The following is a 68,538-nucleotide window of genomic DNA, read 5'->3' on the forward strand; positions in this document are numbered from 1 at the left end:
GTGTCCTCCCCTGAGCCGCTGCCAGGAGGTGGTTTCAGCCAAAACTATGCTTGTGTTCTGCCAAGGCCAGGATTTCCCGGAGCGTCTGGGCTGGAGCTGGGACGGTGCTCCCAGAGGGGCCCTCCCTGTGCTCCCTGCTCCGAGGGGACCCTCACCGTGCAGCATCCTGTTCCCCGAGTCCCCGCCAGACCAGCGTGTGGCCAGGCAACATGGAGGATGCTCTGAGCATGGCTTTATCACTCAGCCCTGCATCCCTCCCTCAGCACTTCTGCCTCTGGGCGCTGCTCTGCTGCCGGCTGCCCCCCACTCTTTGCTCTTTAGTCATATTCCACCCTGCTGCTATTTTCTGACTCTGCACTGAAAGGTCCCAGTGCCAGCCCTAGGGCTCTGTCACCACTGACACCAGTGACCGTGGGCACCCGGTGGCCGATTCCTGCCTCCCGGTGCTGAGCAAAGCCCTTAGCAGAGCTGAGGGGCTGGGGGCCAGCTGCTGCCCCAGCCCTCCATCCTCAGCATGACACCCTCCCCCAAACTACTTTTGGTTCCTGCTGAGAAATAACCTCACGATTGGGGAAGGTGCGGGGATGCAGCCAGAGAACGGCTGCATGAAATCCTGCCGGAGACACAAGCCGCCCCCCCCGCACTGCGCTGGGGCAGAGCATCCCTGGGACTGGGCAGGGATGCTCTGCTTCATCGCCCTGCGATGTGGCTGGAAAGGAGGTCCCCGAGCTCGGGTGGGTGGGCACGGGGGTCCTTTGGCTACGTGACAGCCGGGGGACAAGCACGCAGCATCCTCCGCAGGGGAGAGGCGGGTAATGGCTGTGGCTGCTGCGCCCAGACAAAGCTTAATCCACAGCACAAAGCGCGAGGCCAGAGATTGGCTCCTGCTTTACGTCACCGAGGAGGAATGGCAGTATCAAGATTGTTGGGTTTTGGTGGGTGGTGTTTTTTTTTTTTTTTTTCCCTTCATTTTAATTCTCTTGCAATCTCTGTCCAAAAATAACCCAAGCTTCCTCCCCCGGGAATTCTCCACATCAGAGCCTTGGCTCCTTCGCCCCCCTGTGCATTAGCCTGACAGCTGCTACACGAAGCTATTATCTCGTGTCACATCATAACCCTTTTTAAAAGCACATTTTTTTTCAGAGTGCAGGGTTATTTTATTGTTTTGTGCGGGGAGGTGCAGGGATGCACAGGAGGAGGCCCCGGGTTTCCTGGCAGGGCAGCGGGTGCTCCAGGAGAGGGCATTTACCTGGATGCTGGGTGGGCTGTGCATCCCCATCCCTCCCCAGAGGGACTCCCAGAGTCTCTGCAGGTGTCAGAAAATGGTGTTTAACCTGTGATTTCCCTGTGGCCCTGCTCCTTGGCGAGGTGGTGACATCCGCCATCCTGCCACCACGCTTCCAGAGCAGGCACTTGGGCCGCCCCCAGGCAGGACACTCCTGATGCTTTTCATACTCCTCAGGGATGTGCCAGGGCCCCATCGGCTCCCAGAGGGATGCTTGGGGGGAAAACCTCCTGTGGGCAGGGGGCAGAGACGAGCCCCCACTGGAGCAGCTCAGTCCAGAGAGTATCCCAGGGAGAGGTGATGGGATTTTTCCCACCCAGCCACGAGATCTTCCCCGAGATGGTGTGGAGCCGTGTGGGGGGCAGGCAAGGCAGCCTCCCTTCCTCTGTGGTTTTGGGGAGCTGCCATGTCCCAGATGGCTCAAGTCCCGTAGGAGCTGCTGGGCGATAGTCACGCTGCAGGGTGAGTGGGGCACAGGCAGGATGGGTCCCCAAAGGTTCCCTGCATTGCGGTGAAATGCTAGCAGGGCTCCCCCAAACTTTCTACGCATCCTCTGTGACATGGCCATGGGTGTTCAGTGGGGTCCCAGAGGACCCAAACCCTCACCCACCCCACGAGGTATCGATGCTGGGCTGGCACAAGTGATGCTCAGGGAAAGGATGAGGCTGGGTTCAGGAAGGAGCCAGCGCTGGGTCCCACAGGGTATCCAGAGGAGGAGAGATGTCCCCAAGGCCATGTCACCTCACCCTGTGTCCCACCAGTGCTCGGTCAACTCCATCGCACGGGAGCAGGGGGACACCATGAGGTTGCCCCAGGGCAGGGTCTGGCCCCTGGAAACCACATTCAGAGCCAAGGCAGAGCCACCGGGCCACCGTCCTGCAGCGAGGCGTGCCACATGCCCAGCACTCACCCCTACACCGGTGCCACAGGCCATGCCATAGGCCTGCCTGCCCTTCAAATCTCTGCAAACTTATTTCAGGCATTTAAAAATACAGAGCAATTCATATTGAGGTTATAGTGAACGCTAGAGCTTCCCACGGAAGTACTTTATCATGTTCAAAAATATTTAATCCCAGCAATTTTCACATTGTTCTTATAAAAACAGACATGTATGAAGGGAAATGAAATGCTTAGTACATTTTTGGCACATTTTTTTTTTCTATTTTTTTTTCTTTTTTCTTTTTTTAACTGTTACAAATTACAAACACACATTCATTGTTTTTAAAGGAAAAAAAAAACCAAAAACCTAAGTCTCAGCTGTACACTGCAGAGATGCACTAACCATCCCGAAACTAAACCAGCCTCCTGTGGTTACAATTGCCGTTCTACAAGGACAAAAGAAAGACACTGGCAGCCAAGGACACGTCGGTGGCTTTGCTGTCCTCCCCAGGGCTCGGCTGGGGGGCTGGCAGCGTGGAGGACCCACTGAGAAGATGGCCCTTTTGGGGGGGGGGGGTGTGTGTCTGTGTCCCCGCAGAGGGGGAGCAGCCCCCCCAGTGTCCGGCTCTGGCAGAGGTGAAGGCAGCGAAGGAGCGTAGGGGATGCTGAGGCTTGAACTGGGGTTCACCTGGGATGGGACCAGCTTTGATGGGCTGATTTCTGCCTGTTTTGCTCCCCTCTCCAGGCTGGTCTTCCACGCTGGAGCCCGGCCACGCTGCCTGCCTTTCCTCCCCCCATACACCTCCACCTCCATCCCCTTGTCCATCTCCTGCCCAGCTGCGAGCTCCAGCAAGGTGCCAACCCCTGGTGGGGGCTTCAGGTGGGAGCTGCGATACCCAAATCTCTGCCCGGTGCTGTGCCAAAGGGGATTTTGGCAAACTGGTGGGAGCGGTGGCAGGGAGCCCAGTCCATCCTGCTTACCCTGAGATGCTACTGGGGGGGGGGGGGGGGGGGGGGGGGGGGGCAAAAGGGGTGACCTCCAGCCATTAACGGGACCAGGGTTTTCCTGGGAAGGGTCACGGTAAGCGTTATGAGAGAGGAAGGACTGGTGTGAGCAAAGGGATGCTGGCCACTCCCGGTGCCCAGGGAGGTTTCCCATGGCTCCCAGGCTGGGGAGGCGGGGGGGGGTGGGTGGGGGGTGTCACTGGTTAATGCTTCTCCGTAGAGCTGCGAGTCCTGGTTCGCTGCCTCTCCAGCATCCAAAGCAAAGCGGGAAAATAAAGCGGGATGTACCGTGTGCGATGCGGGCTGTCCCTTGCTCCCCGGGCACGGTGAGGGGGGCTCCGCACTGGCTGGCAGCTTCCCTGAGCCACACTCCACTTCCCTGCAGCGAGGATGGTCCCTGGACCAGTGGCACAGGAGCCCCCGAGGCTCCCCGGCTGGGGGCAAGGGGAACTGGGAGCTGTGGGTCAGGGAGGGCTGGACCCTGCAGCAAACCCTGCGCCTACCTCAGCTCCCAGCAATCAACTGCAGGCTCTTGTAACGGAGACACTTTTAAATTTTTAACAACATCAGAACCGCAAAAATCCCCCTGCGTGTGTGTGTGGGGGCAGTGCTGGGGGACGTGCCACCATGCGGGGTCGGGGGGACATGGATGTCCCCATGTCACCCCAGCTTTGCTGGGACCCGGCTCTGCCCCAGCTCCCGCTGCTGCCCGCACCCGGGGCTCTGCAGCACACCTATCGCAGTTTAAATAGAATAAATACAGTGAAGAAAACAGTAAAATCTTCAATAAAGAGGCAAAAGGAAAGACAACAGCAGGTCCAGGGGTCCAACCAAACTCCACGTGGTCTCTGGATTAGTTACTGAGGAAGTTCTATGAGAGCACATTAAGTTCGCAGCCGGAGACTCTCTTACCACTGTCCTTATATCGAAACTTCGTATTCTCTTGTTTCCTGAAAAGAAGGAAAAGCCAGTTGAGGGCAGCAGCTGCATTTCAGGATAATATTCCCATTCCCAGGTGACAAGAGAGGCTCCAAGTGTCATTTTTGCTCCAGGGGAAGTGGTGCCCTCCCTGCCTGGACCCCGCAGGCTCCTCTGCCTCCCCTTGCCTGCCGGAGTCCACCCGGCCCCTCGGGATGGATGGACAGGTATGGAGCCTCCCACCGTGTTACTCAAGGATGGGCTTGACTCATCCTGTTGCCACACTCCTGGAGAAACCTGCGCTTCCCCATCAGGATAGTCCCCGGGAAGGAAAGCGTGGAGCAGGACTCACCCCTGTCTCATAAATCGGGTTGTCAAACTCCGTTTCTACCGTGATCTGGCTGTAGGGGTGGGAGTACATGAGGGGCAGGCGGAGGCTGGAGTAGTACCGACACCTGGGGGACACACACAAGAGTCACTGGGCTGCACGGCACCCGCCCCAGAGCAAAGCACGGCCAGCCTCATCCTCCCACATCCTCCCCATCCCACCTCCCTGCCAGCACCCTAGGGATCCCTGATCTTGGTGCCTGGATATCCAGGACCATGCCCAGGGCATGTGGCTGGTGAGGGCACGACAATACTGAGCCAGCCCTGGACACGTCGCTATGGGGCTCTGCCACCAGCCCCCCCAGCCTCACTGGACGCCTCCTACCTCGTGAGATAGATGTACGCTCCTCCCAGCAGCAAGGAGATGATCAGCACTGGGATGAATATGGCCAAAGCCATATTTCCCCCCTCGAGCGATGTCTCTGCAGCAGCTTCTGCTACTAAAAGGACAAGATCTATTATGTCGGCATTTGCGAGCCCCTTGTGATCCCCCCCTGTGCCTCTGCCCCCCACCTCCCTCCTCCCACGCGGGCCCTGGCACAGGGCTCATATAGCAAACTCATGTCACTCACCTTCCAGAGCATGTTCAAAGCTGTCTTGATTCACTGGAAGAGAAATGGAGAGTTACTGGTACGTAACTAGGTTTGACTGGGTGCCAGCAGCTTTTGGTTGCGTGGGGAGCCCAGGCCTGGGGTCTCCTTGCACCTTTTCGTCCCAAGCCACACAGCAAACTTGTGATTTTTAATAAACTCTCAGTCTCTGTAAGCGAAGGCAGGGGACCGAGCGGGCTGGGCAAGTGGGACACTGGCAGGATGGCTCTGCCTGGGGTGGTGGTACCCTCCAGAGAGCCCTGTTCCCCAAGAGACAAGGTCTCCACGTAGTCCCATTAAATAGTAATTAAGAACAATTCCTCTCTGAGGCTTAGTGGCGATGGGAGGACTGTCCTGTGACCAGAAAGCGCACTAAACCCAAACTAGACCGGTGCCCAGGGGGTTCCTTGGGGCTGAGCTCTCCCATCTCAGTGGGTGCCTGAGGAGAGCATCCCTGCCGAGCCCGGGCAAACTGCTACGGGAAGCGGCAAAGCAAGAAAAGCAAGTGACATCCTGCACGTCCCACACTGCCACCGTGGTGGCCAGAGGGTTTTCTCCCCCTCCCCACGGCTCTGCTCAGCACAAATCCAGAAAAGCACCCAGGTTTCAGATGAGTTTAGGTCCCAGCTAGAGAACCGCTGGGATTCTGCAGCCAGACGAAGGTCCCCAGCTGTCCCAGGTTGGGGACTGAGGCTGTGGCTGCCCCCGCACCCCCAAATCCACCCCACACCGTTACCTTTGCAGATGGGCAGGGGTCCGCTCCAGTGGGATGGCTGGCCCAGGATGCATTTGATGGTAACTTCCCCCATGAGCTCAAAGCCCTCATAGCACATGAACGTCAGGGACTCTCCGGGCAAGTAGAGGCGCTTATAAAGTATTTGGTAGCCATTTTCCGGCAGTCCTGGGTTATCGCAGGCCAGCGACTCCTCGGCTGAAAGGGAACACATCCCGGGGTGAGCTCCAGGGCTCAGGCTGAGGGAGAGGAGGAGACTGGGAGGCAGCAGGGAAACACCTGAGATCTCACCCCATCCTGCTCTCAGGTAGCTCAAAGCTCTGCACCACCCCACGAAGATGGGGAAGGTCTTGGCTGCAGGAAAGGGCTTCCCATGACCCCCGTGAGCAGAGGAGCCATGGTGCGGGGGGGGTGGGTGGGGGAGACAGGAGAAACCATCCCAACTTACAGACGCAGTGCGGGAGCCGTGAGGTCCAGATGGGGGTCCCCGTCTCGCGGCTGTAGCAGGTCAGCAGCGAGCTGCCCTCCAGCACGAAGCCGGGGTTGCAGGTGTACTGGATGGTGGTCCCCACCAGCAACACCGGGTCGGAGATGAGGCGGGTGGAGTGCTCCACCTCCCCCGGGTCCGTGCAGTACATAACTGGGGAAAAGAGGGCGTCTGAGTGGGGTAGCGGGGACCAGGAGCTGTTAAAAATTGGTGCGGGTCTCAGAAATATGATGGGGACAGCAGGACGTTGCTCGGGGCACTTACTCTTTTCGCAGAAGGGGGGGTCGCTGCTCCAGCTGAGGTCCCACTGGCAGGTGAGGGTGTCGCTCCCCACGATGTCGTAGCCCGGGTCGCACTGGTAGGTGATCTTGGCCCCTCTCACCAACTCCGTGTGTGATGTGGTCTTCCAGCCATTCTGGATCTCGGGCAGGTCAGAGCAGGAGTCGTTGCGGGACACCTCTGCAGCCAAGAGAGATGCTGGCTGTCCCCCACCGAGCAAGACCCCACTGCAGAGCCTTCCTCGGAGCTGCTGCATGGGGACACACAGGTCCTTACTGAATGCCTGTCCCTCCCTGCACCGTGCATGGCCACAGCTGGCAGCCCTGTCCAAGGGTGGCATCCCCTGGGCAGAGGGAAGGGACAGTGGGGCAACAGTGGGTAATGGGGGCTCTTTGAAGCCTCACAGAACTGTAGGGGTTGGAAGGGACCTTCGGAGACCATCCAGTCTAACCCCCTGCAAAGCAGGGTCACCCAGAGCAGGTTGCACAGGAACGCAGCCAGGTGGGTTTGGACTATCTCTGGAGAAGGAGACTCCACACCCTCTCTGGGCAGCCTCTTCCAGGGCTCTGCCACCCTCACAGGAAAGAGGTTTTTCCTCATGTTGAGATGGAATTTCCCAGTTTGTGCCTGTTGCCCCTTGTCCTGTCACCGGGCACCACTGAGAAGAGCCTGACCCCATCCTCTTGCCACCTGACCTTTGAATATTGTTCAGCATTGATGAGGTCCCCTCTCAGTCTTCTCCAGGCTGAAGAGCCCCAGATCTCAGCCTTTCCTCATCAGAGAGGTGCTCCAGTCCCTTGATCATCTTTGTAGCCCTCTGCTGGACTCTTTCCAGTACTTCCCTCTCCTTCTTGAACTGGGGGGCCCAGAACTCACCAGCCTTGACCCTAAAACCAGGCAGAGGACTGTGCCGATGGAAACAGGGCAGTGTCCTTGCTGGGGTCAGGACAAAAGGAGCAACCTGGGAACACCAGGCTGAGCCCTGGCTGCAGGAGAGGAGCAGTCACGGTCCTCAGATGCCGCAGTCATGGCATGGCTGGTTTGCTCTGGTGAGGGGCTTCTCCCTGTTCTCCCCAACCCCGTGCCCACCAAGGGCTGTGCCCACGGCTGAGTCTGGCCGCCTGTGCTGCAGCGCATGGAGGATGGGACCTGCAGCCTTCGCAGGTGACCTGCATTGCAGCTTGCTCTCCGTTTGTGGTAACTGGAGCTGTCAGCAGCGGAAGGAAAACACGCTTGGAAGAAGTCTGGCAGGGGGAGAGAAGCTGGAGGAGAGGCAGGCAGCAAGACCGCAGGCAGCCAGGGCGAAGAAGTGCCCTTCCCAGTCCTTGTGTCTTCCTTGGGCATCAGCTGCCCTGGTCTGGCAGACATGGCTGCACCAAAGGATGATGTAAATGGACATCTCCAGATGTAATCTGAGCATCTCTGGAGCAAGGAGCTGGGAACATCCATCTCAGGAGCCCACCCAAGGACTGGCTTCAGTGACCTCTCCCAGGAGGAGACCTCACTGCAGTGCCCTAGTACCATCAGCTTCATGCCCTACGAGTGTGCATGTGGGAGGATCCTGCAACCCTACTTCCAGCAATTTCTTTCCCTGTTCTGCTCCACAGTTGCACTGGGCCGGACCAGGGCTAACAGGGACCAAAAATGCCACTACCTGGAGGAGGGGAGACATACGGGGACACCCCAGAACTGATTGACCCAGGGAACTGCAGTGAGGCTGGGGGTTTCTGCAGGATGTGGAGAGGAGGACTGGTGTCACAGCAATTCTCCCCACTTCCAAACCCGGCACCTGGACAACACGGTCTGGCTGTGTCATGGTCCCCACCTGCACTGCAGTGGCAGGGGAGGCACCCAGCACCCCACTCTCCCTACCTATGTAGTTCATGATGAATCCTTGTCCCTTCCCAAAGATGAGCCCGGCAGGGTCTGAGTGGAACTGGATGGTGAGGTCGGGGCTGGAGGAGTAGAGCTTCTGGGGACCGCTGCTGCCGACGTACTGCCCCAGGATGTGGGCGGTGAGCTCGTCCCCGTCATAAATGGTGAGGATGTCGCTGTTGGTGAGGTTCAGGCTGGAAAGGAGAGCTTGGTTAGAGAGCAGCTCGGGCAGGGACCCAAGGCAGGACACCACGGTGCCGGGCTCAAGGAGCATCCAGGTGACCACTTGACCCAGTGCAGCGAACGTGCCTCCTGTCTGTCCCCATCCCTGTCCCTAGGCAGGCTGGGCGAGCACGGTGGTGCTGGCCTGTCCTCGGTGGGTCAGCGGTGCTGCCGGTCAAACGGTAGCCCCATAACTCACCCCAGCTCCGTCCTCCCCGCCGAGAGCCGGGGGTGGCTCGGGAGGGAGAGAGCCCTCGCCCGCCGCCCCCGATGCCGGGGAGGTGCCGGCGGCTCCGTGGGGCAGGGGGGCCCCAAGCCCCGCGATGGGGTGACACCAGCTTCACCCCACTCTGCCCCACGGAGTGGAAAAGCCCAGCCCCACCGCGGCGGTCGCCTTTGCTGCAGCGCTGGTCGCCGCGGCCAGCAGAGAGCAGTGGCGGCCCACGGATTGGAGCCGGGAGCCGGAGCGGGAAAGTCTGGGATCCTGCCGGGAAGGCAGAGCAGGCAGCAAACCCTGCTCCAGAGCCAGGGCCAGCACCGGCAGCAGCCTCCATCCACCCCCTTTGCGGCAGGGATGCGGTTGCCCCATGGGAGGGAGGGGACGAAGGACTCTCTGCTGGGTCCCAAGCAAAGGGCAGGCAATGGCTGCACATCCCGGGGGGGGAACATTGCTCCAGGGATGCCAGCTCTGCTGCCAGGCTGTCTCTCTTGCCTCTGCAGCCCCTGCAAGCCCCACTGCTGGTAGCGGGAGTGTGGGTGAACCGATGGGATCACGCCCAAGGGTGGGCACAGACATCGCCTTCCCCTCCTTGCCACCCTGCCTCATCTTGCAAGCCAGCATGGCTCACCAGCGCTGGGGAGCACGGCCAGCACCCAGCGCTCTGCTACTGGGCACCTCAGGAAGGGTTGGGGCAGCAAGAGGTTGGGGCAGGGACACCATGTCCTCCCCTTCCCCATGGGCAGAGGACCAGGATGCTCCCGGTCCCACCTGAGGAGTCTCCATCATGTTGGAGGCTGAAATAACTTTCCCAGCGAAGGCTGGACTCCTCAACATGGGCAGGATCCATACCCCTGCCCTCCACCTCTAATTCAGCCTCGTTTGGAGACGCCTGAGCTGATCCCCCAACGTTTTATTAAGAATGTTCCTGGAAGGCGCCCAGCTAATCCCCGTGGCAAGCTGACATTTGTAGTAAATCTCTGCTCTCTGTCAAACACGATTTTCCCAGTGACATTTATGCCTGATGACTTCAAATGGCTTGGCCTCCAGTTCTGCTCAGCCCAAGCACCCACAAAGCTGGGAGGGGTTCACTGGGAGCTCTGACGTGATTTTACAGAAAGCTTTAAAATCTTTATGACTCTAAGCCCCTTCTTAAAACACGCTCTCCTCTTGAAAACCCAAAATAGCATCGAAGGAGATTCCCTTTGCATCGGCAGCATTATCATGCCAAGGGCCTCCAGCCTGGCATGGAATCCCCTACCTCTCTGACCCCTGGCATGGGGGGTAAGGGATTCCCACCCCTGTGGTGCTCTGCTCCCTGCAGCTTTCTGTGCCATGTCACTGAACGGAGTGGGCTGGCAGTCAGGAGGGGAACTGATGCATTTTGTGAAGACATGTTGGTCTCCCCCAAAAAAGAAGGTAGGGCACAAGAGGGAGAGCTGGGCAGAGCCTCCCCGTGCCCCTTGCCCTCCCTTAGGCATCCCAGTACTCCCTGTATCCCATTCAGCCCAAAGACTAAGCTGCGGTTTCCAGCTCATGCATGTCCTTAGGCTTGTCTAGCCCCAGAACGAACCAGCTCGTGATGGAGCTGCGTGCCACTCAGAGACGCACGTGGCCGCATGCTGCTGTGGCATCATTCCCTATGATTTTGCCCCAGAGGAGCTGTCTTGGGAGCAATTAACTACTGCAAAGGATGGTGTAACAGCGCTTGGAACTCAAGGAGCAGCACTCGGTGCTGCCTTGGACCTCCCCCTGGGTGCCGAGTACATCACAGGGGATTAGGAAAGCTCCAAGGGGGAGAACAGGGAAAGGTTCGGGGAGCAGGGATACTGCAGCAAAGTGGGCTGAGCACTGTTGGGGCAGAGACATACACCGAGGTCCCGGGCTACTTACAGCTGGATGTCCAGGAAAAGCCGCTTCTCCTCACCGACATGGACCCTCCAGATGCAGTCTTCCCCCTCCGTGTAGGGCTCCGGCCAGTTGGGGGACAGGATCACCCCAGCCACGGCGGTCAGCTCCCCCCCACACATGGCTGCGGGGAGCGAGAGGCAGGCAGGGCTCAGCCGGGGTCCCCTGGGGTGTTCGTACCCACCACCCAGCATCGCCCCAGTGATGGGGACAGGGGACTGACCTCGGCACAGCGGCTCCGTGTCATTCCAGTATGGGTCCCTCATGTTGACACACTCAATGACGGCAGGACCCTGCTCCAGGGAGTGCCCGGGGTCGCACGTGAACTCCACGGTGGTCCCCAGGTTGTAGGTGGGGTCGGAGGTGGTGAAGTTCCCATTCTGGATGTAGGGCTCGTAGCAGTGGCCCCTCTCAAAGGCTGGAAGATAAACCCCCCCCCATTAGCCACAGGGGCATGGGGCTGGCTGGGGGGAGTTCTATCTTCCCCTGCTCCTCACACCCTCCGCTCCAGGGGTGATAATCCCCAGGCTCTGCCTCCATCCCCAGCTAGAAACCCTTCCCTCCATCCCCACCACGCATGGATGGCCTCTTCCACGGTGTATTTTACAGGCAATTAGGATTAACAAGAGTTTATCTGCCCTGAGCCACGCAGGCTTAACCCAACCCCACTTCCATTGTGTACCAGCATCAGTAACACATTTGCTGCCTTGCCAGTTGCGGTATTTGCTGAGCAATCTCCCCCGGGATTACTGTGCGTTATTGAGCTTGCTCAGAGGCGAGGGGCTCCCGCGGGACTGATCCCGGCAGCAGGATGCACTTAAATGACAATCGGAGCAAATCTGTGTGAGCTTCCAGGGCTTGCCCAGTGTTGGTCCCCGGAGGAGCTGCTCTGATACCCCCAAGGCTGGCATGGGCTCGGTACCCAGCGCTACAGGGGTCGAGGGAAGGGGATAGACTGGTCATTTGGTGGGGAAGGTCGCCACAGGCTGTGCGATTCCCACAGCAGCCTTTTCAGCTCGGGTTTGGAGGGGGTCCATCCTGGCCAAGACACCCACTGCCCCATGGCTGCCCCACGGCAGGTTCAGGAGATGAGTCCCGTGGATGCTCAGCTTACCAATGAACATTTCTGTTGGAATAAATGACATTTAGCTATTTCTTTGCCTATTTCTTGCAAGGCAAATGTACTGCCCAAAGCTACTCCAGCCCCAGGTGAGGTTTGGGTTCCCCTGGGTGCCTACAGTGACATGGGGATGGCGGCACCAGGTAGCACTGGTGGCAGGGAGGAGCCAAGACCCTTTTTACAGCCCTATCTCTGTTAATTGCCCACATGCCCTGAGGCTGGGGAGCGTTGGCTGCTCTTAGGGGGACCAAAATGAGAGCACAGCACCTTCAAAGCGAATGTTGAAAGCCGTGGGAGCCGCGGGCTCCTCCGCGAGGAACTCGATCCTGATGGAGGAGCCGTCGCTGATCACCCCTTCGAAGGGCACGCTGTCGGCACGCAGCGAGTCGTAGAGGACGGCGGACTGGTTCGTGTCCCCGCTGTACACCACCATCCTGCACGGGAGGACACGGCACGTGACATGGAAGGAGTGTCCCCACGCTCCCCCCCAGGAACATCACCCAACCCCTCCTCCTCGCCAGCGCCTGCTCTCTGGTGACCCCAGAATAAGGCATTTTAAAGAAATTGTGCAAACAAAAATTCACCAACCAGATAAGTCTCTTTTACTGTGTCGTAAACAGGGGCTTTATTCCTTGATTTTACTACAAGCCATAAACCCGCTTTACTGCCTGTTACCAGCCTGAATGTTGATGCTGTTTAAACACAAGCACCAGCACCATAAGCGTGTGCTTTGCGTTACAGATGCGGAGAGCGTGGGATCTGCAGCTTCTTGCACCATGGTGATGAGCAGGGCTGGGCATCAGGTGTTCAGGGGGAGGAAAGGACAAATATGACACCGCACGGTGTCACCCCACAGCCAGGGGACCGGCAAGATCCCCTGGCATGGAGGCTGGTGACAAGGGCTGGGGTTCTTTTGGCTCAAAGACCTGTCTTGCCCCCTGAACACTTGAATCAGGAACCTCCTCTCCTCCTCCAGGACCTCTCTCTGCCCCCATCCCCACCATCCTCTGGCTGGCAGCCTCCTCCGTGCTGCACCCCGAGCTGAGGTTGGTGCTGCCTGCGGGGACACCCATAGCTTGGACACCAGGAGGGCAGGAGATGTGAGGTGGGAGAGCTGAGACCACCTGGGAGCTTCCAAGCTCCAAGCTTCCAAGTATGTGTAGCACCCAACAAAGCACCCTGCACCTTCTCAGTCCCGGGGGTGCAGGTAGAGGGGCTCAGTGCAGATCTCACCACCAGTCAGCATCACCCGGGCACACCAGAACGGCTCCTGGATCCTTACCTGTCCTTCTCAGTTAGCAGGAGTTTCTCGAAGTGCAGATGCAGCTTCTGGCCCGAGGGGGCCCCGATGGCCCACACGCAGTACATGCTGCTGGACTGGTTGCCCGTGTAGCTGGGGGAGAGGACGCGGCCGATGGTGGCATTGTGGACCGTCCCACCGCAGGGCGCTGCCAACACAGAGCACAGCTGAGATGGGCAAGGAGACAGGGCATGGAAAGAGACCTCTAATGGAAGGGTACAGGCAAGGTGTCTGCACTGAGGGCTTCTGCACAGCAAAAGGGATGAACCCCCACACTGATGCCTGCCTGGCTCTTCTCAGCACTCTTTAATTCACGAACCTCTTGCCTGGGCTTGGCTTTGCTTTGTTTTATGTATACGTATAGATGCTCACACATAAAATCTATAATTTCCTTTCTCCTACCTGCCTAATTAAGAAGCAGATTGTGCTGCCACTGACGTGTAAGCCTGCAGTACATCAGGTTTTGCAGACCTGGGCGTTGCTTTCACCCTCGCCCAGGGACCGTATTCAACTCGCGGTGCAAAGAAGCAACTCTTATTTATTTATTATTTTTTTTCTTTGGGGATCCCAGTTTTACTTAGCACTCAGGCTAATTAGCGAGGAGTGTACCTGAGCAGATTGGCTCCGGGCTGCTCCAGTGTGGCCTTGATGCGTTGATGCACGTAAGCACCCTGGGACCCTGCAGCTCGTAGCCCAGGTGACAGTGAAAATGAGCAATTCCGCCCGAGTGCAAATCCATCACAGTGACGTCTCCGAAATCAGGTCTCCGTGGAAAGTTGCAGCTCAGCATAAACACTGGAACAAGCAGGAACGTTTCAGAGCTTGGGGCTTGTCTGCTCCAAGCCACCTCGCGCTGGGGACATGCTGGATGTCCCCACGGTGCCACGGACAGACCTCGCTGCCGGGTGCTGGCCACAGAGCATCGACAAACCACCACGCTGCTACTTCTCCCACCCTCCCACCTGTTACTGCTTTTGCTCAGGCCCAGTTTCTATTTTAAAAAGAATTTGCTTCAACTCATCTATTTTTTATAGCTCTTCAAGGGAAAAAAATAGACTTGGAGCCTGAGCCTGTGCAAGAAGAGCCGCTGCATGGGGACAGAAACAGGGCAGATGTGAGGAGCAGAGAGAGTTCTGGGGTCCAGGACATCGGGGGACATCGAACCCTCTGCTCTAGGCACAACACAAGCTACTGCTTGACATCCCCCCCCCAGCCGAAGCTCTGAGCACAGGCATGCAGCAAAACAGGAGCCCAGCATCCTTCCACCCCTGAGCCCCATGGTTCTGCCACCCCAATCCCACCCCTCCTCCTTGTCACCCCTGTCAGGGAGGCACCCACCCTGGTAGTGGAGCTGGAAGGTCCCCACCACCTCATCCTGGAAGGTGCGGAAGTAGACGGAGATGGTGTTGGTGGGGCTGCGGATCACCTGGCCCTCCACCAGCAGGGTCTGGTTGGCCAGGACCACCAGGGCATCGCCGTCCACCCCGCGGATGGAGAGCACCTCCCCGTCCGACAGATTCACGCTCTTCACCTGTGTGGGAGCAGAGACCCGTGAGCTGTGGGGGTGGAGGTGCGGGTCCCGGTGGGGTGCCAGGTGAAGAGACACATCCCAACCCCAAACACATGCATCACCACAGCCACTCTGAGCACTGAGGGCTCGTTGCAGACAGGAGTTGCTTGCCCAGTTGTGATGGAGCAACCTGTGACCTGCACGAGCCTGGGGGGACCCCCGTGAGTGCTGACCCCTTCTCCTTCCCCTGGGACAGCAGGCGCAGGCATCTGGAACCTCTCCTTTGAGACACGTTTCAAAGCAGGATGCTCTTGTGCAGCACAAGTTGACCCATCTCCACTTCCCTGCTGAACCCGGGGATTGTGGGTCAAGGAGAAGAGAGCAAGACAGGAGGAAGACGGAGGGGTCCCATAAGTCACTGGTTATGGTAGTGGTGGGGCCCCAACTCCACTTGCATCCACCCTGGGAGCAGACCTGCATCTCAGGACACCATGGCACAGAACAGAGAGGTGATGGAGGCCTCATCCCTGGAGACATTCAAGTTCAGGCTTGATAAGGCTCTGAGGAATCTTATCTAGCTGAGGATGTCCCTGCTTACTGCAGAGGGGTTGGACTAGATGACCTTTAAAGATCCCTTCCAACCCCACACATTTGATGATTCTATGATTCTGTGGCCAAGCTTCACTGGTTCCAGCCAGGGCTGGACTATCTGGCACCAACCTGCTACCAAACCTGGGTGTTTTGTAGGGCTTGGTGCTCACCACCCACGCCATGGACCAGGCATCCTCCCCGGGATCCCTTACCCACACACGGCAAATGTGTCTAATGAGCAGTCCCAAAAGGCTTTAATTATTATTTGGAAATTGCTGAAAAGTAACCCCACATTTGCATTTCACGTCCATTTAGCTTAATAAATGGGCTCATGTTTCAGCAGAAAGATGCTCATCAGATCGTTTGTTTCCTTAAGTGTGCGAGGACCAGGGCTCTATATTTAGCACACACCACAGCCTTAGCCCGTAATTGCGAGTGCTCCCGACGATGTTGTGACTAGAAGGATTTGTTGCTGTTGTCACCACTGTGCCCGTCTTTCCCCCCGCCCCAGCCCAGAGCACCAGGCAGGGATGTGCCCGGCTCTTGGCATCCTCTGACCTTCTGCTAGAAGAACCGAGGAGAAAAGACCCTGACCCCATCATGTAACTCCCTGCCTTCCCCAATGGTCCATAAACCCTGAGCAGACCCTGGAAAAACCTGGTCCTCACTGTGGGGCTGGGCTGAGCAGCCCCCAGGCTGGGTCAGAGAGCACCTGGGTTCACCCCAGCCCACACTTTTAACCCAAGAGGAGCTGATTTTGCCTTATTTCGCCGGGAGGTCACTGCAGAGAGTCTCTGGTTCTCACTGTGGAGGAAAGCGGTCCTCGGTCCTCATCGTTGCCACAGGGTGCATCAGAAAAATGGGGCAAACGCCTGTCCTGGACCCCGACTCATCCCAGATCATTTCTTCTTTCCCGGGTTTTGTCCTGAAAACGTGCCTCCCCAGCACAGCACGTACACAGCACGTCTGATGGGATGGCTCAGATCTAATGATTAATAAATGGAATGAATCAAAATGTTATTGGGGATGAATTATGTGGAGCACAGGACCTGGGGATGCTAAGTGGGCTACGTACAATGCTAATGTCTGGCCCCCAGCTCCCACCGGGGCAGAGTTTTTCTTCCTGAGCTGGGTCTGAATCACCGCAAAAAGACATTTGCAGGGTGTTTGTAACAGCTTTTGTTCTGAAATCACTCAAAGACAAGCCTGCTCCCAGTTAGCTTCCTCTGGTGATGACTAGCATCAAACATGCTATCGAGCACCACATCACTCCGGCAAACGAGAAAGCGAATCGTTCAAGAGTGTCACCCCAGCAGCTCATGGCGGCCAAGCTTTCTGTTCTCCTTGCCCAGTTCGGCTGCTGGGAAGGAATAGTCTGCACCTGGGGAGGAATAATCCCATGCACCAGTACAGGATTGGGGCTGACCTTGGAGTCCTGGTGGACAAGGTGACCACAAGACAGCAATGTGCCCTGTTGGCCAAGGCCAACGGTCTCCTAGGGTGCATTAAGGAGAGCATGGCCAGCAGGTGGGAGGAGGTCATCCTCCCCCTCTGCTCTGGTGAGGCCGCATCTGCAGTACTGGGTCCAGTTCTGTCCCTGAGTTCAAGAAGGACTGGGAACTGCTGGAGAGAGTCCAGAGGCAGCTATGAAGATGATCAAAGGAATGGAGCACCTCTCTGATGAGGAAAGGCTGAGACCTGGGGCTCTTCAGCCTGGAGAAGAGAAGACTGAGAGGGGACCTCATCAATGCTGAGCAATATCTAAAGGGCAGGTGTCAAGAGTACGGTGCCAGACTCTTCTCAGTGGAGCCTGGTGACAGGACAAGGGGCAATGGGCACAAACTGGAACACGGGAAATTCCATCTCAACATGAAGAAAAATTTCTTCCCTGTGAGGGTGGCAGAGCCCTGGAAGAGGCTGCCCAGAGAGGATGTGGAGTCTTCTCCAGAGATATTCAAACCCGCCTGGACATATTCCTGTGCAACTTGCTCTGGGTGACCCTGCTATGGCAGGTGGTTGGACTGGATGATCTTCAGAGGTCCCTTCCAATCCCTACAATTCCATGATTCAGTTTCCAAGGAGCAGCCAGAGCAGGCAGAGGGAGAAGAGAGGGAGCTGATGATTACTGTGGTATCTCCCCGATTCTTCACAGGGTGCCCTGGGGTGAGGACACCGGTGGGAGCCTCTCCCTCCTGTAAAACCAGGCTCAGAGGAGCCCAGAGCAGGGATGGATATCATTGCAAAGGACCCGCAGTTCCCTGTGCCAGTGCCAGGTAGGCTGGCATCCTCAGAGGACCCCGTCCGCTCCCGAGTAATCGGTGGGTACAGACGGATGCGGTGGCCTTGCGCCAGGGACCATCAGCCGCTGCGAGAGGGACCATATGGGCGAGTTCCTGCCAGGGGCTGGGGAAGGACAAGTTCTTACTTTAATCAAAGACTGCACCAATGTCAGCTTCTAAAGAGTCTGGTTGGGAAGACAGGAGGGATCCTCGATTCCGACTGCCAGCCTTGCTCATCCACTAGAAAAATCTCTTTAGGGAAATTCTATTTTCCTGCCAAGAAGATTCAAGAATTTTAAAAATAAATATAATCTAACTAAAGCATTTGGAGAGCTGGCTGCTGCGCCGCTCCCAGGGCTGCAATGCTGTGACCTGGCTGGTGTGGGGGCAGCCAGGGTAAGGCACAGCTCTCTCCAGGATGCTGTGAGGGGTACAGGGGCGCTGCCAGCAAGGAACCAAGCAGGGACCCCGAGCTCTCACATGGCCCTGGGCAGCCCCCAGCACCAGGCAGGTTTGCTGGCAGCCCTTCCCGAGATGATGCCCGACATCCAGGCTTTGTGCCTGCTCCTCACCAGAGGCGGATTTCCCTGCAGTGAGCAAGGGTCTGACTCCAGAGGGCAAAAGAGAAGGAAGCAGAAGGTCCTCATGGCCTCCTGAACAGCTTCAAGTGCCCACAGGAGCAGCCTCAGGACTCCACGCTCCCCAACTCTGTTTTGGGGCAGGGCTGCAATGCCACCATCATTCCTGCCACCACCATGCTCTCCCATGGTCTCTGCCCCCCCCCCATGCAGGGTCCGCACCTTCCCATCCCAGGGGCTTTTCTTTTCTCCTACAGATGACTTCAACAAGATTCACAGAGGTCAGAGGCAGCCCTTCACCATCACTTGCTGTGCCCTCCCTATGCCACAGGCTGAATCCTGGGGGACACCTTCTCCCATGCTCTCTAGGACACCTTTCCTCATATCCAACCCCCAGCAGGACCTGCTGAGACCGTGCACCACTCGTGACAGGGGAGCACACCAGCCCAGGCTCCACACAGAGCCCATCCAACCCAGCTCCCCACCACAGAGCAATGCCCCTACCCAGCTCCACTCCCCAGCCCATCCTGGCTTCTCCCAAACCAGCATCCCTGAGGAAATCCAGCCTCCAGAGCTCCCAGCTCAGCCCCAGCAAACCTATGTGAAAACAGAGAATCCCCTGTGGGTCACTTCTGCATCCCACCATCCTGGCAGGAGAGCTCAGCCCCGCTCCTCCCCAGCCAGCAAGGTCTTCCCTGCCCATCTCCGTTACAGGAGCTGTGAATTAAATCCAAATCACTTAAATGTTAACCAATTACCCACGTGACGGGGAGGCAGCTGAGGAAGTTGCACTGCGTTACTCCAGCACCTGCCCGATGTAATTAGCCCCGGAGCCACTGAAGCTCGCAGCGCTTGTACATGTGAAATAATTAAAAAGCGATGGAAGAGAGTCCGTCAGCACCAGGCAAAACAAGGAGGAGCGTTGGGGAGGTAATAACCATCCTACCCAGTCTGGGCATGGCCATTGTCCCCAGCCATAATGACATTTTGGGAACAAGCAGTGGTACCCGCTCTCTGTCAACCTACGAGCCGTCCCTGCAGTCCCCAATCCTCCCTGTCACCTCCAGTCCCAGCCCTTCTGGTAGGAAATAACACAGAATTAGCACTGCCACCTTCCAGCAAGTCTGTGCTAATTACTCCCCAAGTAATTAGTAAAATCCTCTGCACAAGCCAGGGAGCAGCAGAGAATGAGGCCATTGCTCTTGGTTTACAGCTGGGGAAACTGAGGCACAGGTCTGGGATGGTCCCTGGGGCTCTGTGCTCTCCTTGTGCACCCCCCTGGGTCCTGGCACCTGGGAGGGGAGAGAAAGGATAGAGATAGCCCAAACCCCATGATTACTAGCCCTTCTGCTGTGCTCTGCCCTGTTTCCCCAGCCCTGGGGTGAGGGGCCGGGATGCTGCTGGGGCTGGGATGCTGCTGGGGGCTGGCTGTGTCCCAGGCTGACTGCCACCCAGCTGTTCCCCCCACTGCCAGTGGCAGCGTGTGCAGAGATGCCTCCAGTTCAGCTCCCTCGGCTGCCCATCCTTCGTGCTGTTTTTGCAGGTTTTTCGGGGTCTTTACGGCAAAGCCTGTTCTTAACGGTGGGGAAAAGTCCCAGCCATGGGACCAGAGCTTTCTGCACCAGCCCCACTGGTCAGGGGTGACATCCAGGGTGGACTTGTCATTTTAAATTCAGGTTTCCACACAAACATGGACAATGTTTCTGCACTGCACCGTCTTTCTCCTCCACGGGCTCATCAGCATGTATTGTGTGTGACATCCCCTGCGCGAACTAAAGAGAGGGGATAAATCTGTTGTCATCACTTGCCATGAATGCTATTTCTGGCTTCCTCGGGACATAAATCATGTCTCTGCTGCTGCCTAAATGGTTAAAAAGCCTTCTGCAGAGCTCCTTGTCTGCCGTGGTGGGTCAGATCCTCACTGATGCTGACCTGCTGGAGCCCATGGGTACCTGCAGAGGGGTCCTGCAGCCCTGGGGTGGCAGGACAGGAACTGGCAACCCTCCTCCCTCATCTCTTTGGAGCTGCTGCCCACCCTGGGGCAGGGCACGGGCAGGAGTTTTCCTGCACTCAGCAGCTCCAGGGCACTCAGCATCGCTGCCTGCAGCCCCAGGCCCCATCCTCCTCCAGCTCTCGCTGGTTCCCATCCATCTGGGGTGGCTCAGCCCTGCCCCACTGCCCGTGGGCACCTCGGGCACCCCAGGGGCTGTTGAAGGGTGGGCTGCACGGCGTATGCCCAGCCAGCTCCAAACGCAGCCGTGCCCAGCCAGTGCAGACCCCGCTGTTGTGATTTAATTTGTCTGAAAAGCTCAGAAGCATCAGCAAAGTGAAAGGCAGAGCTCGGGGGGGGAGTGGAGAGGCTAATTTTATGCTCCATTAAAATCTCAGCCTACAATGGAGCGGGGTCAGGAGTGGTGTCATCTGATGGATTATGGACGGAGGCGAATTTGCAGCGGAGCGGCCTGTCTTTAGCACCCTACGGATTTGGGGAGACGGAGCTACTGCCGTGGAAAAGCATCTGAGATGCTCACACATCCCAGTGCCCACCCCTGTGCCACCGCTGCCCGGCTCTGCTGGTCCCAGGGCAACCTCCCCACCGGGGCTCACAGCCACGGTGCCAGTCGTGCCACGGAGGTCAGCCCCTCGTGCCCACCGGAGGGACGGCAGGAACAAGCTCACTGGAACTACTACTCTTTTTAATGCACATTCTTAATTACACGGATTAAAAGTTAATGGATTTTAATTGGATGCAAATGGTGACATGGGGAAAAGGCAAGAACGAGGAAGGATTGGACAGCAGAGCGTGGAGAGCGTGGACGGAGGGTGTTTGAGCTACGTCAAGGCAGGAGACAGCGCTGCTGCTTCGCCCCTTCCCACGAAGGCTGAGCGCCTCTTTTTTTTGCAAATCGCCCGCCAGTGTCTCGTTGTTAAATTAATTGCATGGCATTTTAATGCTTTGATCATCACTGACGCTCAGGATGTACCAGTTCCCTCGTACTGTTTATTTACTACACGGCCTAAGAAAAATCGAGTTTTTTTTCCCTGGGAAGGGTGTTTTTTTAGCAAGCGTAAGTTCCCGGGGCAGCCGTGCCCAAGGCTGTGGGTGCTTTGCACCCTTTGCTGCCGTGGCACAGTGGGTCCGGGCCATGGTGATGCCCCCCCCCCACCGACACGCTTCTCACCTGGAGCTCGACGCCGTAGCCCGTGTAGACGGTGACATTGTAGGTACACTCGAGGAAGCTGTGCAGGGGCAGCGGGGGGTAATCCGTGGAGTCGATGTAGCCCTCAGGCTCGTGGAAGCTCATGCTGCAGAGGACTGTTGGGGGGACACGCATCAGTGATTGCCCTGGGTACCAGCTTACCCCATCCCTGGGTGCTCCCGCTGCCCTAAAACCCAGCACCCAGGTCCCTGCTCCAGCGGCCAGTACCATCAAAGCGATGAAGATTTTAGGCAGCCCCAAAACCCCAAGATTTTAGACAGATCACACCCAGCTGCTCCTCATCAGCTGCCGTAACCCCATCCCCATGCTCCCTGGCCCCGCGCCTTACCCGGGGTGGGCTCCGAGGTAATGACGGTGGTGGTGATGATGGTGGACGTGGTGGTTTCTTGGCTCTCTTCCCACGCAGAGCCGTGCACTTCGCGTTCCACCCCCTGTGTCCGGTTAACGGCGGTGGCACCGGTGGGAGCAGCGGTCGGAGCCTCGCCGGTGTCACCTGTGCCGTCTGGGAAGGGACGAGGGACCGCCGGTGGCAGGGTGGAGGGGGAGATCTGCAGTGCTGGGTGGCTGGTGGTGGCCTGGCCCCCCCAGGGAAGCTCAGGGGGGTTCTGCTCCACGTCCCCCACCCCAGCCACTGCCTCTGCCGGCACCCGTGGCTCTTGGGAGGCGATGGGGAGACCAGACCCCGATGGGCTGGCCGGGGAGGCAGCCCGGGGTGGCCCTGGAGGGGTGGGCTTGGGCTTCAGGTGCTTCCTTGCCGTGTTTACTTGCTTTAGGGTAGGTGTCTTTTTCTTAACAGGGAAAGTTTGTTTGGCTTCAGCGTCGGGGGCGGCGGTGGGGGTTGGCAGGACGTGGCTCTGCACCAGCAGCGTGGTCTCCTCTGCCGCGGGGTCGGTGCCATCCTCGGCGGGTGGCAGCAGGTTGAGGGCAGTGACGTGCCCGAGCTCCCCGGCTCCACCAGCCGCCTTCTTCATCAGCTCATCCCCAGCGAGCGGGTCCGGGCTGGCGGGGACCAGCGCTGCCCCCGATCCGCTATCTGCAATAAAAAAAAAATGGGGAAAAAGTGGGACTTGGGCAATTCTGGGTATGAAGTTACAGCTACGGTGGCGGCACGGAATCAGCCCCCCGGGGAGCTGCAGCTGGTTGAACGCCTGCCGCTCTCCCAAACAGGCTCATTATGGGAAAGTAATAACGAGCCTGCACCGACTCCCTGAAAGTTGGGTTTCTGCTGAAACTCGGCGGCCTTATCTCGCCGTTTCAGAGCTGCTATTTGGTCTCTTTATCTAGAGGTCACTTGTTCAGGGAGGTTCACTCGCTCCTGCTGAGTTTGTTGCTCTGGCTCGGTCTCTGTGAAAAGCCTTTCTTTTTGCAATTGTCATCAGCCAATATGGCTATTTCAAAGCGCCTGATTAGGCTGTGGCTTTTTCCCATTGTCTTCCCCAGGCTGCTGCCTGGCGGGGAACAGACGCCGATTAACCTGCTTCCTCCGGCCTCCCGCGGCAAAAAACACCACCCGCTTCTCCAAAGTCTCTCCTTAGGCGGGCACTAACCTTTTGTCTTGGGCAAAGAAATGCGCGGGAAGGGAAGAGTAATCAGAGCCCCACTGCCACCGCTTCGGCCGGGGAGTTTAATTGCATGAAATACAGATTTATTCACCACCAACGCCTCCGGTTGGGCTGAGGTCCGTGGTGTGAAATAAGCTGTAAGCAGCGCCGTGGCTCTGCGAAACGCTGCAGAAAGCTCCAAGAGGCAGCGAGTCAACATTTTCCATGGAAACAGCAGTTGCCAGGGAAGGTGCCTAATGCACAGAACTTAAAGACTGTAATTCCAGCCCCCTCAGCTCCCCCGGGAGGGTTTGGAGCCCAACCGGGCGTGGGGGGGGGGTGGGACTGCAAGCCCCCAGCCCCACTGCTGGCCTGGGGCTGCTGGGGCAAGTTCTCCCCTTCGCGACTGCAAAGGAAGGCATCAACCTGCTCCGAAAAACCATTCGAGCTGCTGTGACGTGGCCACAGGGGCAGCTGGGACACTCGCCCGCCACGGTGCCAGGTCTCCGTGGGATGGTCAATCAGAGTGGCAGCCAGGGTTTCTCTCCCAAGCAGGCTCCAGCAATCCACCATAAACCTCTGGCTCACCCCGGACAACTTCATTGCTATTAGTGTTATGGATGCTTTAAACAAAAGACACAACACTTACGTTACATTTAACTTGATTTTTTTTTTAATTTTTTTTTTTTTCCATTTCAGATTCTACTAATTAAGGTAGGACTGGAATGAAAAAGGAAGAAAAGGAGTTTTTGGATGTGAAACTTGAAACAAAGGGACACCGCTGAGTGATTGCTGCGGGGGAGTACAGTTCCCCCGGAGTCCAACCGCTGTTTACATCACTCTGTGATTTCCATGCCTTTAAACTTCTGCTTCTGATGCCTCAGCATCAGTTTTGGTGCTGTTTGGGCACATGCTGGGCACGCAGCGGGTTTACAAGGGTTCTGCTGGTCTGGGATGGTTCAGCTCCTCAGCCTGAAGCAAAGAATCGTAATCTCATCACAGCTAATTGCGTGGGTGCTGGGGCAGAGCTGGGCAGAGGATGGGGGAATGGGCGAGCAGCGATGAGCTTGCCTGGCTTTGCTCCAGGCTGGGGGAGCCCCTGCTCCTCCTGCTCCATGTTGGGGACACGAACGCTGGCGTCAGCCACCCCTCATAGAGTCATAGAATTGTTCAGGTGGGAAGGGACCTTTCAGATCATTGGGTCGAACCATCAACCCAACACTGACAAAACCCATCACTAACCCATGTCCCTCAGCACCACGTCTGCCTGGCTTTTAAATACCTCCAGGGATGGCAATTCCACCACTTCCCTGGGCAGCCTGTTCCAATGCTTAATAACCCTTTCAGTGTAAAAATTTTTCCTAATATCCATCCTAAACCTCCCCTGGTGCAACTTGAAGCCATTTCCTCTTGTCCCATCACCTGTTCCTCAGGAGAAGAGACCAACCCCCCCTGGCTACACCCTCCTTTCAGGGAGTTGTAGAGAGTGAGAAGGTCTCCCCTCAGCCTCCTTTTCTCCAGGCTGAACACCCCCAGCTCCCTCAGCCGCTCCTCACAAGGCTTGTGCTCCAGACCCCTCACCAGCTCCGTTGCTCTTCTCTGGACCTGCTCCAGGCCCCCACTGTCTGTCCTGTAGTGACATGTCTTCCCCCTCCCCTGCCCAAGTATTTCACATGGAGGATTCCTGATGGAGAATAAAGTTGTAGGGGACCTCACACACACCTCAGCAGTGACGCCGCAGAGCGTGGCTGCTTGTTATGCTGCTCACGCTCCCTGGCGGGTTTGTTCCATCCAGATGTTGCCTCTCATTACACATTTAAGTGCTGATCCTCAAAGCACTTTGGTACCCGCTGCTCTCTGCAGAGGTTGGGTGCATCCACAGGGCAGGTGGGAGGTGACTCGCATCCACAACACTCAGCCCCTGCGTTATTTAGATGTGTGGGATCTGGGGCTTCACAGGACTCAGGATCAGAAGGGACATTTAGATTAGATACTAGAAAGGAATACTTTCCTGTGAGGGTGGTGAGACCCTGGCCCAGGTTGCCCAGAGAAGCTGTGGCTGCCCCATCCCTGGAGGGGTTCAAGGCCAGGTTGGACGGGGCTTTGAGCAACCTGGTCTGGTGGGAGGTGTCCCTGCCCAGGGCAGGGGGGTTGGAACTCCATGATCTTTAAGGTCGCTTCCAACTCTAACCATTCTATGATTCTATGATCATACACTGTAAGGTGCAAGCACACACCCAGATGGACCAGGGACTACCCACAGTGGCAATGGGGTGGCATTGAATGCCCCAGTGGTCCCTGCCAGCTCCCTTTATAACCAAGTCATTATTCCTTTTGTGCAACTCATGCAGGGATGAGCAGTGGTCACTACTCCAAATGGTGGCTTTGCAGCAAAAGCAGCCCAGTGTCACCCTCTGGGATGCGCCGTGGGATGGGGGAAATCCCTGGCCATTAACAGGGTGGCCGGTGCCTGCAGGGCAGGAGGGATGGGCTCAAGCAGCCTGCGCAGAGGGAAACAAGCAGCCTGCTGAAAGTTGAATTTACTCCGTCTTCTGCAGAATCGAAGGGGTTTCTGGCAAGAACTGAAGACAAAGGAACACAACAGCAAAAGGCAAAGGCTGGAAGAGTCAGCCTGAAGGATGGAGTTTCCAAAAGCTGTCTACCAAGGGCTTCCTGGCCTCTTCCATTATACTTCCCATGACTTAAAAATTAATTCTTTAATTAGCAGTAGTTCAGCAAATTCATTAACCAATTCCCTTAGCACATTAGGAGACATTTCACACATGTTTTCTGCAACCACCGACTTGTGTCAGCTCTGAATAATCTACCCGAGTCCCCCCTGGGGAGGCTGGGTGTCTCTGTGTCCCCATGCATGCTGCTGCTGGGACAGCCCAGGAGCCCCCACATCCTCTGAGTGTCTCTGCTTCCCTCCCCATCCCACCCCCGGGCTCAGCCTGGTCTCCATGGGCATCCTGCCATGGGGTGAGTGGCATCTGGCCATGGGGCCATGGGCATCCTGCCATGGGGACATGAGCATCCTTCCATGAGGTGATGGGGAGAAATTGGTCGCCAAGGCAGTGCCAACGTCACCTCTCCTTCCCTGACAAGTTTTGCAGGGCTCTCGCATGCTTTAGGCTTCCTCTCCCAGCTCAAGCCCAGGATGGGTGGCCAGTGGCTACTCTCCCACTGCCGCTGGTTTTAGTGCTCTGCAGCAAAACCGTTTCTCCGTTACCGGAGAAGATGGGGCTGTCAGGAGGAGTTCAGAAGGAGGAGGCAGCACAGCCCCAGGAGGTGAGGAGAGAGGAGGGGGCTCGCTGGCTGGTGGGACACGGTGGGACGCTGGCTCGCAGTGGGACAATCAGAGCATTCCTACAGGAATCTGAGTCCTTGAAGCCAGTGTGTTACTGGCTTCAGCAAAACAGCATCCCCGGGTTATTTGTCATGTGAACTCTAATTCTTAACGGATGTTGCCGTTAAACCATATTTTATGCTTTCGGGAAGTTGACTAATCTCTTATTAGATCCTTTGCCAGGATGCATTTAAAGGATTCTGTCCTTAACAAAGCATGAAATAAAACACACTGTATAGCGACTCTGTAATGAGATACTTAACATGCTTTAGTTTGTAAAGGGCAAATGTGTATTTCAGGGAAGGTAAGGCTGGAGCAGGGAGATGGAAGCACAGGGGGGCCCTGGCATTGGTGATTAATAAGGGCATATTCCATGTTACCAGAAAGAGAAGTGATTAATGCTCTTAACTCCAGATTGCATCGCCACCCCCAAACCGGTGCTGGGCTCCAGCATGTCCCTGAGATGCCAGCCCTGCCTGCTGCCTCCCCTGAGCTACCAGACCCCTGTGCCACCCCATGGGTGTTGGTGTGACACTGGGACCCCCCCATAGCCCCAGCACAGCCCTGTGCCCGCTCCCCTCCCTGCTCGTCTGGATTTCCTCCCCTCACTCCTTCCTGTGTTGGGAAGGGAACAACCAGCTCTTCCCTCCTGGCGGGCAGAGACCCCCACATATGGAGGGGGTGTTGCTGCCCCCACCCACAGCCTCTCTGGGGCGAGCAAGGCTTTAGGAAAAGCAAAGAGCAGGTGAAGCAGATGGGAATATCCTCATCCTTAAGGAAGGATTGCAGTAGGTTTCCATAGTTGATATTAGGATTAGGGTGGACTTTGGTAAGATACTTTCCATACCCATCTGAATGCAAACAGCCGGTCTCCCACCTCCAAGGACCATGGGAAGAGATGAGATTTGAAAGTGCCCAAGCATCTTTCATCACTGGAAGCCCCGCAGCCCCTCTCCCCTCCCAGAAGCGCAGCGACACAGCCCGGCCAGCTAACACCACCGAAGTGCTAAATAAACCACCAGGGATTTATAGCCACTTCTGTGGATTTACTCTGAGTTGCAGTAGCAAAATTATTGTCGTAATGGCAGGCAGGAAATGTCAGCACGGTGTGAGCTGGACCTAACACACAGGACAATTTTTGGGGGTGCTCTCGTAGCCAGGCTCTCATTCTCTGCTGCCCACTCCCAGCACAGGACGTGGCTGTTTAACATCACCCATGTGGATGCTCATGGTCCCCACCACCTCTCCTGCCCCACGGGATGCTCAGTTGGGGACCAGGGCAGGTGGAGCAGGACCCTTCCCATCTGCCAAAATCCATCCTGTTCTGCACAAGCCATGGATCTGGAGACACTGAGCTGGTGGAAGAGAAATGATCGCTTTTGACCTTGATCTAATCTGCTAAACCTGCTCCGGAGGAAGTAAACGCTATCAAGATGTACAAAGGTTTTATCTTGTATCTTGATCAGGAGCGCTCCACAGGCGGTTGGAGACTGGAAAGGCTTCTCTAAATCCACGAAAGCCTCCGTGAGCAGCCCCCTCAGCCCCTGTTCCCCCCCTCGGACACAGTGCTTAGGGCATTGAGCTCTGGCACGGGTGGCTGTTCCCACGAGATGGAACAGAAACGTCCGGGACAGTTTGGAGCACAAGCGACCTTAATGCAAAATGACAGCTCATCTTCAGGTCTATTCTGGGATCTGCCTGGATACCGCCGTGTAAACACCGAGGAAGGAAGCTCAGCTCTGGGGAGGATGTCTCCAACCAGCTTTCAACTCCCCCACGATTTATACTTAGCCGCTGTCGGAAGCGCTCGCTCCTCTGCAGGGCACGGGAGTGGGAGTGGGAACACAGCGCCGGTCCCCGGGGATGGGGTGATGGCAGGGTGCTCTCGAGAGGCAGTGGGGCAGGCAGGGAGCAGGCAGGGGCTGAAAAAGCATCTCCCCTCACCCAGACCCAGCACTGACCCGGGCGCTTGCAGGGCACCAGCCACCCACCCAAGCAGCCTCTCCTGGAGGGCCCTTGGCACTGAATGCATACTTAAATATATGTAAACGACCACAAATGCCTCTTTGAAACTTGCTATCGTGAGAAAAATTAACAACCTCAAAGGCCAACACAACTGGGGTCCATGCTCTGTTACCCATGCAATCCCTCTGCCCGCACAAAGAACAACTAATTGCTCCGACAAGATCTTTTCAGGTGCAAACAGTCTATTTTTTTGCCATTCAGGATAGTTTTTATATAGTTTTTTTTTTTTATCTTGCTCTTTTGAAGGATTTTGTTTTCCAGCTACTCAGAAATAAATCTGCTTATTGCCCATGATCTGTACACAGGCAGCGACAGATTTCCGGGGGTTGTGGCCAGGAATTCGCTGTGACGGCCCGGGCACGTTAACGGAGCGAACTGCCATGTATTAAAGCAAGACAGGGAATGAGATTGCGAGGCCAGGCGAACGAAAGAGAACTAATTAAATGGCAGCTCAAGCTCTCTCCCCCCTTTGCCACAATTTCCTACGCTATCAGCTCTCGTTCTCCATAAAAGAGAAATAGGCTTTTCAGTGCTCCCTCTCAGAACACGGAATTTCGCACAGGATGGACACGGCGCACTCGGGCAGTTTCCCGCGGCTTGGTGGCTGCAGTGCCAGCGTCCCCACGTCCCCACATCCCCCCCTGCGCTCCTGAGCACGGGGTACCCCCAGACTCTGCCTTTGATCCAGCGCAGCGTGGTGGGAAGATGAAGATTTCAGCTGCTGGATCTGGAATTAGCAGACAAAACCCACGCTGAAACCCGCGGTGCTGCCAGACGGCCCTTCCCCGTGGCCGCGCCGGTGCCTGTGCTGGCCCCCTGCAGCAGGGACCCCCCGGCAATCAAGGGACTTGCAATTAATGGCACAGTGAATTGCTTGTTCTAGCCCCGAAAGCCTTTGCGCAGCAGCAGGGAATGGGAAGCAGAGCGCTCAAAGCGCCGGGAGAAGCTGGCAGCAAAGCACTTTGCCCACACCACCGTGGTGCCTCCCCACGCTCGAGACCCTGGGGACCCCCAGTGTCCCCCAGAATGGGCCATCTGGGGATCCCCCCATGGGGCTGCGCTGGTTTGGAAGGGCTGGCATCGGGATGGTGGGTCACCAGGGTCTGGGTGGGACCTCAGCTGTGGGATACCTGCATCCCAAAGGGATGTGCTCAGCGCAGGGCAGGAGCCGCTGCCTGTTAGCTCAGCTCCTGGGGACCAGGGCAGCAGCCACCTCCTCAGACACAACCCCAGCGACTGTCAGCTCCAGCACGCAGGAAAATCAGCAGCTCCCACCACAGCCACCCTGCCAGCAGAGCAGAAGGTTTACGGGCAGCTCCTGGAGCGCGCCGAGTCCCCACGTCCCTTCCCGGGCCACGTCATTCCCACGGGAGGCTCAGCCCTGGGCCCCCACGATGCAGGGACCCACTCGCTGTGGCCTTCCCAGCCCCAAAGCTTCATCCCCATGAGAGAGGGTCCCCGGGACTCCCTGCAGCCCCAGCCAGGGAGTCGGGACCGTGTGCTGCGGCTGCAGCCAGCGATTGCAGAGGCACCGTGTGCTGCTCCAGAGGTGCCGGGGCTGGAGAGAGCCTGGAAAATCTCACTGCTGCTGGTATCTCAGCCAGAGGGGCTTAGAGGAATTAGGGAACTGCAAATGCTTGATAAAAGGATGCTGAAATAATCAGAAAGCACTCATTTTGCTGCTGTGCTCCTGAAAGAGCTGAACCACAAGTAACTGTATCGCCGGGTTCCCATTACTAATGCCGATGCTATCGCTGCCGCGCTGTGAGCACACGTTCCCGGGCTGCCGGAGGATGGTGGCTTGATTGCTCGAGTTCAGTAGTTTCCATCCTGAAGGTTTTAGCGATCTGATTAAACCAGAAGCCCTGAGAAGCTTATACGGATGCTATTAATGGCGGCGTTCAGCCCCCATGCTCTGCTCTGTGTGACGGGTTTAGGCGGATTGATGGTGTGCTGGGATCAGCTAATCCTGCCCGGAGCTGCTTCTGCCGCAGACGTCTCGCCCGAGTGCCAGGACTGATCCTGCACCCCCTGCCCTGCACCCCAGCCTCTGCACACCCTCGGCGCCATGCCAGCTCAAGGGATGCCACGCTCAGGGGGTGCCCTTCTCAGGGGGGTGCCCTGCCCTGGGGATGCTCTGCTTGGGGGGATGCTCCGCTCAGGGGGTGCCCTTCTCAGGGGGGTGACCTACCCTGGGGATGCTCTGCTTGGGGGATGCCCTGCACTGGGGGTGTTCTGCCCTGGGATGCTCTGTTTCGGGGGATGCCCTGCACTGGGGGTGTTCTGCCCTGGGATGCTCTGTTTCGGGGGATGCCCTGCACTGGGGGTGTTCTGCCCTGGGATGTTGTGCTTGGGGGATGCCCTGCACTGGGGGTGTTCTGCCCTGGGATGCTCTGTTTCGGGGGATGCCCTGCACTGGGGGTGTTCTGCCCTGGGATGCTCTGCTTGGGGGGTTGCCCTGCACTGGGGGTGTTCTGCCCTGGGATGCTCTGCTTGGGGGGTTGCCCTGCACTGGGGGTGTTCTGTCCTGGGATGCTCTGTTTTGGGGGATGCCCTGCACTGGGGGTGTTCTGCCCTGGGATGCTCTGTTTTGGGGGATGCCCTGCACTGCGGGTGTTCTGCCCTGGGATGTTGTGCTTGGGGGATGCCCTGCACTGGGGGTTTTCTGCCCTGGGATGCTCTGCTTGGGGGGTTGCCCTGCTTGAGAGGTGTCCTGCTCAGGACATGCCCTTCTCGGAGGGTGTCCTGCTTGGGGGGAATGCTCTGTTCAGGGGGTTCTGTGCCCTGCTCTGGGGATGCCCTGCTCGAGGGGTTGCCCTGCTTGGGGGGTGCCCTGCTCGGGGGGTACCCCTTTAAGTGTCCATGGGAGCAGCTGGCCCTGCTCTGCAATAAAGCTGGGCCCAGGTGGATCAGCTTGTTTTGGGATTAGGGCTTCTTAGGGGCAGGGCTGCAGCCCCAGTGAGGGTTTCTCGAAGTCAGGGGATGCTGCTGAGGAGATTTGCTGTGCTGCACCACTCTGGGGTGGGCTGCCTGTGGCACAGCCCCCCCCTTGCCCCAGCTAAGCACTGCCAGAGGCTGCCCGGGAGCAGGGAGGCATTGCAGCGCCTGCTGCAGGGATGACCATGAAGACCACAAGTTCTTCTGTGCCTTGATGTCAGGTGAGGGGGGTGGCTGACCATGGCTGGGGAGGGGGCTCTCTACAGGGTGGGTGCCTGGGAATGGCACGTGGTACTGCCACGGAGAAGCCATGCTCAGGGATGCTTTGTGCCGGCAGAGCTACTCCTCCAAAGGCAATAAGCTTTCCTTTAAAAAAAGATGCTGCCTTGATTTATTTGCAGAGAATAGTTCAATCTTTTATTGTGTTCCCTGCCTTGAATGAGGTCCTCTGAAGGGTGAGATGGATGGCACAGTGGGGACGGCGGTGAGGAGAGGGGACTGAGCAGAGCAATGAACCCCAGCAGATGGTTCATCTCAGCCTTGTCACAGGCTCCATCGGCAGGTGAAACGGGGCAATCAATAGCTGTAATGAGCATAACAGCCGGCATCGCTCAGGTGACGTGAAGGATGTGCTCTGGAGTGGAGGCTCCCTTGACTCCCAAGCTGGGGTGAGCAAGATGCTGAGGCCAGGAAGCTCAGGCAGGTCTCCCGGAGCCATGCCCTCCCTCGGGATGGAGCCAGGCGAGCCCTGGGGTGCCCTGGGCTGGCACTTACCTCCCCTCTTGCCCTAGGGTCCCTGCCTTGCAGCCGCCCACAGAAGCTGCTCCTGATCCTCCCATTAACGAAGGAGCCCGGCAGCCTCCGCTGTGGCCAGGGCTGTCAGGATGTTGCAGCCACTTTGATTAGACCAAATCTGTCTTCCTGAAGATAGAGGCTTCTTCCCTTATTTCCTTGAACCTCTGTAGGCAGAAAGGCAATCTAAAGCCCATGACAGTGTGTGAGCAGGCAAAGGAGTGGGCTGAACCCCCAGAATCACCAATTACTGCCAGGAAGATGAAGAAGAACTGGCGGGCGCTGCCATTTACCCCAATGGGAGGAACCGGACCATGTGTGCAAGGGTTCATCACTGGACTCCAACCTGGCCCTCTCCACACCACGGCAGCTCAGGATGGTGTGCTAATCAAACCAGGAATTGCTAATTAAATCCAAAATGTCCTTCTGCGAGTTCACACGGAGCTGATTCAGATCTCTGATGAGAGAGGCGTGTCGAGGCTGGTCTCTGATGCCAACCCACATTGATGGAGGGCTGTGGAGTGGAAGGGGTGGTGGGGGCCCTTCACATGTCATGCTCTCCCGGGACCTCCATCCCACTCTGACCTCCAGCACATGCAGTACAAATTTCACCATCAGGAAGAAAAAAAAAAAAGAGAGGGTTTGAGTGTGAATCAGGGATCTGAAAAATAGCAGGTTGGGTCCGTCAAAACACTCCGGTGTGATGGACTGGAAATGCTTTGGGTTGGTTTCAGATTTTAAAGGATTTTTGCCTTAAATCTTGAAGAGCAGAAAAACCTGAATCAAAACAGTCTTTCATTTTCGAAATGTCAAAACAGACCGATAGCGTCCAGATAGCCACACGTCTCCAAACAGGAGATTTGAAACCTGCTCTTTCCTGTGGTTACAATTTCAGCAAATTAAGTTTTTCCAAGGCGGGGGGGGAGGGGGGGGGGAAATGTGGGGTTTTTTTTTTCCTCAAGAGCATCCTGACAGTTCAACCTGTAAGCAAATAAAATAGTAGCAATCTGATCACCGGTGAGTCATCCGTGTGGGAGCGCAGACAAACGCAGCCGGAGCGCTATCTGCCCATCACATCGGGTGTTTCTGAGCTGTTTTCCTGCGTAAAGGCTATTTTGTGCCACCTGCAGCCAGTGAGGCAGGAGCTCACGGATGGCTTTCATCCAAACAACTTGTATTGCAGGCAGAGAAAACAGAAAATAATTCTCCTAGAGTTTGGTGCCCAGCGTGGCACAAGGGATGCAGGAGTGCTGCCTGTCCTCAGGTCCTTCTGCTCCGTGGGGGTGCAGGGAACCCCAAGGCTCCAGTGCTTGGTCCTGCTTGCTGGGAAGACGTGGATGTTCAAGGGAATTAAGGGTGCTCTGAGCAATTTCCAGCACTTGTGCAAAGTGGGGGGCTCTTAAAACTAAGTGCTGGGGTGCTCTGGCGGGTGTGGGGCTCCACAGCTGGTTGTGATGGATGGAGCCGGCCAGCCTGTCTTCACCATAGCTGTCCCAAAGAGCAATTAATAGGCAGGTAATTAGGAAGAAGAGGGATGGCCAGTCTTTGCTTGGGAGGAGGCTGTGGCAGAGGTCAAGGAGCTTCCGGACCCATCTGTGGGTGTCTGGATGTCCCTTCTGTGCAGTCCCCGAGTGCCCCATCCTCTGCAGCCCGGGTTGTAATTAGCCTTTCCTTGTTGGTTTGATCCTGCCCTGGAGCTCAGGGACGAGTTGGGCTCAAGCCAGAGACCTGGCTGGGCACTGGGGGTCCTGGGGCGGGATGGGGTCAGGGCACTTTTCCTTCAGTTTTCATGAGTTTCCTAATGCCAGAGACTCCCGGGGCCCTGGGGAGTTTCCGAACTGCTTCAAAATGCTGTTAAATTGGCCATGCACAGGGCTTTATTTATGCTCATAGGACTGTGGTCTGAATATTTCATTTTAAAATTTACATCTGTGTCACTAGCAGAGCTCAAATAAGGTTGCCATGGAAACCCCTCATTACCGGCAAGGATGCTGGCAGCGGTGCCCAGCCCCAGGACCCATGGCTGGGAAGGACCGGGCTCTCCTCCCCGCTGCCCACCCGGCCATGGCTCCTGTGCCCCGCGGTAAACCTGCCGTTGGTGGTAAAGGCAAACAAGAGGGAAAAAAAAGGGACTTCATCAGCAACTGCTGCCCTTGGTCAGAGCGGGGCTTGGCAAGATGCTCGGGGACCTGCTGCGTTGGCAGGGGACACGGTCCTGGGTGGCAGCAGAGTCCCATGTCTTGGCCCCAGCTCTGGGCTGAGAGCGGTGGAAAAGCTCCGAGGGCTGGCTGTGGGCGATGGGGTTTCTGGTGATGGGTGGGAATGGCGAGTTTGCAGGCTGGGATAATATTTCCACAATGAAATGCTGAGTAAAAACCCGCTTTAGTGGGGAATCCATTCTGCCTGTGCCTGACTCGCTTCGCTCGGGAGCCAGGACACTGCCAGGAATATGGGAATTAAACTTGCAAACCTCTCCCCCTCTGCTCTCCGGAGAAGCTCGTAAGTGCTCTAATGATCCACAGCGGCCTGATGGATGCCTGGAAATTACACACTTCTCCAAGCTACAAGGAAAATGGATTTTCCTCCCCACTGCTGCTTCGTGGAGCCGGAATCAATGAGACTTTGACTCTCAGGGGTGTGTTTTGGCTGCGCCAGCTTGGTGGGGGTACCTGCAGCTCCTGTGGCTTTGGGGGAACCTGAATGCTCCCCCCCTGCTCTGGGAGCCACTGTGGGTCCCCATGTCCCCATGATGTCCCAGTCGGGCTGTGCCCCAAGGACCAGCATCCTGGCACAGAGCATCTCTGGCAGAGCCCCCTGTCCCCAGGGATGTACCAATCCACACTGGGAAATGCCAGCTCCTTCCCAAAGGGGATCCAAGTGCCCACGAGCCGGGTCATTTCTCGGCTGCAGGAGGAGCAGCAGCAGCTAACGAGGCAGAGGAATTAAAAGAGGCTCATCCAATTACGGAGGAATCAAGAGATTTACAGTGTGGAAACGAAACGACCTGTCGTGTGCTGACTTGTCCCGGCTCGGTGCCACTGCCACTGCCTCCCCAGCTGATGGGTGTGATTAATTATCCTGATATTTCAGCAGAGATAGACAAGCTGGTGGGTACCACGGAGCAGGGGAGCAAAGCCATTAGAGATAGCAGCATTTTGATGCAGGTGTTAATTTAAGTTCACTGCAGTTTTTTATAATTTCCTATGTAAGAAAGAAATGGACTCTGTCTTGTTACGGGCAGATAGGCCTGTCTGAAGTGAATTAACGGGGTGGTTTCAAGGAGTAACTCGATTTTTTTGAAAGCTGAGCCTCACTAGGTGCAAATAGAAAGTTTCCTCCAGCCTTCCTGGTAAATCCCTGATGCCAAACCTCCGACCTCAGCCAGATCACCCCCAGGCTGGCCCCAGCCCTTGCTAAATGCAGACACCCTGGGGAGGGGGAGACCTGCCATGTCCCTGCTCCCTTTTGTCCTCTGCTGCCGTGTCCCCCTTGGTGTCCCTGCTCTGGAGGGGGCTCGTCATGAGGATGAAGGAGCAAATGTAAATCGATGCTGTGGCTCTCCTAGGCTCTGCGGCTGGGATGCTCATTCCTCAAGGCCTGCCTGGGGAGAGGAAATTGAGTATTTTGGCAGCTGTTCAGGATACAAATTGAACTAGGGGAAGAGAAGCTCCTTCTTTCTCAACCAATCATCCAGCCTAGTCGTCTATATCAGGGTATAAAATTAAATGGGTTCCTAAAGAGAGAGTATATTTAGATACAAAAAGCCCCTTCTAGTCAGCTATCTGAGACTAAAATAATTAATCTCCCATCACTGTTAAGATGCAGTGGAGCAGATCTTGAGAAGCGAGTGCTGCGATTAACTCTTTGGGAGCAGGGTCAGCCCGGTGAAACGCAGCTCATGCTCCGTTCTGTGCCAAAATGCCACAGGGGCTCCTGCCCTGGGCTGTGCTGGGCTTTGTCCCTGCAACAACACGCTAGCACCTCTTGATGTTTGTGCTGCATGAGCCAACATGTTGGCAGGGCTGCTTTGCCCTGTCGCTGCCTCTTGGGTGATGGAGGGGGTGCAGGAGCTGCGGCAGGGATGCAGGAGCTGCGGCAGGGATGCAGGAGCTGCAGCAGGGATGCAGAAGCCCTGGCAGGGACTCAGGAGCCCCAGCAGGGATGCAGAAACCAGGTTTCAGCAGCTCTGCTATAAAGCCAGGAGCAAACAGGGAGCAAGCCAGGAGCCTGCAGCACGGACCACAGTGCCATGGCAATCCCTGCCATCTGGGACACCCCTGGGCTGCCGACAGGCTGGGGAGGTCGGTATGATGCAGCCAGAAGGGCTTTGCCCCTGTGAGCCCCCCTCCCAAAGGCACTGATGTCCCCAGGTGCCAGGAGCATCCCTTGCCGTGCCAGCCAGGGGCTCAGCAGGAGCACTGTGGGCTCTGAAGGGCATCCCTTCATCCTGAGCACCCACGCTGTTGGGCTGCAACCCCACAGGGCGCCACGCTCATGTCCCTGCTGTCACTACCTTGGCCAAGACAGGCGTCAGGCAAGGGGGCGCAGCCTGGGCATCCCACCAGGCACACCAGACCACACAAGCTATTGTCCACTGGGTTTAGATACAACTCCCTACATCTGGGGATGGCTGGGAAACAATTACAAGATACACAACCATAAAACATCCAGAGAGACAAAGTTTAGTCTAATTATAATAGACGACTATTTCTCTGCCTGGCTTTAAATCATTCATGCTCTCACTTCCAGGCAGTCACATCCATGGATTATCTGACTATTCAAAACCTCCTCCTGTTGTTCTACCTGTCTGGAGTGTGTTCACGGCTTGGTTTGATTTGATTTCTGCTCCAGAACTGGAAATAGGAGATGACAATATAACGTTAGAGATCCGGGTGATGAGAACAGCCCCATGCTCACACTGCAGCATCAGTTCCCTGCGCTCCTTGGAGCTGGGGGAGCTGGAAGATTCGATTTCTGCCCGAGTTAACAGCACAGCTTCTGCATCGACTGGAAGGCATGGGGTAGAGCTGAGCTGCCTTTTGCCAAATCTGTTTGGCAAGGCTTTATATTTCTTTCACAAGATGTAACAGGAATCACAGCGTGGCTCTAGTCCAAGCTCCTGAGAGAAGCAGAGAGATATAGGCAGCCTCCTCGGGGGCAGATGGCTGCTCCCCCCACCCCCTGTAGCAGCAGGGGAGGATGCAGCCGGCACCACTGCTGTCCTCCCATGGGTTTTTCCAGGGGTACCTCAAAAGCATGGGTTGTTTGGTTTTTTTTTTTTTGAGTACCCCAAAAGATGTCCTGGGATGTTTCAGAGTGGGATTTGAAGCTCACCATGTCCTGGCCATCTTCCCGGGGTGCAGATATGCCTCAGAGCGATGAGGATGGTGCAGGTGAAGCCTGGCACAGTAGTACATGAGATTTTCTGCTCTCCCCACTGGATAAACTGGGCTTTTCCCACCACGGGGATGCAGCACCCCAGCACCACACACTGGGGAGAGGCGGGCAGAGCTGGAGATGCTCAGGGTAAAGGAAGGGGGACGGGGCTGGGGTTTCCTTTACCCCATGCTGTGCTTCATCCCCCCCCCCAGACCCCCTGGATGGCCCATTCCTCCCTCCCCAGGGACAAAGTGGGCTTTTAACTCCACCTGCTCGGTCAGTTTGTGGGGCCAGGCATGGGGTCAGTAGGCCCACTGATGTTTGCAGCCTGCATCTCCCTGAAGAAGCAGCCCTGGGGGGGAGACACTTTTTTCCTGAGCAATGATTTTATATTTTTTTTTTTTGCATTTTCTCCCCTCGTGGAGCCCGGGCAGAAACCTGCCTGCCTGCCGCTGCCTGGTGCCCTTGAAAAGACCCTTGTTGTACTCCTCTGAAATTACGTAGCTCTGGCATCTAATGATTCCTGACAGATTGCGAACAGCCCCGCTGCTAGCAATCAGGAAGGCAGGGAAAGTGTTGGGTTACTGATGTTTGTGGTTATTACAGTTATTGGACTCCATCGATTCCGGGGGACGGGCTGTGCGAGGGAGGTTGTTAGTAACTAGGGCAAAGCCCGGCGCTCCCCGTTCCCGCACTGGCACATCCCGGCAAAAGGGAGTGATCCCAGCTCAAAACCACACGTGGCCGAGGGACAGGACACGCTCTGCTCCCAAACGCCTTTTAACAGCCCTGAACACCGCCAGGCAGACGCGATGCAGTTTGTCAGCCAGTCACCTCCTCCCTTGCTTAGGTTTCTTTTTTTTCCCCCCCTCTAAAGAAAGTAATGAACTGCATTTCAGCTGCTGGATCCTCATTATGTCAAAACAATTTCGGGTTTGGCAGCACGGCAGGTCCCCGTGTTGGTTGGTACAGCTCCATACGCAGCGCCTGGCACGTCCAGCCTCGCCGTGCCACGGGATGCACTCATGCCCTGGCTTACTTTTTCAGAAATGAGCCCGGTTTTAGACAAGATCTGGATGAAGAACTATAAAATTCAATCCTTTAATTTTTTTTTAATTTTTTCCTCAATAAAACCAGAGTCGTTCTGCTGGGGGCAAAGCTGGCACAGGCTTTGCCACCCTGCCCTGCCCCGAGTCCATCATTACAGGGCAGCCAAGCTGCTGCTGCTGCTTCTCTCAGTCCTCCTTTCGTTTTCAGCGACACTGTTTTTTATTTAATTAATTGTCAGCTGTATCAGTCATCAGTGATTTGTGTTTTAAAGATGGCCTGGCAGAACTAATTCCATTTCTGCACTATGTCGTGCTGGATGATGATAACCTATGTATGGCTTCTCCCACAGAGCCTAATGACGAGCCGCTGCACTTTATTTTAATTAATACAGATAGCAAATACAGTTTCATTAGCTGTTGGGATGTCAGGAGAGAAGCATGGTCCTCCTGCATGGCGAGTAGGGGCAGGGCACAGCGCCCAGCCCTGCCCGGTCCCCTGCCCAGCTCCAGCCACCTCCGCATCCCTCCGCATCCATGGCATCAGCAGGGCAGGCACAGGGCAGAGAGTTTTCTACCAGCCCAGGATTAGGTGGCATCACCCATCCGACCCTGGAAAAAGCAAATTTAGCCGTTCTGCTCCGTGGCGGCAGCCCCCAGGGCTGGGGGGGTGCAGTGTCTGCAGAGCAAGAGCTCTTTGGAGCAGTGTGCTCCGAAACAAAGCCTCTCTCGGGGTCCCTCCTCCCTCCCATGCGGGAGGACACGCAATTATAAAGGCACGTTCGTAATTTGTGAAATTTAGAACAATTAAGCCAGCTCCCTGGTATTTCTGACGAAAGCAGCCCCTTGTTCCCTGAGGAAGTAACAGCCTTCCTTGACCTCTGCTCCATTATTCCATTTGATTGATCTTAATTATATCAGAAAGGATAATGATAGTCTTTGTGGGGGTGCAAGTACATCGGGAACAAAGATGACAGGCTCTTTGTTGAGAGCGCACGAGGGCTGCTAGGGTGGTAGCGGGCACGGCCACTGTGCCCAGCTAACGAGCCTAACGAGGTGCAGGGCACCCAGTGCTGCTGCCTGGGCACCACCAGCACCCAGAAAAGTCCCGTATTCTCCCAAAACGGAGAAGCAGAAGGTTAAAAGCGTATCGTAAACAAGCAAAGAGGACTTGGCTCTCCAGTTGGACCGTGTCCCTGCCTCTCCCGTCGTGCCTCGCAGCAGATGCTCGCTGTAGGTAACCCCCTACTGCTCTCCTGTACCACCCACATCAGGGCATCCTGCCCTGCGTGGAGATGTCTCACTGTCCCCTGTGCCCACGCAGAGGCTCCAGCTGGCTTCCGCCAAGTTCAGGGCACTGTCACCTTTCCCTCCCCATCCCAGGTGAGACGTGCTGTGCCCCCCCCAGGGGCTTCACTGCCCCTCCGCTGTGGGAGCAAGTATAGGGATGCTGAAGAGGGGCATGGAAACATGTCTCCCTTCCAAAGGACTTGGCAATATCTACTTTCCCCACCCCCAAGAATTCCGTAAATAGAAAGATCAGAAAACACAAATACATAAACGACTGCCTGTTTTGTTCATTAATCACAGCTGGATCCAGTTAAGTGAGAAAGCCCTTAAATGCCGGCGCTTGAGGCTCGTCCTACCATGTCTCAGGGTGGGTGCACTGGGTGTGGGGCTGCACCCAGCTGTGCTGCGGGAGCATCGGGGTCTCCCTGGGGGAAACTCTTCGGTTTTGCAGCTTTTTCTGCTCCCATCAAAGGGGCCTTGGCAGCGTGTGACACCCCAGCCGCTGTGCCGCTCCGGCTCGGGGAGGAGCAGCACTCGACAAGCCTCTCCAGAAGAGCTTTGATATTTGAAGTGACGTGGGAAGAGGGGGCTTTGTCAGACGCTCCTCATATATTCTTGTAAAACATGTGTGCTGGGTTGCTGGCGCCTGTGCGTGTTTCCTGGTGATATTGTTATTTTTGACACACCCTGCTGCTGGGGAAATGTGGTGAGAAAGTACCTGACTCTCTTCTTCCCAGCAGGTAACGAATCAGCAAATTATAAAAAACAGTGTGTTGTCCAGCTTGGATAAGTTTTCTTTTCTACTGCTGCTATTCTTTATGTTCCTACAGGGTAATCGCAATTTTAAATGTACTTTTGATAGCAGTGTAATATGATTAAAATAGGCACAACTGAGAAATAAATCTGTTTTTAAGGATTGCCTTTGTGACATGCAATATTAAACACTTAGGAAAGGACCAGATGCTGCTGAAGGGGGCGTGGGCTGTCCCCAGGTGGGGATGGTCACCCCCAGTCCCCCTGAGAGCTGGCAGCGAGGGAGGGCAGCGGTCACAGGGATGCCAAGGCTCAGACCCCACTGTCTGCCCCTTGCAAACCACCCCATGGCTCCCTCTGGGCCTTTTTCCCCCCAAAATGATGGTCGCATCCTGTGTCTGCTGCCGCGGGTGCTCAGCAGGAGCCTGCAAGGTGCCGTGTATCCCACAGCAGTGTTTTGGGAGCAGCAGCTGGAGTCAGGAGGCTGTGGATTAGGGCTGTTTCCTCATAAGAAACACAACAGCCAATTTCATGGGTGCAGGAAGAGCAGCAGCAGGTTCAGCATAAACTTGTAATGTGTATTTTCCATCAGCGAATGTTCCGGACTGTAGCTGGGAACGGTGCTGGGGAGGTTAGGAAGGAATTTTTCAGAGCTGGCTGCCTTTTTCAGAGTTGAGTTTAACTCTGGGGTCATAGTCCTCAATGTAAGCAGCCTGTTGCCTTTGCTATTCGTTCAGGCTTCTTGTTTTGATCAAAGACGCGATGCTGTATAATTAAAGATTTTGCTTGTGAGGCCAGTTCGATGCCTGTGGAGCAGAAATGTGGAAAAATACAGCCCTTGCCCGTGGAAGCCAGCGCAGATAATCTGAGTCACTGGAGGAGACGTTATTTGCCGTGACTCAATTCAATTTGTGCGGTTGGGTGACAATGTACCAATGAGCGATAACGAGTTGCCATCGCCCTGCGTTGCATCCTGCCAGCGGAGCCGGGCAGTTTGCACCACGCGGCATCTCCCCGGTGTTTTTCACCATCAGCTGCTCCCCCGACTGACCGGAGCTGCCCACAGCCTAGCATCACCCTCTTCTGATGGCCTGCATCCCCGGCAGCGTGGCCAGCGGGGCGAGGGAGGGGATTCTGCCCCTCTGCTCTGGGGAGACCCCACCTGGAGCACTGTGTCCAGCTCTGGAGTCCTCAGCACAGGAAGAACATGGATCTGTTTGAGCCGGTCCATAGGAGGCCACAAAGATTCTCCGAGGGCTGGACCCCTTTTGCTGTGAGGACAGGCTGAGAGAGTTGGGGGAGTTCAGCCTGGAGAAGAGAAGGCTCTGAGGAGACCTTAGAGCCCCTTCCAGTCCCTAAAGGGGCTCCAGAAAAGCTGGGGAGGGACTCTGGATCAGGGAGGGGAGCCACAGGATGAGGGGGAATGGTTTTAAACTGAAAGAGGGAAGATTTAGATGAGATAGTGGGAAGAAATTCTTTCCTCTGAGGGTGGCTCTGCCCTTGCTCTGCCCATGATGAAGGCTGGTGGGCACATGGAATCTCAAAACCCTGCTCCATGCAAGTGTTTGGCATATACAGGACCATCAAAAGCCTGTAGAAGATGGGTGCAGATGCTGACATCTGGCAGAGCCACTCTGACTCCTTCAGACAGGTCCTAGCGAGGAGACGTGGTGGCTTCTGTCCTGGGACTGCAGCTGCAGCGATGCTGGAGAGCAAGCTGCTGGGTTACTGGTGGTGCAGCTTGCCTTTCACTCTAGATCAGCCCCGGCTGGAGGAACGGAAAATGTTTTCCAATGTAGGTGTTGTAGAAGACATTTTGCAGTGGAAAAAACTGGAAAGATTTGCCTCTGCGGGAGCAGGCTGAGCCTCCCCTGTGTGGCTGTCAGGCTGCAGCTGCAAGGGCTCTTGTTTGGCTGCATCCTTCCCTCCCCACCTTTCCTAATGAATTCCAAGAAAGCCTGAATGCATCCCTAAATGGGAACACAGCCTGTGTCCTTCACAGCCATCTACACAATAAAGAGCCATTTCACCGCTGGCAGGCATGGGCTCCTCTGTGTACTGGAAACAAAAGCTGAAAAGAAGCCTTTATATTTTTTGATTAGGTAGCTTGAAAAGTTTGCTTTTAATTGAAATTGCCTGACTGATTTCATCTGAGTGTCGGCTCCAACGGCCCTTACGGGAGAGCAGCCCCAGCTCCTCGCAGAGGCGATGGCTGCCCGCATCCTGCCCTGCACCTCGAGGAAGATGGGGTTCAAGGGGACCAGGAGAAGCAGGAATCTTCGTGGCTTTAGGATGCTGTGCTGGGTTGGGAGACCAAAAGCTGTTTTCTCTCCTTAAGCAGTGTTATCGCCCAGCAAACACCAGAAAGTTCGCTCCCCCCCCCTCCCCTCCAAGGACAGGAGTGCTGCTGTGCCTCTGGGACCAAGGCAGGGGACATGGACCACGGAGCATCCCACCAAACCCAAGAAAACCCCTGTCCCCTGCACCCATCAGTGCAGGAACAGCCCCAGCCAGCGCCGGACACAGCTCAAAAGCCACAACCATCCACCAACACCACCCCACCCCAGGGGCACCCCCAGACCTCTCGTGCCCCCCATGACACACCGGCTCCAGCGCTACTCCAAGCAATGGGGGTGTGTGCAGAAAAATTCCATGGTTTTTTGGGTGTTTGTGGTTTTGGTTTTTTTTTAAAGAGAATGAATGAGGAAGAAAGATTATTGGGGAAATTTTCTTTGGGGAGAATTCTGGAACAAAGACAAATTGAAATATTTCAACACAGGCTTGGGATGGAGTCTTGGATAAAAATAAAGTGGGAGGGAGCAGCACCTTCCCAATGACATTAGCTCCATTCATCTCCCCGATGACACTGCAGCCGTTTCGCTGGCAGCGTACGAAGGCATTAGAAGTTACGTTTTCCTTCACTATTTCTCAAATATATTTATGCTGGGAGATGTTTGTGGAGGTACATTGTGTGCCTCAGGCAGAGGATTAATTCCAAACTGTCACCTCACTTTTTGATGGGTTTGTAAATTCTGCTGTGTTGATTTGTGCTCTCAGTAAATTGATAAAATCCTCTTTCCAAAAACCTAATACACCATTTAGAGCTCACCAGGGTTTTAGACCTCATTGGTTCACATATTTATGTAAATATAGTGTCCAACAGCAATTTAAAAACCGCTGCATGAATAATCTGGATGGATGATAAGGGGTGAAAGGAACCAAGTTGTCTGAGGGAGGCCGGGTGCTCTCTAAAGCCGGTTTTCCATGTCTTGGGGTGCTGGGTTTTGGGGTGGCTTTGCAGGCGGGTGGCTGCTTTGGGCAGTGATGCCCCAGGATCCGAACCCTCCGCACCAGAGCTGATGGTGTTGGGAATAGTCTGATGTCTTTAAGGATGCTCAGGGTCGGAGCACAGGATCCCACCCCAGGCCAGTCCAGGTACCAGAGCCAGGTACCCCCCTGCCCCTCTAATAACAAAGCAACACCTGGATCATGTTTTTAATGTTATTAGTACCATCTACCTTGCTTATTTTAATTCCTTCCCTCTTTTGTATCCTGTGCAATGGGGGAAAAGATGGGCTGATGGGTCCAGGCAGGTATCTGCAGAGCTCCTCGCTGTGGGCGGGGATGCTGCTGGTGTGCTGGGATGCTGCTGGTGTGCTGGGAGCACTGGGAGGCTGTCAGGGCTCATGCCAGAGTAGTCTTCTAATTTAGGGACTCGGTATCTTCGCAAATGGAAGTTAAGGTCAGTCTGGAATAGCCTGAGTTTTACTGAAATTGCGTTTAAATCATCATCAGAAAATGCAAGCCCTGTTCCTGCGCATCGTGATGCAGCCCCATCGTCGGGGGAAGAGCCACAGGGCTGCGGGGAGGTGGCAGAGGGGATATCAGAAGTGATGTCCTCCGGTATTGTCCCCCAGCCACCAATCTACCCAGGATGAAGGATCTCATCCACAAAATGTTGACACGCTCCATTAATCCACCCTAAAAAGTCAGATGGAGATTCTCTCTTGAATTTTAAATATTTTCAGCCATTCTGATGGCCAAAATCACCCCGAATTGACCAGTTTCCGGAACATTCCCCCACTCCCTTGATGTTATTTGTAGGCAAACACTCCTGCCTGCCTGCTCCTGGCCAATCCTGCCTGCTCCTGCCTGCTCCTGCCTGCTCTGTACCAGCTCTCCATGGCAGCACCAGGTTCCCGCAGTAGCTCCCTTGTTGATGGGCTGACGCATGTCACCAAAACCCCCCCGACAGCCCTGGGGACCACGTTTGCTGTCCCTTCTCTGGGGTTGCCCCTGCAGAATCACCTCTCCCAAGCACGACTCCTGCCACCTCGGATCCTTGCTTTGGCACATAATGCACAAGTGTGCAAGACAGTGAGACAGACAGAAGCATGAAAATCCTTTTTGCCGAGCAGATTACGCTGCTCCGGGATCAGCCCCACAGATATTCCTTCTGTCGCACTTGAATTTTTGGATGCCTTTGCATTTGGCACCAATTTCCCTTTCCAGACTAAGGCTTTGCATTCGGAATCGCACCTCCAGAGCTGGGTTTGGTGGCCAGGACGCTCATACGCTCCTTCCCAGCTGCCAGGAGCTTGGCTTTTGGTTGCATAAAGTTTCCTTGTCCCTTCCTGCTGCAGCCATCTGTCCCGGGATGCCAATACCCTTTTCCTTTCCGCACCCCTTATTCCTGCCGGAGAGGACACGGAGCCAAGTCCCTGTCCCTGCCCTTGGGGGAGTCGCTCAGGATCTCCACTTTCTACTGCTGGAACGGGATCCTGGGGTCAGGAAAAGGGGGGAAGGTCTGAACAAATCTGTGTTTGTCCCCGCACAACGCAGACCTGGGGAATCCAGGCAGACCTTCCTTGATTTGCAATAGAAAAGCTCCAGGTTCAGCCAGCACTTGGGTTCCTTTGGTTCCTTTGCTTTTCTGGCCTCTCCCCAGAAAAAAAAAAAAAAAAAAAAAAAAAAAGAGGAAAAAAAGGGAAAAAAAATGATATGGCTAAGTCAGGGCTGTGCTCTCTGCCCACACCGGGAGCACATCAGCGTCAGCTGCACCACAGCAAGTGAGAGGAAGAACCTGGGGGGCAGGGGAAAGCAGCTTCTCAGCACCCCGGGAACACCGTCCCCCCTGAGCAAGAGGAGGTCCCTGGGTCAGGGATGGCGTTACCTCTGTGTGCCCACAGCCCTGACCCCCCCACCTCAGCTACCGCAGGGACAGAGCACTGCAGCAGAGGGTCCCCCATGCCACAGGGCTGTCACCCCCCCTCTCTATCTTGCGCCCAGCCAGCCTGGGATAACTGCCCACACAGGAGGACCTGGGGGGGTGAATTCAGGCTCCCCCTGTTCATCCCCCCCTCTGGCTGCAGACAGGGCTCAGGCCACTCAGCTGGGTCCCTGCTTTTACAAATCAGTGCGATTCTGGCAGCTCTAACGGCGTGATGCTAACTCACAGCAACATGCTTCAAAGGGCTTGTTATTCCGCATCCATGTCATCTAAGAAAGACGCTGGGCCAGAAATAGTGTCTTCTCGAAAGCGCAGGAGGAGTGCTCCCTTTCTGTGCCAGCTGCACCCCCCAACTTCGAAATTTCCCGGCAGTTCCTTGCTAATCACCTGCACCCCAATTTTTCAGGGGTCCTGGGGCTGCCAGGGCGCACCGAGCTGGGTCAGGACACAGGCACCAGCCGTGACTGTTCAAGCATCATCCCAACCATAGGGACCACGGGTATAGATTCAAGTTGAAGATAAACAACACTCGCACTTGCTTATCAATCCTATGTCATAGGCTCTGCTAGAAATCCAAGATGCTTCACTCTCCATTTTGAAAAATGAGCCTCCCTTCCTCCAACTGTTTCCCACCTTTGCCTCTTCCACCCCAGGCTCTGGTAGGCTCCTCCAGCCGCCCAGCTCCATGGTTTCTCTGATTTCTGAAATCCTTATGGATGAAGCCTGAGGGATAACAGAGCTGCATGACAGGGGGGTCGCTGTAAGTATCAGAAGTTCATTTATTCCTCTTCTTCATCTTTGCTGTAGTGATTGCTCCGGGGCATGGCAGAGGGTGAGCAGCCCATCCTGCCCGAGCAGCTCTGCTTTCTTCAGGAGAGCCACTGGAAGGCACGGGCTCAGTGCTGGGGGGCAGAAGCTCCCTGAAAGAGTATCCGTCTGTCCTGGGCTCTCCTCTCCTGCCCGGGCAGGGCTGCAGCAGGCAAATCATCACCGGAGCGGGATGCAGATAGAGCGGACCAGCCCCACGGGGCTGCACAAGAACATCCTGAACAACTTGGCTGTTAACAAGCTGTGAAACCAGACAGACAGACGGGCAGCTGGTGGCTTGTCCTCTGAAATGAAGGACACCTTCCCTTAGTACCTCAGGGGAAAAGGGCCGCTCTCTGCAAAGCATTTCTCCTTCACTTCAGCCTGGCTCATGCAAAATGAGTTACCCCGATGCTGAGCTGGACTCGGGGCTGCAGTGAGAGCAGCTGAGGCACCTGTATCACACGGGTCTCCTCCGTGCAACCCATCGAGGCATCACTCAAGTGCACATCAGCATGAGAAGCGACCTTGTGAAGCAGGTCCTTTTGGGAAGGGCTCTGGAAAGCCATGGAAGACAGTTAGGAGGAGCAGCTGAACTGCAGGAACCCACTGCAGCCTCCCCACAGCCTTCCTGATGCTCTGCGTTTTGTTGTCCATCTCGGTGGGGCAGTAACGTGGAGCACAGACCCGTACCTGCAGCGTCGTAGCGCTGCTGCACAGCCCGGCCAGAGACATCCCAGGCTTCAGTTGGGATCACAGAGCTCCAGCTCCTCAGGATCCATGTTTTTTTTTTTTTTTTTGCACCTTAGGACATGTTAAAGATGGTTCTGTCGCTCTTTGAATCACACCATTTGCCAAACACCTCTTCCCTTTGAGTCAGCAGCGGGAACAATGAGCCCCCTGCAACGAGCGGGTGCTGCTGGGGGGGAGCAGGGGGGCTTGCTGCCTTTCTGTGCCTGGTTGGCAGCAGTTTGATGGCATTTTCTTGTGGCTGGTTTGGCCACGTGTGTGTCGCCTCCCTCTGAAAGCAGCAGTGGAAAAGCAGCTTCGCTGGGCTTTGCCTGCTCCCTGCCCGAGAGACGGCGATGCTGGCCCAGCATGGCCAACACGAAGCACTTTGTCTTTGCAGCCCTGCCTGCTCTGCCACCCCCGGCTGAGTTAAACCCCCCTGAGACACACGCTCATCCCCATCACTGCCCTGAGGCCGTGGTTGGAGGGATGGCAGGTCCTCATCTCTACTGCCCTGTGTGCCGCACCCCGGGGTTTCTGCTCCTGAGCCGTGGTCTGCTGGAAACATGGCCTAAGGGGAATGACTGGGTATCACCAAAGGCCCCCCAGGATTGCCCCACGCACTGTGTTCAATACCAGTGTCATTCATCCCGGTACTCCCTCTGCTGTCGCTTGTCGGGGTGCCCAGAGAGGCAGGGTGATCCCCCCCCAACTCACAGACCTGCTGGGTCCCTCAGACCGAAGCGGGGACACATTCCTGCCTTACCAAGCACCCTGTGCCTGGCAAGTCAAGTGGGTAAGGGCACAGAGCTATCTCACTGCTGAATTCAGCAATTTCATACCCCTGACAAGAGTGTAAATCTATCCTGATGGACTGGAAAATTGGAAAGCTAGCGCTCATGCTGTATTTTCTATAGACATCTATCTAAACTCCCGAAAGATACATTTATTGGCAGGCTCCAGTTCCAGCCATGTAACTGCACGTTATGCTAATTAAAATATAGCCTGTGTTTTGTAACAGGATTTCCTTGGAGCGTATTTTGCTGCTCAGTAACCACTTTCAAACATTTGAAAAATAAAATCGCATCAAGTAAATAACTTTCGGATTGCTCACGGAAGGTTAGTCTTTTATTTATTTTTTTTTTTTTTTTTATCCCAAAGCCCACTGGAACTGGCTGTACTCGTTGCAATGACAGAGGATGTAAAATGCACTGACTTCTGAGGCAGCTTGTAGTCTAGATCAAAAGCTGCGTGTTATTTAATCATACAGCGCCCGTTTCGCTTAAAAAAAAAAATAATAAAAATGTGTTTGTACAAAATGGGATAACAAAGCGCTCAGCTCTGACCCCGAATACCCGCAGGAATAACCCTGCCCGCTGGCAGGACGTGCCATTCTCACACCAGTCACCTCTAACGCCCACGTTCCCCGCACAGCGATGCCCCGCCACACCTCTGCGCACAGTCACGGAATCAGAATCACAGAATCACAGAACGATATGGGGTTGGAAGGGACCTCTGGAGATCATCTAGTCCAACCCCCTGCCAGAGCAGGTCCACCCAGAGCAGGTTGCACAGGAAAGTGTCCAGGTGGGGTTTGAATGTCTCCAGAGAAGGAGACTCCACCACCTCTCTGGGCAGCCTCTTCCAGGGCTCTGCCACCCTCACAGGAAAGAAGTTTCTCCTTGTATTTCGGTGGAACTTCTTATATTCAAGTTTGTGCCCGTTTCCTCTTGTCCTGTCACTGGGAAGCACTGAAAAAAGACCGGCCCCATCCTCCTGACACCCTCCCTTTAAGTATTTATAGGCGATGATCAGATCCCCCCTCAGTCTTCTCTTAGTCTCCAGACTAAAAAGACTCAAGTCCCTCAGCCTCTCCTCATAAGAGAGATGCTCCAGGCCCCTCATCAACTTTGTAGTCCTCTGCTGTACCCTCTCCAGCAGTCGCTCATCTCTGACTTACTGCCTACTCATTTCTGAACCCAGCAGAAGCCGACTCGGAGCTACGAGGGACAGATTATACCCTGAACGTGTTCTGCGCTTCCCTTCTTACGTGGTTTGCTTTTATAAGCCCACTGTGTGCCAAGCGAGCGTGTTTGGCTCCCTTGGTCTGCAATCTGCCTCTTCAGCCCCAAGTACTCGCATCAAATTCCTCACTGACAGAGAAGTTAAAAATGTATAGAAGGAAGCATTTGTGACACTGTAACATCGTACTCTTCAAATAGCATCTTTATATATTCATAATGGCAAAAATGCAGGAGAAGGAGAGGGCTAAGAGATATTACTTTCATTTTATTGCTGCTGATCCAGACTTTCCTCCTTCTTTCTGCCAAGGAGGAGAGGAGGAAGAGGAGACATTATTACAGCCTCTCATACTTCCCCATCAGACAAATTCCATTCCCTGTTATCTCCGGCCACACAGCCCCAGCTGGCAGCCCGACTGTGTGCTGTTATCTCCTTCCTTGAGAGGGTACCGCTCGGGGTGCTGCTGGTTTCACCGAGAGCACACCGATCACTTGTTGTAGCCCTCGCCGAGTTCACGCTCGGTTTTCCTTCCTGCCGGACACACCTGAGTTTCTGGAAAAATTCTCCCTTGATGCCGCACTCACCGCAAAGCCAGGTGAAGCTCTGTGGCTTGCTAGTCCCTTGTGACAACTAGAGCCTGGAGATGTCCCAACGCCTTGAAGGAAAGAAGGAGGAGGGCAGATGTCGGGGCGCCGGAGGGGCCCCGGTGCTCAGCACCCCCCGCGGGGTGCATTTCTGCTCCCAGCACCGCAGCCTCGGGAAGGATTTGCTGGTCTCATCACAACCTCTAGTGGACACAGGTCCGCATCGCCACCACCGCACCGAATGGGATCTCTTTAGGAACCCTGGATCTCCTGGGGGTCCGGCCGCGCCCCCGCCGCCCCCACCGACCGGGCTTTGCCCAGCGCGGGTCCCGGCCCGATCCCGTCGGGCAGAACAGGCAGAAAAGGCAGCATAGGCAGGGCTGCCCCCCTCTTCTGCCCGCAGCCGCCAGCCTGGTCACTGCCTGCCCGCACACCCCGTGTTCGCAGGCTGTGTTCAACATGATGCTAAATAAACATCTCTGGCGATGACCACGCCGCTGCCCCCAACCTCCTGGACCAAATCCTTGCGAAGGGACGAGCCGCTGCTGCCTGTTCCGCTGCTGTGCTCCGTGCTGGTGGGTGGGTGGGTGGAAGCGGATGCCTAGAGGAGAGGCTTTCACACCTCCTCTCCCTTGATCTAAATGGCTTCACAAGTGCAAAGCACCCAAAAGCCACCAGCCGAGCAACTGATCAGTGGTAAGTCATGTGAAATCATTTTTTTCTTGAGAGAACGAACCAAACGAGCAGGCGGATGGAGCACAACAAACAATCTCTCTGCAGGGTCCGATCCTGCTCCCCCTCACACTTTGAGAACAGCAGGGCTTGCCCATCTGGGCCCTGGCTGTGACCTCCTGCAAACAGACTGACAAGCCTCCCCCGGGGCACGGGGAGAGCTGCTGCGTCGCCACCAGCTCCAGGGCTGCGTCTGCAGGAGTTTGGGATTTTACAACAATAATTCACCAAACCTTGTAAGGGGTCAACTATTTATCAGCTCCCTCTGTGCCAAAGAAAGAGGAGTTCAGTACGCTGTGTTCTCCTACCCGGAGATTTATGACAGATCGTGCGCTTGCCATAAGGGCCAAATCCTGTTCCTGAGGAGCTGGGCTGCCTGCTGGTGCTCCCAAGGGGTGCTTGGGACTGGGGCAGCCCTCCTGTCTTTAGGGCAGGAGGCAGCAGCTGAGCTGTAAGCCCGGTACTGGGCCCTGCACTAGCTCAGTTTGCTTGCCCAGCTCCCCCAGGCCCCGCCACGGCAGCACGGGGGCTCTCGCTGTACACACACACATCTCCCACAGCAGCTCACCAGTGGCCTGGACAAGAGCATTTGTGTAACATGACGGAGAAAAGGGTCTCGCTGTTTGTTCTGATGCTGAAACAGGGTGCCAGCAATTGTGGATAGAGGCTCCAGATCTGATTCCTTCATGTGTACGTGCATGTCCCTACACACAACACAAACCCATGCAGGTGGGAGAGAAAATGCCATAACCTACACCCATTTCGGTTTTGTCACCCAGAAAGAAGGATAGATTCTGTAACACAGTCTTGGTATGGAGAGCCAGGCGTAAGACCAAAAAGTCAAAGTCTTTTAATGCAATCTGAACACGAGACCAGGAAGGGAAGCCGGGCAGGCAGCATTGCACAGCACTCCTGGCACCAGGAGCCGTTAATCTTTGCTAAAAACACACCATCGGCCCTGGAGGTCAGCCCCCCCAGGCCCTGCACAAACACTGCAGCACAGGCAAAGGCTGGCCTCTCCCGTTCTCCCTCTGACCAATCCGCATCGGTAACCACAGCCAGCAGCACACCAAAACCCGGCTGCCTCGGCCCCGCAGCCTTCCAGTCACGAGAAAACCGGGAGCAGGCACCGGTTTCTCCATCTTTAAGCACCACGCGAGTTTGCGACGACTTTGTCAAGTCACCCCCAAACGGGTGCCGGTGCCTATTCTTAGGTCTGTCATCGCGGCAGCGGGAAAGGGAGAGGGAGCGGATCTGCGGGGAAACGCGAAACACGTGGAATGAACATGCAGCCCCCGGGAAAACACTCACCACCCCACTGCCACCCCAAAGCCGGCGGGACGGCGACACCGGCGGCGACCTGGCACCGGGGGCTTGGCGACACCGGGCGCTGGGGACACCGCGGGGGGGGTGGGGACATCGGGCTGATGTCCCTGCGGGAGGCAGGCGGAGGGTCCGGCACGGCTCCTCCGGGGGGGGGGACACGGCCCCCGTTAGCACACGGTTCCCGGTGAGGACGCGGTTTCCCGGAGCGGCTCCGGTAGGAGGCGGCCCCGGCGGCGGCGGGAGCTGTCCGCCCCGCGGTGCTGAGCCGCCGCCGTCCCGCCGGGCCCCGCCGAGCTCCCGGTGCCGCTCCCGGTGCCGCTGCCGGCGCTGCGCTCTCCCAGGAATATCAGAAGTTTCAGCCCGGCCCGAGCAGCAGCAGAAGCGGGGGGTCCCCGGTCGGGGGTGGCACGGCCGGTTCCCGCAGCCCCTCCCGAGCCGGCTGCCCCCCCTCCCCTGCTCGACTCCCCCCTTCCCGGTCACGGCTGCATCCCCCCCCCCTCCTCGCCCCTTACCCCCGTTCCCGGCCGGTGCCCCCTCCCCGGCAGCGCTTTCACACACACACACACACACACCCCCACCACCACCCCCGGCCGGGATGCGCAGGGCCCCGGCGGTGTCGGCGGCCGTTCCCGGGGAGCCCCGCTCCTTTCCCCGCGCCGCAGCCCCGCTCCGCCCCGCTCCGCCCCGCTTACCTGGGCGCGGGGCCGCGGGGCTGCCCAGCAGCAGGGCGAGCAGGCAGAGCCCGCGGGGCCCCGGCATGGTGCGGCGGCGGCGGCGGCGGCGGGCGCGGCGGAGCCTCCGCGCTGCTGCCAACCGAGCCGAGCCGAGCCGAGCGGGGCCGGGCCGGGGGCGGGGGCTGGGGCTGCCGCCGGAGCCGGAGCCGGCGCGGCGGAGGGCGGAGAGGAGCGGCGCGGTTGGGCGCGGAGCGGGCGCGGAGAGGAGCGGAGCGAGCGGCGGGGGAGGGCGCCGGCGGCCGCCCCGGCCCCCGCGCAGCGCCGTGAGCTCCGGCCCCGCCCGCGGCTCCCCCCGGTTTCTGCCCCCCCACCCCCTCCCCCCGTATCGCCCCAGCCCCACAGACCCCGCTGCTCTTCCCCAGCTCCCTATGACTCCCCTCAGCCTCCCCAGTCCCCCGGCTCCCCCTGGCTCCAGGAGCCCCAGTGCCCCCCAGCTTGGGCAGCGCTCCCTACTGCAGGCCACTGCCCAGCCTTTGCCCAGTCTCTTGTCTCATCTCAATGTCCCTTGTCCCCATGCCCCCCATAGCACTTCTCAGCATCCCAAACCCCCTCAGCACCCCAAGCCCCTTTCTCCCAGAATTCCCACCCCAAGTCCCCCTCAGCACCCAAAGACCCTCTCAGCATCCCAAACCCCCTCAGCACCCCAAGCCCCTTTCTCCCAGAATTCCCACCCCAAGTCCCCCTCAGCACCCAAAGACCCTCTCAGCATCCCAAACCCCCTCAGCACCCCAAGACCCTCTCTCTCAGAATCCTGACCCCCCTCTGTACCCAAAGCTCCCCTCAGCGCCCAAAGCCCCTCTCAGGATCCCCAGCCCTTCTCGGCACCCCAAACCCCTCTTGCCTCCCTGCTCAAGCCCAGCCTTCCCTCCCCTCGGGCTCCCCAAATGCAGGCTGTGAATAGGGCAATGGTGTTCTGGGAGGGCTGATACAGGCCCCTTTGGCGATCATGGAGGCACCAGGCTTTTGTTCAGCTGCTGGAGCCAGAGAAGCCAGGCTGTATTGCTGCAACCATTACAGCTGCATGCTGCAACCTGACCGGCTGTGGTGGGGTGATGGGCTCTGGGCACATGAGAGGTCACAGTTTGTGGAAGCTGCGCAGGGTGCCCCTCCCCATAATGTGGGGCTGGCACCATGGCCACGGGTGAGCACTGGAGTCTCCTCAGCCCTGCAGCAAAAGAAGCAACGCACAAAGAATCTCTGCTCAGCATCCCAGCCCCAGCCCTGGAGCTCCACAACTCCCTCACCGATGGGTAGAACCATGGGCCGGATGGCTCCCAGGACCTCCCTGCCTGGTCTGGTCCTGCCCGTTCCCCCACCAGGGCCACCGGCAGCTGCAGTAAACGGAGAGCTTCCAGCAGGCCCCTCCTGGGCCCGTCAGAGCACAGGGTGTAATTACACCGACTTTGATAACAACAGGAATGGAGGCTTAGTTCTTTTGAAATCCCCAATCCTACCCTGAAACGTTTACTGTAAATCACCTCCTGGTGAGAGTTGCCTGCTCCTCCCATCCGCTCTGCCTGTCAAGTCAAATAGCCAGAACAATGTCACGAAGCACGACACGAGTGTCAAACACCACAAGACCGAGGCCAGCCTTTCCCCCAAACAGCCAGTTTGTTAATGCTGCCATCGGAGAAGTCCCTGCTACCTTTGAGAGAGCAATTACACTGATTCGGTTACCTCAGCAACAATAATCACATACTGGTATCACTACAAATGCCACCACGCAGAACACATCAAGTCAAGAAACCGTCCAAACACGGGGACTGATCCTGCTGCCTTTTTCCCTGCCGGGCTCTGCAGATTTCCTCCCCCCGACACCGGTGCAAGCGGGAGAAGCAGCAGCCGGGGGATTTTGAGGAGCGTGAAGCAGGCTGTGCAGGCAGCGGGGTCATTTGCATTCCCTGTGTCACTCCTAGCTGCTGCCAGCTGGGAGCAGTTGGGCAGCAGGCGAGAGAAGGACAAAATAAGAAAGGGAGAGAAATCACCGAGAGGTGCAGTATATTATTTAACGTTGTCATTTTCATATACAAAGTGGGATTCGCTCGCTCAGAGGTTTAATTTGGTCTAACAAAGCTATCTGCGGCAGAGCGAGCGCAGCCGGCTCTCGTCCCCCCTCTGCTCCATCCCCGGCTTCCCTCCCAACCTGCCGTTATTAAAGATAAAAGTTGCCTCTCATTTAGCAGTTTTCCTTGAGTGATTTTTATTGTGTTCATCTGCATTGTAGTAAACTCCTAAGATAGCCAGATAATAACACCAGCGCCATGGTAACAGGCAGAAAAAAAAAAAAGAAAAAGAACAAATGCTGTATTTGTAATGCAGAAATGCTCACTAAGTGGCAAAAGTTGTTAGTGATGGAGAGAGAACAGTTAAGTTCAAGCCTTGGCTCATCAGCTGGAATTAGGGGGTGCAGCCAGGCCCAGGTCCCCACCGGTGCAGCACCCTGTGAGCCCAGGACATCACGCCTGGCACCAGCCAGGGTTTGCTGCTGCTCTGCCAAAAGCCGGTGGGGCTCTCGGGGTGTATTTCCCGACTCCCCACAGCCCCTGCATCCAGTGGCGGGGTCAGCAGCTGCTGGGGATGGTGCTGCTCAGTGAGCTTGGGGGTCTTGCAGAGGTGCTGGGGTCCCCCTGTCCTTCCAACAGCTTCGTTGGGTTCTTGGGCAAGCTGGAAGGCATTGGGGAGGAGGGAGCACATACCGGGGGACGGGGAGGGATGCACCACAGGATGCGTTCCCCATGGCTGGTGTGTAACAGGGTGATTTGAATAATTTTCCTCCTGCAGCCTCCCCGTGCAGCCAGCGCCGAGGCCTAATGGCCTGTGAAATTTCAGGCTGAGAAAGAAGGTGGGGTGTGCAGGGCAGGCGAGCCAGCAGCCTCGGTGCTCCCCGAGTCACCACGTTCCTGCTGCCCCCACCGAAACACCGGGGCTCTCCTGCCAGAAGCTGGGATCCGCCGTCCTGAGCCCCCCTCCAGCTGGACCGGCTCCCTCAGCCCTGTGCATCACCGTATATCCCAGTGCATCGCCGTGCATGGCCGTGCATGGCCGTGCGCGCACTCCGGCTGGGTACAGGGAGCGCTGGCAGGGCAGGCAGCCACAGGGGCGCGTGTAAGAAAAGGAGAAATTGTCATTGCTCCTTCGGCAGCACTCAGGGCCGGCGATGTTTGCGTGGTCAGAAAGCCGGGGTTTTCAGAGGGAAATAGAGAAGCGTCTCCCGAGGCTACTTTAGTGGGCATTGCTCTAATTAGCATCATGTTCATCGGCAGTTACCTCAGACCTTTGATTAACAGTGGAGAAAATCAATAAGCACACAAAAATTCAGATAAGTTTCACAGCTAATTTTAATTTCACATTTTAATCTTGTATTAATGTCAATCTTAATTACCATAATTAAGTCAGATGTGACTTAGCAAGAGAAGCTTGAAGATAAGACATTACAAGAGAGACTGTGCCTTTCTAGTGAGCAGACAAGGTTTGGGCTGCGGCTGATGCCGGCATCGGGCTACGGCTGCCACGTGCCAGCGAGCCGGCATCTCCCATGGGGGAACACGGGGTACCACGCTTTCCCATCCCTCCCGTTGTCCCCAGCCTCACCTGGCTCCCTGCTCGGGGTCTGTCGCCTGCAATGCCAGTGAGAACCTGAAGCCCCTCAGATCTACTTTACCCCTTTTTCCGGGGTTCCTGAGTCATTGGAGCTGCTTCGCGGCTGCCTCCCCCTCCCCAGGGAGAGCACGGGAGCGCAGGGAGGTGTCAGCGCCGCCGTGCCGGCCATGCCTGCGCTCCGCTTGTCACAGCTGGTGAGATCTATGAGCTCCAAACCGCCCGGAAAATCAATCTCTCATTTATTTTCATGATGGTGATGCAGCAGCCCGGCGCTGCTGCGTTTGCTCTGCAGTTACACCTATCGATCACCACCCGCTCTCGGCTCCCGGCACTTCGGGGGCAGGAGCAGCGATGGCCGGGGGCTCCGACCAGCCTGTGGGAAGCATCCTGCAAGCCCAGCAGCATCTGGGACTCACCCTGTGGTCACTGGAGGCCACCAGCACCTCCCAGGTGGCTGCTGCCACGTCGGACCGGGCTGTTCACTGTGTTGAATCCTGCAAATGCAGGAGCAAGGATAACACAAGATGTGCTCTGTGTGTCCTCACACTCGGGACTGGCCATCCCCATCCACCCAGGGAGGCTGCAGAGGTTTCTCCCGTGGTGTTTGCTGTGCTGCCAGCAAGGAGCCACCATCCCTGGGGGTTTTATTCTTCCCCAACCATAACGTGAACCTCGTCGAGTGCCCAGCCTGCAGAAGCACTAACAAGCTGCCTCCCTGGATCTGGAACTCTCTAGCTCAGCTGAGAGATAGGCAACCCTCGGCTGCTCCTGATGATTTTATGGTCAGTGACACATCTCTGGGCTCTCGTCCCCAGCCCTGAGGGTGTCCCCTGCAAGGACAGCCAAGTCCTCCCCGAGCCCAGGCTGGAGCATCACTGCTGGTCAGTGGTGCTGGGCGGGTGGGGATGCAGAGAGCAAACCTGCATCAGCTGTGCTCCAGCAGCACATGCCAGGAGTGGGTGGCCATGGTGCACTTCCAGTGCTGTGGGAAGGAGCTTTCCCAGTCTGGGCACAGCAGTTTCTCCTGATGAGCTGAGACCTCCACCCCGAGCTACCTCGTTGAAGAGCATCTCACAGCTTAAATGTGAGCTGGGTGCAGGTCCCTTTCCCCAGTAAAGAGGGCAGGGGCTCAGAGCAGAGATGCTATCAGTCAAGGTGGGTTTTCCTGGGTGCTTGTGGGGCACTGAGGGCCCAGCACTGCGGGGTGCAGGGCAGCCCCCAGCTGGGAGAGGGGAATGGAGATGCTGGGAGGACAGACCCCAACCAGGGTACATCTGGGGCTCCTGGCTCCAGACCTCCACCAAGCTGCCCCACAGATCTCCAAGGCTCCTGTTTAGGACCCAGCCTTGTACAGCTGCTCCGTGGTGTGAAGGGGGAATCCTGAGACAGGGGCAGGCATGGGGTGCCAGGGTCCTGCCCCCCCAAGCCCTTGGTGCACATACAGGGCCAGCCTCCTCCCTGCAGCTTTCTACAAGCTTCCACCCCCTCCTCTGTGGTGCCCGGAGGGGCTTCAATGGCAGGAGGAAGCGGAAAAACACCCTCGGCTTTAGACTTGGAAGCTGAGGTCTCCTGCAGCGAAGCTGAATGGTGGCTCTGAGGAGCAGTCTCCAGGCTCCGCTGGCTGGGGGGCATCGCTGGTGAGTGGCAATATTGTCCCAGGGCAGAAAAGGCCTTTGTCCCTCTGAGATGGCAAAGCCACTCCAGCCTTGGGCTTTGGGAGCCGGCTGCCTCCCTGCTCTGCCTTACAAATGCCAGCGCTGAATGGGGGGTTTGAGTCCAAAGCCAGGCTCGGTTCCAGCCCCTTTGAGCGAGTGCCTGTGGGCACAGCTGGGGACCCTTTCAGGAGGGAAGTCCTTGTTCCTTGTCAACAGGAGAAGACTTTGCACAGCTCAAAAATAGGCTCTCTATTGCCTGTTGGGGTTTGGAGGGGATCCGAGAGAAGCAAACCTGCTGCGGGGATGGCAGGCAGCGGCGTCCCTGCAGAGTGGGAGGGAAGGGACGCTGTGGGCATCCTGCCCGGGGTGCTGGGTAGCCCAGCCCCGGGGCTGCTCCTTGGCCAAGCACCAAGCCAGGGCAAGGGGGCTGTGACCCACAGCGTCACCTCAGCATCCCTCAGGGATGCAATGCCTCTGTGTGTGCCATTGGTCACGGCATGGCTTTGCAGAGATGAGTCCCCGTGGCACATCCCAGCGAGCCATCCCGTCATCGGAGCGAAGGCTTTCATCATGCAGCAGGGATGCAGCCCGGGAGCAGCTTCTTGAGCCTATGGTACCTTAATTCCCTAGCCATAAAACAGGACATTGTTTTATCCTCTATGCATAATTAATAGCTCAATTAACTAAAGCTTCTCATAGCAGCACCCAGAGAGGCTCCCACCACCTTCAGGCACTGCAGCTCTTCCAGCCCCCTCCCATCCATGGTTAACAGGCTCTTTACCAAGGCAATAACACTGTTCTGGCTGCCATATCCATAACTCACTGCTGCACTGTGCTATCCAAAAGTTTTAAAAGACATTTTAGTTGCGATTTTCAGGGATTTTTTTTGGTCTGGCAGGATTTGCATCAGGCAAAGCAGGCAGGACGAGTTGGCGTCTGAACTTCAAGTCCGAGCTCCATGGGCAGCCCATACTGACCATCTCCACAAGTGCCTGGAGAAAACTGCCAAAAAATACCTGCTCTGGTGAGGCTTTCCTGCCTGGGCTTCCATCCTCTGTATCCATTTCAACATTGGTATTCACACCCGGACGCTGCTGGTATTTACTCGTTACATCCCATATAAATTGCAAGATAAGTTACTCTGCACCAAGTACTGTTACAGATACGAAAAAGTGGATTTGTAAATTCATGAGTACACAGAATTATGTTGTCCTATCTAGCAATTTTTCCTTGAAGAACAAAAAGAAGTTTTGTTAGAGCTTTTCTTTTTTTCTTTTTTCTTTTAGAAGTGAGGCAAAGTGCAGCATGACTCCTACCAGCATCTGGAAAAAAAGAATTCTTTGCCTCTGCATTATTTTGTGCTTACCATAAACTATTAATCGTCTCCAGGAAGACGTTCTGGGTTTCTCACTTACAGCAGCATCTCCCCATGTTTTTTGGGATCCCCTGGGCAGGAGGGCACAACATCAGTGCTCGTCACCCTGAGGTGAGTAGGGACACCCCAAGGAGGGCTGGAGGTGTCTGCAGGACAGGCTGGCTGCAGCCTGCAGACCTGGGCCCTCAGCACTGACCAGAGGTAAATATTTTTAATCCGGCTGGTCCAGGTATTTTCCCCACAGGAGGTGATGCAACCAGCATCTCTGGGTGATGCTGATTGTGAGTAATCCCTGAGATGCTGGAGAGAACAGGCGAGCACTGCCATGTCACCAACGTGCCCAGCCCGGCGATGGGTAACGAGAAAGGAACAGTAAAATAAAGGAAAGAGGGAAAAGAAGGAAAGAGCAGATTACAATTAGCCCCAGTAACCATGGCATTATGAAAAACAGATTTTGTCAAACAGCTGATTGCAATCTTTGAAGAGATTATACATTTGATGGAAGAAGGTATCTGAATGGCTGTTATAGGTGGTTGTGGTGTATTTGATGTGGTATCAAGCAGCATTCTCATGAAAAGCAGCGTGATGCAGTATCAGCGCAGTGCATCTTAAGTGGGTTAAGAACCGGCTCATTGACAGATCTCAGAGAACAGCAATGAGGAATCATCTTCAAATGGAGGAATTATTAATGAGTCCGTTAAGAACTGGTGCTTAGCTCTGTCAGCGCTTCACGTTCTCACGTATGATCTGCAGGTAAATAGGAAATCACTAGTGATTAGATTTACAAGCGGGAGATTAGCGGGCTGGTTAACTTGTGCGGAGACGCGCAGTCGTACAGCGCAACCCGGATCACAGCGTAGGATGAATTATTAAACCAGATGTAGTCTAGCCAGGCAAATGCTAATTTCCGTGCCATGAAACAGAGGGACTCAGGCTGGGGGAGCTGTGATCTGGGCAGCGGTGGAAGGGACTCGGAGATCTGAGACCCCTCTGTAGAGGGAAAAGCAGTCAGCATCGCTCAGGTTGGGGAAAAAACCCCGTCTCGACGGCAGCTCCTGCAGCTGGAGTAAGGAGCCGTGTTTTATTTAATCCGGGCATTGCAGGGAGGCAGCAGCAGCCCCCACACATAACAAATTCCTGATGGGGTCTGTGCCTCAGCCAGCAGCACGGCCAAGGGCTAGAAAGGACATACCTCCGTCTCCCATGCTTTGGGCATCACCCAGGGAGCCAGCACCCACGAACCAGGTGACAGAGGCAGCAGGACGGTGGCACTAACTGGCAGTGAGTGGCTGTGCCTTGCCAGGAAGGCAGAAGTCCACCCCCCCCAGCCCACCCGCAGGCACTCTCTGGTTCCTGGGGGCTGGTTTTCTCTGCAGGGGTTGGTTGCTCTCTTTGTGGGGGGAAAAGGGGATTTGTTCTAAAGCTCCTTTAATGGAGGGGGGAAAAAAAAAAAAAGAATAATCCATACTGTGCTGCTTTGCTCTGACCCGTCTTCCAAGCTGTGATGCTTTAATTGATTAGCTTGTAAGAGCTTGGCAGCAGAGCCTGTGCTTTGTTGGTAGCATTTCTGCAGCTCCCGCAGGTGGAAAGCCATTAACTGCCTCCAGACTCGTCCCTCCGCCTGCAAAGTGCCTTTGGGGGGGAGGATGTTTTTTTTAGTTGTTTTAAGAGAAAAAAACACCCCAAAACACACAGTCCCCGTGACTGTGGCTGGATCAGCCCTTGTACTCTGCCTCCAGTGGGGAGGTCCGTGTGGGTCCCACGCACTTTGTCACCCCCAGGCAGGGTGCGGGTACGCTGCCCGTCCTGCAGCGCCGGCTGTGAGGTTACACGGATACAGGCCTATTCATTCCCAGGGATCTTAGCAAAAATAATAACGTTTCACTTGCGCAGAGCTATTATCAAGGCTTGCTCTAACTTCACGCCGCCGAGCGTGTCAGTATGATGAGGGGTTGGTAATAAACCTACCAGCAGTCACTAAGTGCTGCTATATAAATGCCTCCTCTGAAATAACAGTGCTTGGGCTCCCAGCACCTGCTCAGAGTCCTGCGAACGGGGATTTGCTGGGGCTGGAAGGTCCGGTGTTGGTTCCTGGTGGTTCATACAGCTGGTTATGGGATCCAGCAGCTCTTCCCAGAGGGGCTTGTGGCCCCGTGGAACAGGTTGCCCAGAGAAGCTGTGGCTGCCCCATCCCTGGAGGGGTTCAAGGCCAGGTTGGAGGGGGCTTTGAGCAACCTGGTGTGGTGGGAGGTGTCCCTGCCCAGGGCAGGGGGTGGCACTGGATGATTTTTAAGGTCCCTTGCAACCCAAACCATTCTATGATTCTCTGTGCTCCCGGCAGGATGCAGCCACAGCTCCATGCAGGGCTTTGCTCTGAGCAATTCAGAAGGGTGGGCGGCAAGCCCGGCTCTGCCATGGTGGCAGCTCCGGCACCGTGCCACGGCAGCCGGCGTGCGAAGGCACGGGGGGCCCCTTCCCCTGTTTGTGGAGGCATCAGCACCTGGTGGGGGGGCTCTGTGGGGATGCAGGCACGACTCGGAAAGGGAGGTTGGGCAGGAGGAAGGAGCAGGCAGGCTGGAAACAACATGTGTGGGGCCCTGGCAGGGCTTCAGCATCACAGTGTGTGTGTGTGTGTGCGAGTGCATTCGCACGGTGGGAGATGTAGCGCAAGCTGAAATGAGATTAGCTAATGTACTGCAAACACAAACCATCTACTAAGGAAGTCTCTCTCGCCAACAAATGCAAATCTTTCTGCCTAGTTTGCTGTGTAATGGTGCCCATTAACCCCCGTGCCCTGCCTGCTGGGGAGAGGAGGGGAGGCAGGCAGGGGGGCTTTTGGGAAATGCTTTTGCAGGGAATGGTCCCTCAGCTAAGAGCCCCCGGCTTTGTTCCCTGCAGCTCTGGCACATTGCAAGCAGCGCTTGTGCCCCGCTTCCTGAAAGGAACTGCTCTCACTGCCTCTTCGTGGCACACGTTTCACGGGTCCAAGGAGCCGCCAGTCGTGGTCCTGCCCCTCTGCTGCTGCCTGCAGCCCAGGATCATGCCTGCACCCACGGAGAGGAGCACACGCTGCTTTGCCAGGCACGTAGAGCAAGGACGAGGTGCCACGCAGGATGGAAGCCAGCCACCCAGGAGGAGAGCCGAAGGGCCCCCGGGCCAGTGTGCAGCCACCGATAACCAGTTACATCCCCCGGTGCCTCCGTTACAATTAGGATGAAGCCACGTGTTTTCAGATGACGCTCTTGGCCGGGCTCTGAGATGCTTGGCAGAGAGAAGCAGTTGTCATGGAAGGGGTTTTCGCCGGCTACGGGCTTGCTTTTAACCCTCCCTACGTACAAGCCCTGGAGCAGAAAGGTCTCTTCAGACACGTAGCTGCACTTGTAACATTGATGATGGTGACAACTGCAAGAGGAGAGATTATTTTTCCTTCTCTCCTTTATATGCACGTGTCCTACATGAGGACAAGCTCTTTGTGGAGAGCAGAGCAAGAGCTCCGTGCCAATGTTAAATTCCTGTGTGCCTACATCACTCCTTGTGGGAAGAGAGCAATCATTGCCCTGGAGCTATATGCGTGCAGGAACAATTGGATTCCCCCTGGTTTAACTTCAGAGCTCCCTCCTTGGCCCACCTTGTGGTCAAGTGTCTCTGGCCAGCTCAGAGAAACCATATGTGGGGTTTCTGGGCACATTCTTGCTGCAGACACCTCACTCCCAGACCTGCCACTGCTGCCCGGGGCACCTGGCGATTGACGCTGCCTCTGCTGCCTGTCATAGAATCATAGAATGGTTTGGGTTGGAAGGGACCTTAAAGATCATCCAGTGCAACCCCCTGCCCTGGGCAGGGACACCTCCCACCACACCAGGTTGCTCCAAGCCCCCTCCAACCTGGCCTTGAACCCCTCCAGGGATGGGGCAGCCACAGCTTCTCTGGGCAACCTGGGCCAGGGTCTCCCCACCCTCACAGCAAAGAATTTCTTCCTGAGATCTCATCTCAATCTCCCCTCTTTCAGTTACCTGTTGTGCTTGGCCATCCTCAAACCTCACGTAGCTGCAGGAGGAAACCGCTTCCACCTTGGAGGCAGCACCGGGTGACGGCTGCCCCAAACCCAGTACTGCCCTTGCTGGCTGCATCGCACCTGGAAAGGGCCGGGGGGCTTCCAGGGGGGTCCACAGCAGTCCCACTCATAAAACCCTGCAGCTCTACCCATGTGCAGCTTTGTTACAGACATATTTCAAGACAAAGGGTCAGGGAGACACTGCAGAGGGAGGATGCTGAGCTGGTGTTGGCATAGGCACATGTCCACTGCCCACTCGCTGTGAGTCACCTCCTCTCATCAGACAGGGACCGAGGCACCTCCTTGGGGTAGCTCCAGCTGCGGTTTCCAATCAGGCAATGCCAGTCCCGGTACGGCAGCCTGCTGGGAGGGCTGGGGATCCCAGAGCGCCCAGGGGAGAGGGAGGATGGAGCAGAGGGTGAGGGGGAGTCACTGGCAAGTCCTGTGAAGGGACAGTCCCCAGTGGTGGCATCCCTCCTCACCAAGGAAGACAAGCGCGGTGGTGCAGCAGGGATCACAGCTCTGGCCGCTTGCCAGCTCGGCAAGTTTAGTTGCTCATCAGGGAAACACAACGGCATTAAGTGACATTTGTAATCCATTCTGCAGTGCGTTGCCCAAAGAGCTCGGCTACTCCGCGCAGCTCCTGTCCTACTGCGGGTAGTAAAACGCTGCAGAAGCCTTTCCCAGTGGCACCTAATTGCTGTGCGAAGCAACGAGCCTGCTGTGACTGTCAGCTGAATGACACGAGCGGCTTCGATGGCAGCTCAGCTCTTTTTTGGCCCCTGGGGAGACGTCCTGCCCAGGCCTCTCGCCCTGAGATCGCACCAAAGCACGTAGCGGCTCGGGCAGGGCTCGGAGACGGGCTCTGGGTTGGTGAGATGCTGGGAGAGCGGGGAAGGAACGGTGTCTGTGGGTTAAAGGGAGGTCACATTATTGCAGACATGACTGCCCAGCTCCCCGGAGCAGCCACAGGGTTAATAGAATAAACCCGTGAAATTTGTAAAACTTTCCCGAGCACCCAAGAGATCGGTTTTTGCTCTGTGTTTGGCAGTAGGAGCAAATGCTGTTCTGCTTTCCCCTGGCCTGGCCATTAGGATCACTTAGTGAGGACTATTTTTGACTCCCAAGAGGTTTTCATACACCTGGGCAAAGCTCTGTGGGGTAAAGCACACCCAGGCTCCCCGCACGCTCGCTGGCTCCAAAGCCCTGCATGTCCTGGTGTTGATGATGTCCCTTCATACAAAATACCCGGAGGGTTTGTTCTGCACTTTTGTATCGTTACCAAGTGGCACTGAAGAGGTGAAGTTGAGGATACATCTCTGGAAATCTTAATGTCATCCTACACGGACCTGTCTTCTGCAGGATCCTCGCACAGGAACGGTGGGAAGTGGAATTAAGGGGGGAGCAACTGTCTGCAGCAGCTTCAGCTGCAAAGAGATTGTCCTGGGGGCTGTGTCTGGCCTTGGAGCAGGGAATGGTGATGCTCTTAGTGGTGCTGGGAATGGTGATGCTCTTAGCGGTACAGTGAATGGTGATGCTCTTACTGGTGCTGCTGCTTGGCCAGGGCACAGTGTCCTCCCCAGCACCATGGTGTCCCCATCCGCTTTTCTTCCCCATGTTTTGGGGAACAACATCCATGGACAACGCAGAACCAGCTCTGGGGCAGCTCAGCAGAGGATGTCTATCTCAAATATCTCCAGGTATAACAGCATCCTGATCCTTTTGGCATCACCATCTCCAAAGCACTTTTCGTTTTCAGGAAGTCACCCCTGAGCTTTCCCTCTCCCTCCTGGCATGTTTATCTGCCCTTAAGCCCAGTGTGGTCACAGGGGGACAAAGCTCCAGCCCCACACGCCTTGAAGGGCGTCCCCACAGCTGGAGGGACATGGTCCACACAGCTCAGCTGAGTGCAATGAGTTAGCAACATTGTGGGGGATTTAAAATGTAAGAAGCCTCCTGACAGCCTACATGTAGGTCTAATAATTTACTATAACTGCTTTTATGGCAGACCGTAAAAATCTAAAATAAGGCTGGGAATTGTCAGAGAAACCCACATGGAGCTGAATTTCTGCATAACCACAAGGTTTTTTAGACTCCAGCGCCTTCCTCTGGAAAGCCTCGGTCCCCAGGTCCCTGGGCTGAGCTGGGGACCAGCTCTGCCAAGGGCTTCCCCATGGTTTCACATCAGCGGTGCTGCCCGAACCCCGAGATGTTCAATGGGCTTCCTCGGTACCGGTGATGGGTGGTTGATTGATGGGGTTACTGGTGGGGCTGGACCAGGAGATCTTAAGTGATTGTATCCAACCTGAACGATTCTGTGATCCAAAAGGTCCCCGCTTTGAGTCTAGAGACTGAAGAGCAGCTCCCCAGCCTCTCCCTGAGGACCAGCATCCTGGAGATGGGGCTCTCCAGACCCAACCTCTCCAGTCCCTTCTGTACAGCGCAGGGAGAATATCATTTGTCCCCAGAGGGTGACATTAAACACAGAGGTAATTCTGCCTCCGAGAGCTAACCCCAAGCAGCAGTTACTGCAATTACTCTGAGTGCCACCGGATGATACTCGGTAATTACGTGGCTCTTTCATCTGGGGACCTCTGAGCACTTACTGATCAATTAATTAAACTTTGCAGCAGGCTTTCGCCAGAGCACAGGATGCCAGTGGATCAATAATCCCTCTATTTAGATGTGGTCAGCCCTGAACGGTGTGGCCATACCAGCACAGGGCTCGACCCCAGAGATGGAGGGCAGGAGAGGGATGGAGGTCTGGGATCTGGGGTGCCCAGGCTCCCTAGGGAAGGTGGAGGACCAGATCACAAAAAGCTTATGGGTGAGAAGTACCCGAGAGAGCAGTTTGAGTCCCTGACTTTTCTCCCAGGAAGGAAGGAAAAAGTTGGGAATTTCATTGGCTTTTTTTGTCCATTTGCTTGGGCTGTGGCTGTGAACGTCTCCCTGAGACTGATCCTGATCCCGATCCTGATCCCAATCCCGATCCTGGTCCCGATCCCACAGCTCTGAGCAGCACCATGATCACAAATTCCTTTCTGAACATCTTGCTGCCTGCAGTCAGGGGGTGCAGTCCTTGCAGCTCGGGAACGTCCCTCGAGTCACTGCCGACTCTTCCCCACCTTTTAAAGGCTTCATTCACCTGCTGCCAGGGAGAGGGGAAGCACCGACCGACTCCTCCTCATCCTCACAGCCCCGGGATGAGCTGTGTCCTTTGAAGGCTTTGGGCACAGCATAAACTGCCACCGTTTGGAGGAGTCCTGGCAAGAGCCTTGCTATTAGCACAGATTGTAAATCTCCTCCTGATGAGGAGTCTGGCTGGGCCAAGCCTGGATTTGGAAATAAGAATAAGATGGAAAACAGCAATTCCCCTTGGGACATGCAGGAATAGAAACTGGTGTCCTCCTGCCCAAAAATGCATCTTTGCATCATTTACTGCCAGGAGGAGAAAACTCCCCAAGTTCAGGGTTTTTTTGGTACCTGGGAAAAAAATCTTTAGTGGTCTTGTGGTGCTTATCTTTCTGATACCCTAATAAATCACTCCATCCTGGCAGCCCCAGAGCAGGGCTGGAGAGGTGCTGGAGCAGGGGAGGGTCTGCAGGAGGCTTTGCTGAGGGGGAAGAGGGCTGTGGTTCCCTGTCAGCCCCATCACCCCCCCAGCAGCTGTTGAAGGATGGCTTCGGATGGGAAAGGCAGACAGGCTCTGCCCAGGTGAGCCCAGGTGGATACGGGGATTTCTGGGGTGTCAGGAGCCAGTTGAGGGCCAGCCACACTAACAAGTCCATGGATCTTCTTGTTTCTTATTACAACAACCTTTTCCTCCCTGAGCTGTCCTGTGTCAAGCTAAATGACACAACTGGGGAGTTATCCCTCTTTAAAATGATTTGCCATTGCATTGCTGCAATACCAACCCTTCAAAAACGCAAGAGTCAAGAACAAGGTGAAACGAGTGCAGGGTCTGTTCTCCATCAGGGCGTCAAAGCTATTTGCCAACTCGGATCCAAATTCAAGCATTTTCAGCCTGCTAGAAGAGCTGCAGGTTGGACCATCCCCTGCTCATCGCTGAAAATCACCAGTTGCAGGTGGAGAAACCTGTCCCCCGCCGCAGAAGCCCCCACGGCTCAGCCGAGCTGCTCTCATTCCCCTCCTGCCACAGCCAAAGACGCATCACTTCTCAGCCTGGCATCCTTTTCCTGGCTGCCCTCAGCGGATGCATCCTCTCCCCTGCGATACCCGGAGAGCAGAGCCATGGAGAAGTGACTTCCCACCGAGCCCGTGGCTCCCAGCCCTGGTGGGGGACGGTGGCACACGATGGGGAGGGAGGGGAAGCAGACTCATGTCGGGGGGAGCTGGGCTGGAAGCGGGACAGGTTTTGCTCGCCCTGGTACGGTGCCCCGCACTCTTGGCTGTCCTTCCTTCCAGGCAACCTTTCAGCCCAGATGGAGAGGGCCATAAGGAGTTTTGTTTCCTTCCCAACACACGGTGACGCGTTCTCTGCTTGTCTAACAAGGTGTCTGTGCAGGGCTGCGTGATGCCGTGCCAGGCACGATGGGCACTGCGGGAATCATTCATGCTCCTTCCCTCAGACTGGGAATTGGGGGAGTGATGGGGAGCTCTCTGCCCCCGCGTGCCTGGTGTCCAGTTGGAGCAGAGCCACACTCCTGCGCTCAGGGATGTTTTGTGGATGCATGGCGTGCTGTGCCCAGAAGGTACCGTGCATCTGCCCCGTGGCACCGTTCCTTGCACCGGCACAGCACAGAGGAGGGTTCAGAGCCGGTCCAGGACACAGCCCAGCTGGAGATGATCGCTTCCACCTGGGGCTTGTTACTGAAAGCCATTAAAAAGGGCCGGGGCTGCACCTCCTGTGAGGCTGCTGCTGAGGATGGCGGTGAAGATGGAAGAGGATGGCTGGACTGGTGCTGTGCAAATGGTGTGTAGCTGTGTGCTTGCAGGGGTGGCTTGTGAGAGTATTTCTTGCTAACAGCAGATAGCCCAGCTCAGGGCTTGATATCCTGCACGCCCTTCTAATGATGGGAGCCATGGATGGGGGCGGGGGAAGGTCCTGGAGCAAACTCAAGCTGTTCCCCCCACTGTAACCAGCATTTGGGGCAGCATGGGACCGTCCCCAACAAGTGCTTGGTGTCCCACGGAGGCATGGTGTTCTTATGCCAGGCTGGGGCTGCCCTGGGGC

The 68,538-nt window shown here is 56.2% G+C and overlaps 1 protein-coding gene across 1 annotated transcript; it reads right to left on the reverse strand.

Annotated features, from left to right (window-relative positions):
• Positions 1-4,089: 4,089 nt before the first annotated feature.
• On the reverse strand, positions 4,090-52,685 carry SEZ6L (seizure related 6 homolog like). The gene is made up of 17 exons (XM_074159777.1): positions 52,619-52,685; positions 21,713-22,417; positions 21,346-21,479; positions 14,544-14,736; positions 13,815-14,000; positions 13,188-13,353; positions 12,173-12,339; positions 11,009-11,203; positions 10,771-10,909; positions 8,436-8,632; positions 6,549-6,743; positions 6,246-6,437; positions 5,801-5,995; positions 5,047-5,079; positions 4,800-4,914; positions 4,440-4,542; positions 4,090-4,119 (listed from the first exon to the last, which is right to left on the reverse strand). The coding sequence occupies exons 1-17, from the start codon at positions 52,683-52,685 to the stop codon at positions 4,090-4,092; spliced, it is 3,012 nt and encodes a 1,003-aa protein (XP_074015878.1).
• Between the last annotated feature and the right edge of the window lie 15,853 nt (positions 52,686-68,538).

The sequence above is a fragment of the Numenius arquata genome, chromosome 16 (genome assembly GCF_964106895.1).
Source record: "Numenius arquata chromosome 16, bNumArq3.hap1.1, whole genome shotgun sequence".
Lineage (NCBI taxonomy): Eukaryota > Metazoa > Chordata > Aves > Charadriiformes > Scolopacidae > Numenius > Numenius arquata.

Excerpts from the sequence above, each read along its gene's own strand:
- SEZ6L (XM_074159777.1), bottom strand. The coding sequence starts at position 52,685 with ATGCCGGGGCCCCGCGGGCTCTGCCTGCTCGCCCTGCTGCTGGGCAGC. Across the intron at positions 12,340-13,187 it reads CTGCTAACTGAGAAGGACAG|GATGGTGGTGTACAGCGGGG; the intron begins GTAAGGATCCAG and ends CCTCCCGTGCAG. Across the intron at positions 10,910-11,008 it reads CACGGAGCCGCTGTGCCGAG|CCATGTGTGGGGGGGAGCTG; the intron begins GTCAGTCCCCTG and ends CGCTCCCCGCAG.